General features: G+C 42.6%; 1 protein-coding gene across 1 annotated transcript; it reads right to left on the bottom strand.

Moving 5' to 3' along the window:
- Window positions 1-16,641: 16,641 nt before the first annotated feature.
- Window positions 16,642-63,703, bottom strand: LOC145411136 (uncharacterized). The gene is made up of 9 exons (XM_080281188.1): window positions 63,632-63,703; window positions 51,154-51,178; window positions 41,770-41,838; window positions 34,580-34,609; window positions 33,118-33,228; window positions 31,037-31,126; window positions 29,570-29,602; window positions 29,067-29,171; window positions 16,642-16,748 (listed from the first exon to the last, which is right to left on the bottom strand). Exons 1-9 carry the CDS (start codon window positions 63,701-63,703, stop codon window positions 16,726-16,728), a joined length of 558 nt encoding a protein of 185 aa, XP_080137314.1. The 3' UTR covers window positions 16,642-16,725.
- Between the last annotated feature and the right edge of the window lie 8,386 nt (window positions 63,704-72,089).

Here is a 72,089-nt window from a genome sequence, read left to right as displayed (position 1 = left end):
ACGTGCTGAAGTGGAAGGGGGACCTGAGGCGACATGCTGGGTGCGGGGAACAGTCCCCTTAAACCTAAGAGAAGGAGGGGAGGCAGAGGCGTTGCCAGACGTCGACGAGTGGGAGCTAGTGTCTGAAAGACGCCACTCCCACTTCGCGCCTGGCATGGCAGCAGGACGAGGCGTTCTCTGCTGGGAAGGGGTTTGACGGGCTGGGCCTGTGGGCCGGGGTATCTGCGTCCTTCCCATGTCCCTGAGGGACAGACACACAAACACACATAGACGTCACTCACACAGACACACAAACACACAAAGACGTCACTCACACAGACACCCAGACAGGTACACCAACACTCACTCTGAAAATTGGAAAGCAATAAACCGTAAAAATGGCCTAGTTCCCTACAGTGATGGGCAACCTATGCTCCCCGCCCTCTAAAGGGCGACGTGGGAGGCCCCGCCACTGCCCCTCTCGGGAATTCCCTAATCTATAAGAGCCGCCCTCACTGCCTCCTTTAACCAGGCCCTAACGGCACCCCTTCAGGGTTCGGCGTCTTACTACAGCGAGGGACACTAACGGCAGGCCCCCCCAAAAAAAAAAACACACACACACACAAACACACACACAAACACACTACACAAACACTCTCACAGTCAAGCAGTGGCTGTCTGTCAGAGACAGAGTCAGAGCCAAAGCACAGAAAGAGAAAGAAATTCACTCTCTGTGCTGGAGACTAAGTCCAAAAGAGCCAAAAACAAGGAAAAACTGGCAAAAATCAACCTCAGTAAATGAGACTAAGTCCAGTCTGAGAGAGAGAGAGTGGCCAGAGCTCCGAAGCAGACAGCGTCTGAGCAAGAAGTAGGTTGGTCTTTGATCACCTCAGGCAAACCTTTCTTTCCTCATTCTATCTCTATAGAGACCTCGTCATAGACGAGAGTCTCGTGATGTGGAGAGGCAGTAATTCATTCAGACAGTATATACCCAGCAAAAGGCACCGTTTTGGGTTCAAGATCTTTGTTATGTGCGACTGTAGGACTGGATACGTGCAAGACATAGTCTTGTACACCGGTGCACAGACAGACATAATAGAAGATCGAAGTATTGGACTGTCGGGAGCAGTGGTAAAGACGATGATAGAAGACTACCTTCATCGTGGTCACGTTCTCTACCTCGACAATTGGTACACTAGCCCTCTTCTCGCTCATTATCTTCACACACATGAAACGGGAGTCTGTGGAACCGTAAAGGTGAACCGGCATCACATGGCCAAGGTAGGGCGGAAACTTGCAAGGAATGAGGTTGTCTTCTTCAAAGCCAACAACATCCTTGCAACAATGTGGAACCACAACAGAGAAGTAAGCCTCTTGTCCACGGTTCACCGCCCCTTGATGCACCGTACTGATTCAGTAGATTACCGTAGCGAGAGCAGGCGTCGTGTTTGGAAACCTGAGTGTGTTATGGATTACAATATAAACATGCGCCTCGTGGACCAGTCAGACTCCATGATATCGACGGTAGAGTGTGCCAGGACCACGATGAAGTGGTATAAAAAACTGTTCTTTCACTTGCTAGATATCACTGCTCTGAATTGCCACCACCTTCACACCATGACCACAGGAGTTCAGGAAACATTTGAAGGGTTTGTGAGGGAGCTCACAAGAGAAATCTTTGCAAAGTATGCTGTTGAAAGGCCCCAACATCGCACCCGCACTGACCATATTGCCCAAACTCCCCAGAGAATATCCGGCCGCCATTTCCCCACTCCTATCCCTCCCCAGCCCAACAGACCTAGGCCCCAATGCAGGTGTCACGTGTGCAGTAATTCCCAGGTGAGACTCACGACACAGAGGAAGGACACCCGCTATGAGTGCGTGCAGTGTGACGTGGGTCTGTGTATTCTTTTTTTTTTTTTTTTTTTTTTTTTTTTTTTGTGTCCGACTCTGGGCATAGGCTTCACAGCCTGCTCTCAAGGCCCAGTAGTCCTCCTAAATACCATACACCTCTCTACATGTCACCACTTCGGCGCTAACACCCACCGTCCATATTGAATACATGCTAGGGCTGTCTCATACAGGACTGGTGTATTGGTTTTAGCGGGGGTACTTTTATGACATGTCGGCGGGTCATCTGGTAGATCAGAAAAGTCTGCTTTTATGAAATTCAAATCCTTAAACTGTTCCCTGCCCCAGCCGGGATTCGAACCTGGGTCCATCAGGACTCACCCATGTTTTAGTGAATATCACACGTTGATGCAATTTTAGTATGGTGTGAATGCGAAAGGACGCTGAAATTATGAGGTAAATGCGACAGACAGACGCTCAGTGAAAATATCAGTCATGTTGATCTCCAAATATTAGTATAAAGTGCATACGGGTAGAACATAAGTGCAAACATTGTATGTAAGTATATAAATCTGCCCTAAGTTGAAACTTACATAGCGAGGGTTTTATGATGCGATATTCTGTCGCTCAGTGCAATATTATAGGCCTGTAATTATATAATTATTATTACTGGAAATTCTTACGGGTATAAAATAAGTTCAAATTACTGTAAGTGCTGATATATATTCTAAGTCAAATATTCATAGCGTGTGCATAGAGATGCGATTTCTTGACGCTCAGTTGAATGAATAAGGCACGTATTAGTCAAAATAAAAGTCAGCAAGTGATAAAGTGAATAATTAGTATATAAGTGTGTGAGTGAATTAGTATATAAGTGTGTGAGTATTATGTATGACGTAACATTCCTTGCGAGGGTATTTTCAGGCGATATTCTCACGCTCACTTGAATAAATAATGGCAGTATGTACAGTGCATTATAGGGGTGTAAACGTGTGTAATGTAAGTGGGAAATTATAATTGGAGTGAATAAATAAAGTAGATGATGAAACACGAGTGTTTGAGATCGTGGTTGCTACGTGAATATGCGCTAGTATATCGCTAATTGCCCTCGTAATGAATGAAAATAATTGAAAACCTTTACAGTGGTGGAGGAAAGGTTCTATGTAAAGGGAAAAATAATTGGAAAGTGATAAAACAATTTGGTATATTGAAATACGAGTCATAGCGAGTGCGCTTACTAAGCTGATGTCCGCTATACTTATGCTGCATGTCATTATAATGAATGAAAACATCTGAAAACACTTACAAACAGTTGTAATTGGTAAAATGTCATTGAAACAGAAGTATACAAGCAGAAAAAATGATAGGTTGACTCATACCAGACACTTAGCATATAGCATGTTACGACTCGGACCAAACTCGCTATGCTCGCGCGATGGTACAATGCTTATTTTTCATATATATATATATATATATATATATATATATATATATATATATATATATATATATATATATATATATATATATATATGTGTGTCTGAAATCCATTATATTGTTGCTGTTATTGTTTATTAGTTCAAATTCAATAAATATAGAGGTGTTGTGTGCTGTTTCTCCCATTATTCCTTACCATAGAAAACGTAAACGCATATCCAGCCCATTAGAGAACACCTTACCTGCGGGAGGGAACCGCACCTGTACGGACCACTTATAGACTGCGGGAACCACTCTCTTTGTGATTTTCCTTCGTTTCTCGACCTAAGCTGAAGTTTTAGCAAAAAAAAAAAAAAATCCAAAAAGGCTCAGGACTGGGGGATGTCATAGGTGCGGAAAACCTCGGGACGTGACGGGTTAAAAGATGCCATTCTCAAAGCATATGAACTCGTGCCAGAGGCATATAGGCTTAAATTTAGATCCACCTTTAAACAGAAAAATCAGGTTCATGTGGAATATGCTAGAGTACTCACAGACTTATTTGATCAATGGTTGCATTCTAAGAAAGTTGTTGATTTCTGTAAACTTAAAGAATTAATAATCTTGGAGAACTTCACTAGTAAGATAGATAGGGATGTGGCTACATACCTAGTGGAGAAAGATTTAGATATCCTAGCTGAGGCTTCTGTTGTAGCAGATAACTATAGTATAATTCATAAGCATGAACGTAAGCCTCAGTTACTTATTAAGGGTAGGAGAGTGAACCAACCAATTTTTGTGAACCCTTCTTCCGGTAAAGGCAATTTAATGTCAAGTGACACTAGTGGGAATACTGCAACCCCAGAGCAAGTTAGTTCTACGAAAGTAAGTGAGGACAGTGTTGCCAGAGGGTCAAGAAAAAGTTTCAGGTTTTGCTAGTATTGCCAGAGAACGGGCCAGTTGGAGGATTGGTGCTGGAAAAAAAATGAGGGAAAAGTTCCTCTGTAAAACCTGTTTCTTTGGTAAACTCTTGGGGATCTTTTCACACCAACAGAGAGCAGCCACCCACAGATTTTGTTAGCGGTAGTCAGACACAACCCCAACAGGTGCATATTGTTGATAAGGCCAGAGTGCAACTGTCAGTGGTGGATAGACAGACGCCTATAGAGCCATTGTTAGACACTAGTAAGACTGGGGCAGTGCAGCCATCAGGTTCAGGTGATAGTGGTAATAACACTCCATCAGAGTGTCCTCTAAGCAATACTGAAAGTGACTCCTCCCCAGGTCATTTATTTGCTAACTTTATTTCTAAGGGGTTAGTTTCAGTTGATGGAGAAGGTGGTAAGGAAGTCACTATACTTAGAGACACAGGAGCTAATGTTGAAGGGGATTGTTGATGTAGCTGACCCTAATGAATATGTCTTGTTGCAGGGTATAGCTGAGTTTGTATCTGTTCCCCTAGTTGAGGTGAAGCTCCAGTCAGAGTTAGTTACTGGTTCAGTGCGTGTGGGTGTTGTTGACCAGCTTCCTGTACAAAGGGTCACTTTCCTTTTGAGTAATGACTTGGCAGGAGGACAGATGAGTGCTGTTCCCTGCGTGTCAAAAACTCCCCAGAGTGACGATAGGACTAAAGAGTTGGAAGATACATGTCCTAAATTGTTTCCTGCATGTGCTGTAATAGAGCTATGGCACTGGCAATGCCGATGATGATATTGGGCTTGATAATAACTTTTTTGCCCAGATAAATGACTCAGAGGTTGATGATTCTCCCCAGACTGATGCAAGTGCAAAGTTAGCTGATATGCAAAGATCTGATCCAGAGATTGCCACTTTAATTGACTCAGCAGTTAAGGAAGATGAATGTGAGTCTGAACTGACAGAGTGTTATTATTTAAGGCCAAATAACGTGTTACTGTTCAGACAAACCCTTAAGGAATTAGGAATCTCCCAGATCACCTCCTCAGCATATCATCCTCAGAGTCAAAGTGCATTCGAGAGGTATCATCAAACTTTGAAGAGTATGCTCAGAAAACTGTGCTGATGAAAAGGAATGGGACAAGTGTATGCCTCTCCTACTTTTTGCAACCAGAGAGGCACTGAGCGAGTCCTTGGGCTACTCCCTATTTCAGTTAATCTTTGGCCATAAAGTAAGAGGTCCTTTTAAACTCCTCAAAGAACAATGGGTCAAAGGATTATGACCAAATTAACTAGCTAAACTATGTGTCAAAATTTAAAAAAAGACTGGCCTATAGTATGGAAGTAGCCAGGGCACACTTGGAGTCCTCTCAGGAGAAGATGAAGAGGTGGTATGACCACTCTAAGAAAGTTAGGCACAGAGTGTTTCACCCGGGTGATCAAGTTCTTGTCATGCTTCCCATTCATGGTCAGCCCCTGCAGGCAAGTTTTGCAGACCCTTATCTAGTGGAAAAGAGAGTAGGTGAAGTAAACTATGTCATTTTAACCCCAGACCGGAGGAAGGAACGAAGATTGTGCCATGTAAATATGTTGAAGGAGTACCACAGGCGAGACATGGACCCCCCTAGTGCTGCATGCGTGTAGTCGGCTATCGAGTTGGTGGAGGATGAGGGCTGCCCTTTGACTTTGGACCAGATGACCAGTTGGAGAGAAAACCAGGAACCTTGGAGTACACTGACTGATAAACTCTCCCACTTGACTGCAGAGCGGTGTGCTGAGCTTGTTGAACTTCTCATGAAGTTCCCTGATGTCTTCCGGGACACCCCAGGACAGACGGAAGTGGCACAGCACGATGTGGACGTTGGAGATGCCAGCCCTGTAAAGCAGTCCCCCTACCAGGCTAGTCCTCAAAAGCAGACCATCATTCGAGAGGAGCTGAACTTCATGTTGCAGCAGGGGTTTAATCGAGTAATGTCAAAGTGAGTGGTGCTCCCCAGACACAGTGGTTCCAAAACCCGATGGGTGACATTGCTTTTGTATTGATTATCTTAAAGTCAGCTCCCTTACCAAGACTGATACTTACCCACTTCCTAGAGTAGATGATTGTGTGGCGCGATAGGCAGTGCTAAGTTTATCACAAAATTAGATTTAATGAAGGGATATTGGGAAGTCCCATTCATAGAAAGGGCCCAAGAAATTTCCTGTTTTGTGGTCGGTGGCAGGACTTATAAATGTAAGGTCATGCCCTATGGTATGAAGAATGCTCCTGCCACCTTCCAAAGGCTGATGAAAGATCTCACCAAGAATGTTGAGAATTGTGTTGCTTACATTGATGATGACGTTATTTTTAGTGACACCTGAGAACAACACTTGAGCCAACTAGATGCCTTGCTTCAGAGACTGTCCTCTGCTTATTTAGTGCTTCATTTAGCTAAATGTGAATTTGTGAGGGCTTGAGTATAGTACCTAGGTTATGTGGTCGGTTTAGGCCAGGTGAGTCCACTTGATGTTAAAGTTCAGGCCATAGTCAATTCCCCCCAACCCAAAAAGTGTTGCAATGATTCTTGGATATGGTAGAGTATTACAGACGTTTTGTCCTGATCTTCTCTTATCTTGTAGCTCCCCTCACTGATTTGTTAAGAAAAGGAGTCATGTATAAGTGGACACCAGAATGTGAGGAAACCTATTCTAAAGTCAAAGCCATCCTGTCAAGTCACCCATTGCTTCAAGCTCCCAATTTTGATAAACCCTTTAAATTAGCTGTTGATGCCAGTGGCCTAGGGGCCAGAGCAGTTTTGCTTCAGGATAATGATGAAGGTTTGGAGATGCCTGTGTGCTATTTTAGTAAAAAGTTCAATAAGGCCCAGGGAAATTATTCAACTATTGAGAAAGAACTCCTTGCACTCATACTTGCCCTTCAACACTTCTCTATATATGTTGGTCCAAGGTCAGTTGATGTAGTGTACACTGATCATCACCCTCTGAAATTTTTGTCCCGATTTAAGGACAGAAATCTTAGATTGACCCACTGGGCCCTATTTTTGCAAGCATACTCCCTTGATGTAAGTAAGACATGTAAGAGGTGATAGTAATGTTTTAGCAGATTACCTGTCCAGCACTTGATTGTGCTATCTATCTATATACCTAGGCTGCTTCCCCCAAGGAAAGGGAGGTAGCCAGGACAGGATGACACACTCCCCATTTACTCATCCACTCAAACACATTCATTCGCATCTTAGCCCCAAGGGGGAAAAGGGACAAATCCTCACCGCATCACACCACACAAGGGTCAACTGCACAGTGCAATCAGTGACATCCACAGCAGGGCCTGAGAGCAGAGCTGATTTACCCCTGCCACATCATAATAGACCCATCCCCTTACCCGCACCTGACCTGACTAGCTGATCAGATCAAATGCGGGAAAATATCCCCTCAGGGCTGTGTAATGATTTATTCATTCACATTTTCTCTCCATTTATTTCTGTCACACACAGCCACTCTTCCTTGCTCAACAGACATCCCTCTCGCATCCAGCACTCTCTTCACACTGTCCATCCATCCTATTCGTGGTCTCCCTCTCAGCCTTACACCTTTCACATCAGATCTAGTTATCTTTTTCACCAATCGCTCATTATCCATTCTCTCCATATGCCCAAACCATCGCAACACCCTCTGCTCAACTCTACCAGTCATCTCCCGAACAACTCCAGTTCTCCTTCGCACTTCATCATTTCGCACTCAATCCATACGTGTCACTCCACTCATACTCCTCAGACACCTCATCTCCATTACTTTCAAACTTTTCCTCTCTGCTACACCCATATTCCATGTTTCAGCCCTATATAACGCAGTCGGTACCACAACACCCTCATACAGCCTTCTCTGTACGTCCATTCTAAGCAAACGACATCTAAACACTTTTTTCATTCCTCCAAGCACCTTTCCTACTTCATTCATTCTAAACTTCACTTCTGCATCTATTTTTCCATCCACAGCAACTTGTGACCCTAAATATTTAAAACACTCTACCTCCTCAAGCAACACACCATTCAAAACTATATACATCCCCCTACCATCTACCAACCTCGTACACTTCATCACTTTACTCTTATTCTCATTTACTTTCAATTTCCTCCTTTCACACACCCTTCCAAACTCCTCTACCAACTGTCTCAATCTCTCCTCTGAATCAGCCACCAGTGCAGTATCATCTGCAAACAGCAGCTGCTTCAGATTCCACTCTCCACCATCAACATTCACCAGACTCAGACCTCCACCTAACACTCTTGCATTCACCTCCCTACAACACCATCCATATAAATATTAAACAACCAAGGCGACATCACACATCCCTGTTGCAGCCCCACTCTCACGGGAAACCAATCACTCACAGCATTTCCCACTCTTATACACGCTCTGCTATTTACATAAAAACTTTTCACCCCTTTTAGTACCCTACCATCAAGTCCATACAATCTTAAAACAGTCCACAAAGCCTCCCTATCAATTCTATCATACGCTTTCTCTAAATCCATGAATGCCCAAAACACATCCTTGCCTTTCGCCAAATACTTTTCACACATTTGTCTTACAGCGAACACCTAATCCACACATCCCTTTCCTCTCCTAAAGCCACACTGCTCATCACCAATCACTCCCTCTGTACCCTCTCTATCTCTCATAATTAACACTCTACCATACACCTTACCTACAACACTCAACAGACTTATACCCCTAAAGCTATACATTCATACTTATCACCCTTGCCTTTTTATACAACGAGACCACACAAGCACTTGCCCAGTCAATTGGCACAATACCTTTCACAGAGCACACATTCAATAATCTTACTAACCAGTCAACAACAGTCACTCCACCACCCTTCAGGCATCCCACAGCACACCCATCCATACCTGGAGCTTTGCCTGTTTTCATCTCCTTTACTGCCTTCTCCACTTCCTCCTTGATTGTACAGTATCCAGAAATTTCCCCTTGGGAAATTATTTTCTTCTCTCAGGAAGGAAGGGTGTCACTGGCATAGTTAGCCCAGTAGTGAATTGGTGAAATGAAAGATAAAATGATAATGAAAGGAGAGAAAAGCGTTAAGAACATTAAATCTTTTCTCTTATCAGTTTTGCTGCCTGTAAAGAGTAACCCTCATCCCCAGCTGCATTTACTTAGTGGTCAACTTTTGCCTTCTGAACTGATAACACTCCAGATGTTTTTCTCACAAATTACGCAGAAAATCCCTCTTGTCCTTGAACTGTGGGTGCAGCTTATGGTGTGGGAGGAGCTAGAAGAGAGTATTTGCCAATAGAAGCCTAAATAACATTGGCTTTGACTTTTTAATGGCACGTCAGTGGTCATGTTTAATTTGTGTAAGTTCGCAATTGGCTCCCCCTAGTAGCAGGTGCCTCTATTGTTTCTGTATGGACAGAGATTATTTTTAAGACAGGCTATTGGTTAATTAGCTGAGAAAGGCAGAGTAAGTCTCCTTTATAAGGTCGAGGAAAATGTGAAGAGACATAGTTTGTCTCTTTTTGTACCGATACACATTTTGTCTCATCTTTTGTACACACATTCCTGTACATTTTGTCTCATTGTGTACACACTTTTTGTACACGTTTTGTCATTTTACACATTTACTGTCACGTTACACTTTTGTCACATTGTGTTGCACTTTTCCCCAACACTACTTAATACGTGACTTTGATTACAAAACACGCTGTTTGTGCACCATTTCCCATTTTTGGTTCACTCCTCCATTTTCACTAGTGTGTGATTTATATTTTGGATTTAACCTTCGAAGTCTCCACGTTTCCTTGTGCTTTGTGAGTACTTAGCTTCCACTGACTGTATTCTGGTTAGGTAAGAAATAACTTGTTTTATATTTGTCTTCTGAGGACGGCCACCCTTTGCGGGATTAGGGCGTCGGGCTATAGATAGATAGATAGATTCTGAGGCCTCTATGAATCCTCCTTTTGTAAAACGAACCCTGGTTTCTTCTTTGGTTGTGTATGTTATAGTATACAGTAAAGTTAAATTAGTATTCTTGCAAGCTTTACCTTATCCCTTGGTGTTTAATTAAAGGTTAAGAGTGCACCGTAATATACACCCCCATAACGACACACACACACACACACACACACACACACACACACACACACACACACACACACGTACAGAACTTACTCATATACATCCCAGCTCCATACCATCACACTATATGAACCCTACAGGCTCTCAGTAAACATGGACCATCCCAAACGTAGTCCTGGAACACATTCCATAACAAATGCATATACAACTCTGTAACCGTTTTCTCTCTGGTTGATAGGCAACAGCCATCAACAGAATTATCCTCCTCTTCCACTTCTGCCTCCTGGAAAAGAATCGTGCCTAGCCAAACCAAGGCTCGCTATGGAGTGGGAATAAAATTGCATGGTAAAACAAAGTATTTAATTTGACACTAATTGGAGATTAAAGAACACCCAGGCTGCAGAAGGGCAAGTGAAACCGTTTAGTATTGTTACATTGCCAAATGATATATAAAGCTAGGGGAAATGGCACAGGAGGAGGTTATACTACAATAATAACATGAAAGACTAAAGACTAAAACAATATCTGATATGATGGAATGCATGAGAAAATACGTGTGCTGTGGTGTGGGGTGGCTGCATTATGATGAGGGCATAGTGCATTCTTCATGAGTTACATTTTGTGTTGATACTGAAGCACGCATTAATGTTTGCTGGTACACTTGTTCTCGAAGACGACGTTGGGGCCTTAGTGTTTTATGGCCGCAATGGCAGTTTTCCATCTGTCCATCTGGCCAGCAGTGTGCACTATAGTGACCTTAATTATGGACTGATTTTGACGAATGGGGCGTCAATCGATCTCCATCTGATGGTGTGCCTTTGTCGAGGTGATCAACATGCTTAGAGCAACCCTAACGCACAATGATAAAAAATAACTACATTTCAAAGAGTATTTGCATAACAGTGAGAACACTGCAAAGACGTTTCAAAATACAGTAATGTATGCCATCACAAAAACTTGAAACAACCCAATAGAAACCAGCAAATAGCAAAAATCTTAATTATGTGCCTGTGTCGCTACTTCACGAGGTGGCGGAGGCAGGCAGTGAGGTGGGTAGGATGGGGGTTAGTTCGATAAGCAGGGAGACAGGTTGGTGTTGGGAGGTCGGTAAACAAGGAGGGGGGTAGGGAGGTAGGTAGACAGGTTCAAAAGGGGTCTGGTAGGCAAGAAGGAAGGTTAGTATGGAGGTAAGTACGATGGTTGATAGTGAAGGAGGTACAGAGGTCAATAGGCAGTGTGATAGATAGGGATCCAGGTAGGCAAGGAAGCAAATAGGGTATAGGGTTGGAAGATAGGTAGAGTAGTATTTTTTATGTTAGGAAGAAGGAACTAAAGATTTGAAGCCAGCAGAATTGATCCCACCAAGAAAAAAAAAGATTACAGAGAACAAGTTTCATAATTCGCTGATTTCGAGATGCCTGGACACACTGCATTTCAAAGACTGGAGGTCATAGCCAGTAGGAAATGCAAACATAGGAAGATGGGTCCAGAGCTGACCTGTTGCATACATTAAGTACTGTAAGTGACGGTTAACTCTTGCTAAAGGGTTGGACAGAAAAAAGATGAGAGTTTACTACTAGACAGGTGCTACGGTACGTGCTCGCCAAAGTGGTGGAGGGATGCAAGCAGACTCTTCAGAGCAGTGACCATTGAAGTGGTGATAAAAAGGAAATAAAGATGCAACAGTGTGGTGAAGTGACAGGATTTAAGGAAGCCAATAAGAGAAGAGAGTTAATGAAACGAGACGCCTTTGACTCCACCTTGTTGAGAAGAGATGTATGGGGAGCCTCCCCACACATGACACTTGTACTCTACACAGGAGTGAATAAAACTGTGTATGAAATCAACAACTGTGCATGGGTAAAGAAGGCACGGAGTCAGCTTGGCACACTTAATTTCTGGGAAGCATAATTAAAAAGAGGGGTTATATGATATTCAACAGATAAATCCCGTGTGAATGAAAAGCCACGTATATTCAGTGATGATGAGAGACTGAGTTGAAGATTATGACGGGTTGAAGGATATAAGAATTGAAGTTTTGATTCATTAAAAACAGCAAGACTGATTTACCCTAATAAGATATATGAAAGAAGTCGGACATTAGGTGTGCCATAACTTCATCCCTTTGTCTGTTAAGGTAACTGCTGCGATGGATGCTGTGAGAAACAGATGGAGAGGTGAAGGGTGGCGTCATCAACGTATGAGCGGATAGGGTTAGATGTACAGCTTAGAAGGTCATTGATGAATAGAAGGAAGAGACTTGGTGACAGGGCAGAGCCATGAGGAACACCACTATTGATTGCTCTAGGAGAAGAACGATGGCTGTCTACAACAGCAGCTATAGAACGACCAAAAAGGAAGGTAGTGACGAAGGCACATATAGAAGGATAGAGACTGTAAGATTGCACTTTGGAAATTTAAGATTTATGCCAAACTCAATGGAAAGCCTATGAAATGTCAAATGCAATGGCAAAGCTTTCACAAAAGTCCTGAAAGATGGATGATGAGGAATGTGACAGGAAGGTAAGATGATCGCCAGGAAGCGTCCTTAGGAGAACCCATACTGACGATCGGAAATAATGTTTTGAGAGGATTTTTTTTTTTTAGAATAGATTCAAAAACATTAGAAATACAAGATGTTAAAGCAAATGAACAATATTTAGAGGGTTGGGAATGGTCACACTTCTTTGGGACTGGCTCAATGTGAGCATACTTCCAGCAAGAAGGGAAGATACAAGTTGACTGATAACGGTGAAAGAGTTTAGCTAGGGAGGGTGAAAGCACAGAACGACAGTTCTTGAGGACAAGAGAAGGGATTGCATCAGATCCATATGCCTTGTTATTACTGAGGCCAGTGATGGCAGAAATCATATCAACTGAAGAACTTTTAATGTCAGCCATAAGGAGGTCATAGGGGAGAAGTGATGGAAGAACAGCAGTGGATCCATGTAAGATGGAACTGGAAGAGAACGTTTGAGTGAAGACTTCTGCATTTTCAATAGAAGAAACAGCTACAGAGCCATTATAGTGAAGAAGAGGAGGAAAGAATTATGAAGTAAGTTGCTAGAATGATCAGTGGCATGGTGACAGAAGGAGCAACAAGATTTGGGTCGGTGAGTTCAGAGCATTTGGCACGAATAAAATTATTTTTAGAAGTGAAGGCAGACTTAGCATAAGTCCAAGCAGAATCATATGAGAGATAAGATTCAGGGGTGGGTTGATTTTGTGCCCATTACAAACCTTCTCCTTGTTCTGGACACCATTAGAATAAGCGTAATTAATCCAAGTTTTGTACTCTTTCCTTATTGACAGGATGAGAGAGAGGAATGTACTGTATGCTTCCATGTCCAAGAGACTAACCTTCGTAATGTGCAAGGAACACTCGGAAGGATCTCGGCCATGGAAGCAACAATCATTCCAGGGAAAATCAAAGAAGTGCTGCCTGAGAACCTCCCAATCAGCAACCCCAAAGTTCCACGGCCACTGCTTATTGGGAAGGTCCATAGGCCTTACTGGATCGATAGGGTAGGTTACGTTGATAAGGCTGTGATTGGAAGAGCCCAACAGAGAGAAGAGATTACCAGAGTAAGCAGAAGGACTAGTTGTAAGGAAAAGTCAAAGTATGCTGGAAATCTCACCATTGCAATCAGGGATATGATATGGGTGTTGTACAAGATGCTCTAAATCATTAAGAATAGAAAAGATGTAGGCATGTTCACCATGTGAATCAGTGAATGGTGAGGAGAACCAAGGGTGGTGTCGAACATCGAAATCACCTAAAATGGTGATTTCAGAGAAAGAAGATACTGACAGGATGAGTTCCATCTTAGAAGTAAGATAGTCAAAGAATTATTCATGGTCAACAGAATTAGGGGATAAGTGAACAGCACAGATATATTTAGTTAGACAATAACAGGATAGCCGAAGCCAGAGTGTTGAGAATTCAGAAGATTCAAATTCAGGAAATGAAAGCAAGATATGTTATTGTGAACATAAACGCAACAGCCACTTTTGGCTTTGAAGTGGGCATAGTGAAAACAGTAGGAAAGAGAGAAGGCGTTGCAATCAGTCACCTCAGAACACTGAGTCTCTGTGAGGAAGAGAAGATGAAACTTCGAGGAACAGAGGTGGTGTTCAACAGAGAAAAAATTAGAGGAAAGTCCACGAATGTTGCTGAACTGAAGAAGTGAGTCTGGCAGTGGTTCAAGGCATCTCGTTTGGTCGTCACTGGGAGATTTGGGATGGTGGGGACTTTTATGCCCCCCCCCCCCCTCGGAGACTCGAAGGCTGGGAATTCAGTTTTTTTTTTTTTTTAAGGAAATGTGTGATTCTGCATGTCGTTTAGTGTTGGCAGTTACAAGAAATTGTATAGGAGCGCATGCTGGGCTACTCTCTGTGTCACTGAAACACTTAAAAAACGTCAGCAAATGGTGGTCAGAAGCTAGTACTGAGGGCCGATGAAACGGGAGCTCCAGCTCTCCCTTTCATCAGCTTTCCGTCCAACTTTTGAGTACCACCCTATTCGGCTGATACTACAGTTTAGTCCCTCTACAGGAAAGTAACCAAGGAAGTATGCAGAGAAATAGATAGGCAAGTAGGTAGGTAAGCAAGTAGCTAGGTAAGTAGGTTGGTAGGAGGTTGACAGCCTGTTAAATAGGCAGAAAACGATTGTAAACAGGGAGGTAGGTAGGGAGATAGGCAAGGAGTGTATGTAGAGAGGTTGGCAGAGTGGTAGTTTGAGATGTAGGTAGGCAGGAAGTAAGGTAGGTAAGGAGATAGGCAGAGAAGTATTTAGGGTAATAGCCAGGGTACTAGGTATGAAGGTGGGTTGGCTTGGAGGTAGGAAGGCAGATAGTTAAGTAGGCAGGTAGATAGGCAAGAGGGCTAGTGGTAAGGTCAGGTGGTAGATAAGTAGGCAGGGAAGTATGGGGTCAGTTGAGTAGGTAGGTAAGTTGGCAGGGAGAAAGGGAGGGAAATAGGTAAGTACGTACCCAGGGAAGAATGGTATATAGGAGGGTAAGTAGGTACAGGCAGGTAAGTAGAGAAAAATGACAAGAGGTGCAAGCTGATCCATTGTATGCTGAAGGATTAACTTGCGGTTGAATACTTCCCGGTTGAAGAGCCACATTGTGTAACAGAGTGGCTACAAATACTATAATAATCACATAACAGAATCCGCTGTACACGGCAAATGTTTAGCGAGACATCGTCTTTCGGTACCTTACCTTGTGAACACGCAGTTAATGGTTTGTAAGTAGGGGGCGATTGTGTAAATATTTCTTCTCTTATTACTGATATCTTGTATTTGTTGTGCCTTTGAACAGATTCATATATATATATATATATATATATATATATATATATATATATATATATATATATATATATATATATATATATATATATAATATGTGTGTGTGTGTGTGTGTGTGTGTGTGTGTAATCGAATATAGTGTTGAACACGTAGTGCTCCTTTGTTCAGACTCATTTTCTTTTATAATAATCAACACATATTTGGATTTGTTTAATCACTCTTCCATTAGACACATATGAATTGATTTTAAAAATGTGATTTTAAAAATTATACTTATGTTTCACGCCATTTATATTCAGTTAGTAGAAAGGTATTACGGATGGCTTTGTTTTGCTGTCTTCTTTTTCGCGACCCCCACCCGCACAATGTAAGAGAGAAAAAATAATGAGGTTGATGGGGATAAAAAGAAAGTCTTTATTCTTTTGCAGTCTTTATTTAAGTGGATATTTTATCAACATTGCTTGATTTATTACCTGGTGATGACATGGTGTCGTTCTTATATAGTCTCTTGTGCTTATGTTACCTACAACATAGTCTGTACATTATGGTCGCAACTTCACTCTCACAAGTACAAAACTGTTCTCGGTCAAATTAGGCTAATCTTTAAAGAGAATAGATACGAGAGAAAAAAAAAAAAAAGGTCTGTGATAACAGTTTACTCTTTTGGAGACTGGTTACCCAGTAAATTGATAGGATCCTTTAAGGGCCAATGATTTTGCTATGTTACTGAAGAAGAACAAAAGATTTTAAAGAGCTAGCACTTTCATTCCCATTTCCTTCCTGTAGAACAAATCCTGGATGAAAATAGTCATGCTTATAATGCTGTTTTTGTGGTATGGGCGTTTGATGTCCCCTCTGCCAAACAAATATGAGTTAAGTGAGGACAGTGGTCGTAAAGTTTGGTAATATCTGATAACGATCCCTAATCCTGCTAAACAAAGTTGATTGTCAAGTGTACCCAGATTGGAAGATAAACTAGACCAGTAACCAAAGACTCATTCCTACCTCAGTACAGAGGTTCATCTAATTTCAAATAACAACTTAGTATTCAATGTGTGCGAGTGGGCCAGTTCCGTCAGATGAACACAAAGCGGGTGTAGCGAACCTGTTCCTTGGTTTGTGGCAGGCGGAATGGCCGTGGGTGCTGGAGTCTATGGAAGTACAACACCACCACCTGACAAAGACGTGAGAATATTAGTAACATACACGGCCTCAGGAATTGCACTGACTAGTTTTTGCTCTCTCTCTCTCTCTCTCTCTCTCTCTCTCTCTCACACACACACACACACACACACACACACACACACACACACACACACACACACACACACACACACACACATACTTAAAGCAGATCTCTTCGCTCAGACTTTCTCCTCCAGTTCCACCCTAGACGATTCCGGTGCTGTTCCTCCATCACTTCCCCCTCTGACTTCCTCATGGCTGACAGTCTTCAGCTGAAGTATTTTCTGCCATCACTGGGCTCATATCAATACTGACAAGGCATATAGGCCTGATGGAGTCCTCAAGAACTGTCCTTTTGTCCTTACACCCTGCATAGGTAAACTCTTTCGCATTTGTCTGTCAATTTGTATCTTTCCTTCTTGCTGGAAGTTTGCTATCACTCAGTTAGTCCCAAAGAAGGGTGACCATTCCCAACCCTCTAACTATCATCCAATTGCTTTAACATCCTGCGTCTCAAAAGTTTTTGAGTTTATTCTTAACAGAAAAATTTTAAAGCATCTTTCCTATCACAACCTTCTTTCTGATCGTCAGTATGGGTTCCATCAGGGACGCTCCATTGGCGATCTTCTCACCTACCTTTCAGACTCCTGGTCATCCTCCTTTCCGGACATTGACGAAAGATCTGTCATTGCACTTGACATCTCAAAAGCTTTCGATCAAGTCTGGCATAAATCTTTAATTTCCAAACTGCCCTCTTACGGTTTCTATCTTTCTATCTGTGCCTTCATCAATAGCTTTCTTTCTGGTCGTTCTACAGCCGCTGTCGTAGACGGCCATCGTTATTCTCCTAGATTATCAACAGTGGTGTTCCTCAGGGCTCTGTCCTATCACCAACTCTCTTCCTTTTATTCATTAATGATCTTCTAAGCTGTACATCTAACCCTATCCACCCCTGGCTGATGCCGCTACCATTCACCTTTCCATTCGGTTCCCACAACGTCCATCACAGCAGTTACTTCAACAAACAAGGGATGAGGCTTTGGCATACCTAATGTCTGACTTGGCCCGTATCTTTGACTGGGGTAAAAATAATCTTGTTGTTTGTAATGCATCAAAGACTCAGTTTTTACACCTATCAACCCATTAAAATCCTCCATAGGAGTACCCACTAATGTTTAATAATATTCAGCTTAATCCTGCATCATCATTGAAAATGTTTGAGGTTTCATTCACTCGGGACTTATCTTGGAAAGATCATATTACATCTCTTGTAAAATCTGCTTCCAAGAGATTAGGTGTGCCAAGCCGACTTCGTACTTTCTTTACCTCTGCACAGTTGTTGACTTTATGCACGGGTTTTATCCCCCCCTGTGTAGAGTATAACTCTCATGTGTGGGGAGGCTCCCCACATACAGCTCTTCTCAATAGGGTGGAGTCAAAGGCTTTCAACCTAATTAGCTCTCTTCCTTTTACTGGCTCCCTTCAACTTCTGTCTCTTCGCCACACTGTTGCATCTTTATCTGTTTTCTATCGCTACTTCAATGGTCACTGCTCCTCTGAACTGTCTGCTTGCATCCCTCCACCTCAACTACGGGCGTGTAGCATCGTGTAGCAACAAACTCTCATCCCTTTCCTGTCCAGCTCTTTAATGCAAGAGTTAACCATTACTCCCAGTCCTTCATTTATGCAACAGGTCAACTCTGGAACTGTCTCCCTCTGTCTGTATTTCTTACTTCCAATGATCTCCAGTCTTTCAAACGCAGTGTGTCCAGGCATATCGAAATTAACGGATCTTGAAGTTGGCTCTCTTTTGTATTGGTTTTATTTTTTCTTGGAAGGAACGGTTTCTGGGTTCATGGCCTTTGGTTCCTTCTTCTTTGCATAAACACACACACACACACACACACACACACACACACACACACACACACAGTTTGGGTTTGAGTAGTTATATTTCTGTTTCAGTGTGGATAATTATACAACACATGGAATAACAAGCCAACCACACCCGGGCACCAGCTGGTGTAATGGTTAGCACATCAAGTACGCAGCTGGAAAATCCGAGTTTGATTCCCAGGCCGGTCAGAGTCTTAGACAAATTTTGTTTGCTTTAAGTCCCTCTTCAGCAAGCAGTTCAGTTGGTTACCTGGAGGTAAAGTGGACTGTTATGTGTTGTATTCTAGGGGAAGCTTGTGCCTTGGTTTGTGACTTGATAAATCTAATTATCGGTGTGTTTTACTGAGGCTTATGCAGTCGATAGGCATTGATCTTAAGTCTTCTTCACACCCAGGCAGCATTATGGACATAACCTAATATTGGAATGGGCCTCAACATACGGAATAACTAGACTTGCTTGGATTTGGCCCAACAAACTTCACCTTACAATGCAATGACGTATTCCTTACTTCATTTTTGCTGCCTCTAAACAAAGCTACAGTATGCAGCTTAGGAGACACTTTGAAAACGACTGTGTCAAATACAGCTTCGACTCACCCCTTGACCACAAAAGGTTTGACATAAAATGAGTTCAGTGCCATATTGGTAACAGTAGTAAATACATAGAATACGTCACCTAATTCTAGGGATTTATTATAGTTGCAGTAGTAGTAGTAGTAGTAGTAATAGTAGTAGTAGTAGTAGTAGTAGTGGTAGCAGTAGTAGTAAGAGGAGTAGTAGTAGTAATAAGAAGAAAGGAGAAGCAGGAGGAGGAGCAGGAGCAGGAGCAGGAGCAGGAGCAGGAGCAGGAGCAGGAGCAGGAGCAGCAGGAGCAGCAGGAGCAGGAGCAGGAGCAGGAGCAGGAGCAGGAGCAGGAGCAGGAGCAGGAGCAGGAGCAGGAGCAGGAGCAGGAGCAGGAGCAGGAGCAGGAGCAGGAGGAGCAGGAGCAGGAGCAGCAGGAGCAGGAGCAGGAGCAGCAGGAGCAGGAGCAGGAGCAGGAGCAGCAGGAGCAGGAGCAGGAGCAGGAGCAGCAGGAGCAGGAGCAGGAGCAGGAGCAGGAGCAGGAGGAGCAGGAGCAGGAGCAGGAGCAGGAGCAGCAGGAGCAGGAGCAGGAGCAGGAGGAGCAGGAGCAGCAGGAGCAGGAGCAGGAAGAGCAGGAGCAGGAGCAGGAGCAAGAGGAGAAGGGAGGGGGGAAGAAGAAGGAGGAGGAGGAGGAGGAGGATTATTAGTTGTGTGAGAAGAAGTAGAGGAACAAGTGGAGGAGGAGGAGTACCGGGAGTAGTAAGATGAGTAGAGAAGGAGCAGAAGTACTTGTACCAGTACTTGTAGTCGTAGTTGCAGTAGTAGGAGAAGAAGGAGGAGGAAGAGGAATGAGAGTAGCATCAGTGGCAGGGAGAAGGAGGAAAAGGAAGAGGGAGAGGAGTACTACGAGTAGTTGTAGTAGTAAGAGTACTAGTAGTAGTTGCAACCCCATGCAAATCTGACTCTGAACACGATGGACTACAGGCAAAAGTTACTCTTCTTCTGCAACCCACCATCATCCTTTCGGGCGATAGGTAAGGAACTGAGGTTTATATAGCAGGTCTGCTCCACCGTCATGTCATGTCAGCGCCATCCCTTTCGAGGAGCCCCTCCCCAACACCATGCAAGGGTAAGAACGCAGATGGTTTTATTGCCGACTAAACCTGCGTGTAAACCAGCAGGAGACTTGCCCCGGAGCTGTTTGTGCCACTGGTGGGTTGGCAGGGGTCCTATGGGGGCTGGGGGTGGCGTTGCCTTGTGGGGGGATGGTGTCAGGGGCATGGGTAAAGGCAGGACTGAGTGGAGGGCCTCTGGTTTTAAAAGTTACTGGTGCTTAGTACTTGGATGGGTGACCGCCTGGGAACACCAGATGCTGTTGGCATCCCTACGTGGCAAGTGGGGTTGGTGGAGGATTAGTGCCCCTCCCTGTAAAACAATTAACTCTAAGCCACTGGCCACCCCATCTGGGATACATGGCGTCTGGCAATGAATGATGAATGAAACTATGCTTCAGTAATTTTTAATAAATAAATCACATTTGTATTTGAAAGTCTGTCTTGCTATGTGTTTGTCTGCTATGAAAATTATGGGCGAACTATGTACAGAGATTGAATGAGGTTTAATACTGTGACTTTCTACTGATAATTTATTTTTGTGGTTTGAGGTTGCTAAAGGCGCCCCTGACGGCCAAATTTAGATCTACTCGAGACAATATTCAGGTGTGCATGGTGTTGCCTGAGGGCTAATAATCAGAGTTATAATTTCCTCCTACAAGCATATTATTATTATTATTATTATTATTATTATTATTATTATTATTATTATTTTTATTATTACAGGTTGGACGGGTGGGCTAAAGGGTAGCCGAGGTGGATGGATTGGGTTGGATGGGTAATTGGGTGTGATGCAGAATGATGGGGCATCGTGAGTAGGGGAACAGATGGGTGTGTGAGTTTTTGGGTAGTAGGATGTGTGTGTAGGAGGGTGAGTATGAGTGAATGGGTTGGTGGGTGGGTGGGCAGAATGGGTGTGTAAGTGGGTGGAGAGGATGGGTGTGTGGGTGGATGAGTGTAGGTGAATGGGTGAGTGGGTGGACAAAATGGGTAGGTGGGTGGACAGAATGTGTGTGTAAGTGGGTGGAGAGGATGGGTGTGCGGGTGGGAGAGTGTGGGTGAATTGGTGGGTGGGTTGGCAGAGCAGGTTGGTGTATGGATGAGTGGGTGGGGAAGGCAGGTGGGTGGCTGAGTGGACAAGGTAGGTGGGTGGATGAGTTGTCAGGGTTGGTTAGTGGGTCACTGGATGGGCAAGGTAGGAGAGTGGGTGACTGGGTAAGGTGGATGTGCGGTGTTGGTGGATGGGTGGATGTGCAGTGTTGGTGGATGGGTGGATGTGCAGTGTTGGTGGATGGGTGAGTGAGCAGTGTTGGTGGATGGGTGAGTGGGCAGTGTTGGTGGATGGATGAGTGAGCAGTGTTGGTGGATGGGTGAGTGGGCAGTGTTGGTGGATGGGTGAGTGAGCAGTGTTGGTGGATGGGTGAGTGGGCAGTGTTGGTGGATGGGTGAGTGGGCAGTGTTGGTGGATGGGTGAGTGGGCAGTGTGGGTAGGTTGGAGTGTGGGCTTTCAGGTTGAGTGGGTGGGTCATAGAGTGAGTGGTTGGACGGGGTGGGTATATTTTCAATGTTTGGCTGAGTGGGATAGGGTGGGTGGGCAGCTGGCTGAGTGGGATAGGGTGTTTCGGTGGGTAGGTAGTGGGTGAAAAGATTGTTGGGGATCAGGTCCAGGGGTGAATACATCAATGGCAGAACTAGGCACGTAGAGAATGTATCCCTGAAGGAAATGGAGAGAAGGCAGAACACTGGTCAAGTGTGGAAAATGGGAACCTGGGTGTCGTCCTTAAACAGGAGGGTTGGTCTCTCAGTGACTCAGGCAAGGGACAGTTTTTTTTTTTTTTTTTTTTTTTTTTTATAACCTGGTCACCGCCGGGTCCCACGTGAGTAAATAAATGAATGAAATCCTGGAATACGATGGTATCATTTATATTTCATTCTTGCTGCTGTCTGACGATTTCAGAAGAGCAGTGATCCAATCTCTGACAATGGCAGGCAAACTCAGTTTCTACATTAATCATACACTCATATCACCACCTTCAAAGTACATGTCTCCTGCATCCAAACTCTTGTTCCAGTTTTCCTACCACCGACGGAGGCAATGCTGCAACCCTTTTTCCCTTGATGTGCTTTAAGACACTTGTTATTACTGCAAATTTCAGGGTGACCCAAAAAGAATGCAATCCATAAAAGTGTGTTGTCATTTATACAGCTGAATTATGATTTGCTTTATTTTCGCATTAATGTCGTGTTGATTCGATAAAACAGTCCTGAAAGTTTGGGTTCTGCAACTCAAGTGGTCTTTTTTTTTTTAATGACCTTTCCAAAATGTGTTCCAATTAACCACCTCGACGTCACAGGCACTCCTGAACGCGAATTTGTCAATTACGTGGACACACTTCTCTCTTGGGATGGCTCTGATTTTGGCTGTGATTTTTGCGTTCAAGTCTCTGATTGTCTGGGGGTTGTTTACATAAATATGATCCTTCAGATAACCCCATAGATAGATATCTGTGGGATTCAGGTCGTGTGAGTGTGGGGCCAACTCAGGGTCACACCTCCTACTGATCAGTCGATCCCCCAATCGTCCAATCGTTGCCGCAGCCACATCAACATTTGGTTTGAAGTGTGTGGGGTGGCCTCATTCTGTTGGAACCAGTGCTCCCAACGAGTGATGTCCCTACGTCTTCCTAGTGTTATGGGTTGCATTCATTTTGGGTCACCCTGTAGATGTCTTCGGTCCTGTCAGAACACTGTCCTTTCATCACGAACTTCAGTATGTAAGACAACTAGAAAGTCACACAGTGCTAAGCCAGGTGAATAGGGGCAATGTGGAACTAATGGAATTCTTCTCTTGATCAAAACCTACTGTTTAAGATTACACACAGAAAATTTGTTCATATTGTCTTGGTGTAGCAACTATCTGCTGTTCATTTTCTCAGATTATTTACTTCTCATTGTCTAAATGAACTTCATCAATGGAACACGTTCTTCCCATGGCGAAGGTGTTCATGCATCGCAATGTATACTTGTCAAGAGCAACGAGAACAGGCAGGTTGACTGTTAGGGATTCCATGAATAATGGTTTTTCAGCAGTATACTACTGAGCTCGCCCTGTGAAGTACCACTTCATATCTCTTTCTAACTGACTACGACAAAGTTCTTCCTGTTGAATAACACAGGAATTCTTGGGGAAGACTTTGGGTGGTTGAAGCAGAGGGAACTGGAGTTTATGGTGCATTAGGTATAACAAAGTTTCTTTACCCTAATCACAAATTAAGGGCAAGTAAGAAACCCAGTGTACCATAGCATCGTCGTGTAACTGCTGAAGTAGCTCAACTGCTGTGATTGGGATTGTGAGAAGCAGGTGGATAAACGTACTTGTATGGTGGAAAAATCAGTGTATGAGTGGATAGAGATTACATACAGTTCAAAAACAGTATTTGTGAACAGGTGGAAGAGATTCGGTGGGAGGTAGAAGTATGAGGAACAACACAATAGAAAACTTTAGAAAAAGAACTATGGCCATCTAGAAAAGTAGTTATGGAGCGACCAGCTGGACAAGCTACAGATAAAGACACATATAGGAAGATAGAAACCGTAAAAAGGCAAAGTGGAAACTAGAGATTTGTGCCAGACTCAGAAAAAAGCCTTTATCAGGACAAGTGCGACAGCAAAGGTTTCACCAAAGTTTCCAAAGGAGGATGACCAAGAAACTGAAAGGAATGTGAGGAGACTGCAAGTGACGCGCACCTGACGAAATTCCACACTATCTTTTTCTTTTCTTTTTTTTATGTGTCCGACTCTGGGCATAGGCTTCACAGCCTGCACTCAATGCCCAGTAGTCCTCCTACATACCATGCACCTCTAAATGTCACCACTTCGGCGTTAACACCCACCGTCCATATTGAATACATGCTAGGGCTGTCTCATACAGGACTAATGTATTGGTATTAACGAGGGTATTTCTACATATCGGCGGGTCTTCTGGTAGATCGGTAAAGTCTGCTTTTTTTTAATGAAATTCAAATCCTTAAACTGTTCCCTGCCCCAGCGGGGATTTGAACCTGGGTCTGGTAGGACTGTAGGCCACCTCTCTACCGATTGAGCCACCACCTCCCCCTGGAAGATTATCAGATGATACGTGCTGTGTTTCAGTAATCTCCTATTGAAAATACGCAAAGTCTTTGGAAACGGAAAAGATTAATGCAACATGGCAATATTTAGGTAGCTGGGAACAGACACCCATTTTTGAGATGGGTTGGATAAGAGCAAGCTTCTTGCTGTAAAGGAAGGTGCACGTTGATAGACAAAGGTGAAAGAGTGTACTTAGGCAGGGTGTCAGCAAGGAAGCATAGTCCCTACAAATTGCAGGATGGGCTCCATCACGACTGCACGCTTTTACTTCCGCCAACGAAGTTGGAGGAAGATATGTATTGACCTATGTTTGTCAACACGATATCTCTCAAAAGTTCTCAATGAATTTCAATGAAATTTTGTAGAAAAGTGGGTCATGGGCCAAGAAAGGATTGTTTATACTTTGGGGCGGATCCGGATCGGGATTCTATGTATCAAGCATAATATCTCCAAAAGTTCTCAATGATTTTCAATAATATCTTGTGAAAGAGTGGGCCATGGGTCAAGGAACAATTGATTAAATATTGGGGTGGATCTGGACCCTATGTGTATCAAACAATATCTTCACGGATCCGAACCCTTTTTAATGGCAATGGCATAGGAGGAGGTATGCGCTTTCTGGGTGCTTTTTAGTCAGACTAACTACTGAAACCAGAGAGGTCACACATACGTATTCTGAAGGAACTGAAATTACAGGCATGAGAAAGTATAGGGAGGAAGAGATGAATGAACAGTCCTACTAAAAACGTTATGAGAGAAGAAAGAAACAAAGACATAGGCAAAAAGTTATGTTTTCTAGGAAAAGAAAGAACAAAGGAGACACTGAAGTGGAAAAAAGAATGGCAAGAGGAAGAAGCTAAGTTAGAGTGGTGGAGGCAAAGACTTTTTGTCTCATGTACTTTCCTTCTCTTACTGGCTCCCTTCAACCTCTGTCTCCTTGACGCACTGTTGTATCTTTATCCATTTCCCATCGGTACGTCAATGGTCACTGCTTCCCTATATTGTCTGATTGCATCCCTCCACAACTACGGCGGGTGTGAAGCACTCGTCTGGCAGCAAATTCTCATCACTATTCTGTACAACTTCCTTATGCAAGAATTAACCATTACTCCCAGTCCTTCATGTTTGCAACAGGTCGACTTTGGAACTGTTTTCCTCTGTCTGTATTTCCTACTGCCTATGACTTGCGGTCTTATAAACAGAATGTGTCCAGGCACCTCGAAATGAACGGATCTTGAATTTGGCTCCATTATTTTTTTTTCCTGGAGGGGACAATTTTGCGTGCTTCTACTCGTTGGTTCCTTGTTCCTTCCATTAAAAAATAGTATGATGCCATAAGGGACTAGAGGAGTTGGACTGACATATTACATTTAGAGCAGATGTAATTGTTTCCCGCAAGCTAAAGAACAGATTTAAGACGATTCTCGGCCTTAGCATACAGAGAACATAGTTCAGGGGTAATTTGTATTGGGAGTACCATCGGCAACCCATCTTGTTGTTGTGGATCGCATTATAACAAATGTGAATAAACCAAGGTACTTTTGCATTAGACACAGGGTAAAATTATGGAATGTATACTTCCATGTTCGAAAGGATATTCTTCGGAATGTATACAGCATGGTCGGCCGACTCTCAGCTGCAATAGGAATTATCATCCTAAGGAAACTCGGAGAAGTACTGTCTGTGGGTCTCCTAATCAGCAGTGCTGATGCGCCAATGCACCACAGACACCGCTTCTTGGCAGGGTCCACAGGCTTTACTGGAGTAATAGGACAGGCTGTATAACATAAGCTGGACGGCTTATGCTAAATCCCTTGCTAAAAATGCTTCTTAAAAATTGGGACTTCCGTACAGAGTTCGTGAATTCTTCATTGACGAGCAGTTGGCCACAATATACAAAAGTCATGAGCATTCTCAGATCGAATACTGTTCGCCATTGTGGAGTGGATGTGGAGCGGTTGCACTGAAACATATGGACAAAATTCAGAATAAAGCCATGAGATTAATCAATAATCATGCCATTACGCAGGACCTTCCTCCATTATCAGTACGTAGAGATGTTGCTTCTTTAGCACTATTTTATCGATATTTTTACCGTAAGTGCTCTGATGAACATGCTTCAATTGTGCCTTCCCTTCACATTTTCTCCCGACATACTCGGGCAGCTGGGAGCGCCCATGAACTTACACTCTCTCCCCCGCAATGCAGAACCTCTGCTTATCAGAATTCATTTATCCTCAGAACTTACTGCTCTCTGGAATTCACTTTCTGGGAGTTGCTTCCCACAAACATTTAATCCACTTTTATTTAAATCCAGCTGTTATAAATATTGTATGAATGGAGGATGCCTTTAGCCACATGGACTTGTTTATTTTTTACTTCCCGTGTTCTTTCTTCCTCCATTCATTGTCTCAACAAAAAAAAAAAAAAAAAAAGACTGATCAAAGGAGCCCAAAGGAGACAAAATATTGGCAAATTAGCAGCGGGCTCAGTTTTCAGATCAGGTATGTTATGGTTCTCTCTCAGATAGTCTAAGGATGGAGGGAAAATGCTGTACAGTGAAAGACAAAAGTCGTGTCTCGGTTTTGTCCAAAGATTAAGCACAACACTTGAAACGCTATGAAATCTCTACCACAGTTACATGTTCGTGGTTGGCTAGCCTGACTTCCTAAAGCTTCATATCTGCTGCTGATGGGATGACAGTATGAATGAACCCATGAAATTCCAAAGCCTTAACATCGACTCGCAACAACTGCTGAGTCCGAACTTCGTATGGGAGGCGAAATGCCAACGGTTAGGTGATGATCACCTGACATTTCATCTTACATCTTACCACAAAACGTCTAGCAGACCTACTATACCATGGTATGGAAAGGTCAAGCAAAATGCATCCAACTAATAGGAATATGAGAGGTGGCATGATCTTCCTTTATTTACGGGAAGCGAATCCTGAACAGAAAGCTCAAACATTTGGTATAAGCATAACCATAGAAAGGTGGATTAGGACTTCAGGAGGCGGGCACAACGAAGAACCGTCATCGTTCAGGTCGTCCTCGTCTTAGCACACCACTATAGGAACAGGAAATAATCACAACGATGGAAGCAGCACCCCATGCAGTGCTTACGCCGTAAGAAACGAAGTGAACCTAGTATGAAGCACACGAACAGTTGTGCGTAGACTTCGGTCGTCTGATTTATGTGTTCGAACTCGTTTGTGGGATTCAGTTTGCTAGCCACTCTAAAAGAAAAAAAATCATAATAGAATAACTCTATTCTCATGTGTTGAATGCTACAGTGAATTTTGTTTTACAACACCGGTAAATAATGTCACAGTGATAATTATCAACTTGATTAGCTACTTTACAGTTAAAGATGGAGAACTGACTTCCGAACACCTATGTAGCTAATTGAATTGTAACATTCCGAATGCGATAAAAAAAATAAAAGATGAGAACGCTTCATAAATACTAAATAAAAACAGCAGTCAGAAAAACTTAATAATTATGTAGATCAGTTTCGTTGTTACAAAAAAAGTATATGCTGGCACCCACAGGCTAGTCACCTGGAGCAAATGGCAACTCAAGTCAGTGCTAACAACTGACCTTTCGACACAAAGCAGACCGGTCCAGAATTATAGTCATTCAGTAGATATTTTCATCAAATTTCACGACACGACTTTTGTCTTTGACTGTACACGTTGGTCTAGGTCACTTAAGACAAATGATAATGTAGGGGGTTTTGTTGCACAAGTGAAAGGAGAATCAAAGGTAGAGATGAGCAATGAAATCGCCTAGAATGGCGACTCCTGGGAAATGAGAGATGAACTGAATGTGTTCCACTTTAGAAGACAGACAGTCATGGAGTATTGTGTAACCAATCGATTTAGGGAATAAATAAAAAGTGCAGACATATATAGTCGAAGATGGAAAGAACATCCGCATCATGAATGTGGGCAACGCTGAAGGTTCAAGTTCGAGAACACTAGAGTAAATGAGGCTGCATTCCTGCTTCCCCGTCCTTGTCTTTTACTCACAGAATACTTATGTCTGTTATAAATTATCCAGTAAGAAACAGCCTCGAGAGGACCAATATGTCTGCAGTTGTTTGCTTTCCTTTGTACTTCTCTGTTACGCACATATACGCAACAACCATCTTTGGCTTGGAAACGCGTGTAACGAGAGAGGATAAAGAGATTGGTTTCTTGTCTTTATACTTAGCCAGCTGAACCTCACAGAGGAGAGACAATGCTTACAGAGAGAAAATTCGTGGAAAGACCAGTATGTTATAGAACTGAATCTAAAGATTGTCAAACATAAGTTCAGGACATATCACTTGATCGTCACCAGGAAGCTACTGGTAAGAATATTAATGATCACCCTTCCCACTCCCCTCTCCCCCAGCCGCGGACTCAGAGGCTGGGTGATGCACTGCCATTTTGGGAAAACATACAGGTAAATGCAACGTTTATTATGCAATGTGCATGTAGAGGAAAGTTCTGACTAAATGTCGGGTTTGAGTAGTCTCAGTCTGGTCCACTACGTTCCCGATACAAAGACAAATAGACAGGTAAATATATAGATAAATAAAAAGATATACAGATGCCATACCCATTTCGAGGTCCCTCGTGCTCCTGCCACAGATAGTGTTAAGCACGGTGATGAGAAGTTGCTGGTCGCTCATGGCTGTGATGTCCGTCCCGTTCAGGACTCCACCTGTCGTGTAAGCACAGTGCTATAGTTTACCACATTAACTTGGCGGAGATATTAGATGTCTTGCAACTTAATTCATGTAGTTCAGTGACAGACCAAGAGAACACTACAGCTTTACATCCTTTCCTCAGTATTTCATCGTGACAAGCTCTTCATTCCAATATCTTGTTATAACTAAGCACTCAAGATACAGAGTTTGGAATTTTGGTCAAATTTAAAGAACTTTATGTCATTGCAGTCTGCCACTTTTCATGCCCCAACACCACAAAAATGGGGTGTTCTAGTTATTGTTAATGATATCTCTGTAATTATCTAACTTTAGTTTAAAAATTAGTTTAAGTGTACACATTTGACCAGACGAGCTTTGAATATCCCGTACAAAATGACATATGATAACTTACTTGCCCACACCAGGAAACTGTTGCCTCTGTTACCTGCGAAAAAAGTGACAGTGATTATTACATCTGCTAACAAGAATTTCCCTAAGTTCATTCTCAAAATGAGTATTAATGTCTGAGTTTGATCTCCGGCGGTTGGCAAAAATATATTTCCACTACAAAAAAGGCGACAATGGATCAAGCTGGCTGGAAGTATTTTGTATAGAGGAGTATAATTATGACAAGGGTTTGGAATCCCTGTTTTTTTTTCCCGGTGATGTGATAGTCGTCAGAAAGACTCAAGTTGATGGGCAACGTGAAGTGCCTAAATGTGGATGTTCATGGAATCAGAATTTGGTGGCACTTGGTCCATTACTTTAGGAGACAGCTCTTCCCGTGTACAGATGCCCCAGTTAGGAGCATGGCAAATGCAAAGGAATTCACTTATCATCATATGTATGTATAAAGTTTCACGCTACAAAATATATCTCATTGAAGCAACAGATGGAACACACACACACACACACACACACACACACACACACACACACACACACACACACACACAAATAATATGGATAAATAAATTCTCCATTGAGGGCCTGTCTCATGTTTTCTCGTCCTTTAGCTAATAACTTTAGGTAAGACACAGGGAAATCAAACTATGCAAGACATGAATTAGTCCAGTTAAAGTCTCGGTTATATTTCGATGAGCTGAATCCTCTCAGGCTTTTATGACTCATTTCCAGCTGACTAAAATTATTGTCATGAACTGGAATACGATAATTGAGCAGGTCCCATCATGACAGGGTTACTAGTGATAGTAATGACACTTTCAGAGTTTCAGAACTCACTCAACTGAACAAAAATGTTTGGCATTAGCTGCAATACAATACTGAAGTTGTTCTCACCGTGAGAGTTAAAAAATATTCACATAAAATTGGAGACATATGACTTTACGAACATAAGTGTGTAGTTTACGGATAAAACAGGATATAATATGCTAATTATAGCGAAATAGCAACATAAGATGTCCTGACTGTACGTACAGTACATCAGTGTGTTGTCTACTGATAAAACAGGGTATAATATACTAAAGACAATGGACATGGATTATTTTTTGACTTGCCAGGCACTGAAAGTGTCATGAGAAACTGACAAACTCTTCGATGACAAAAACTGGCAAATAACGGTAGGGAATACTGTAAAAGTATTTCTGAGTGACTTGCCCAACTTCGGCGTGACACTTTCCACAGTCGCAGAGTCCATAGGAACATTAGGGTACTGCTGGGAGAATTGAAATTTCTTGTCACTGGACTGTAAGAGATTGTCATTATTTTAAACTCGCCGTTTTTTGCATGAAGCTCCGTACAAAATACCAGGCTATTATTTCAGCCTGCCAGCCAGCCACGCAGACAAGAAGTTATAAATAAATAAATAAAGAGAGAGAGAGAGAGAGAGAATACTATGGGCAAGGTAACCTGAACTCACAGAATGCATTTCTAGCATCAAGGGCTGATGGAGGCCTGAACCACAAGAAGCGATCGGCGCCCAGTGGTTGAGTGGCTTCCTCTGCCTCTGCTGTGTGGAGGGGAAGGATAATGATATGGGTTAACGTTCATGTTGTTTGGTCAGTTGCAGGCAATGGAGACAGACAATGACGAGGGTTCCTTCAACTAACTTAGGCCAAATTTTTGTTTTGTCCTTGCATATTTCAGGTAGTTCACTTTCAGAAAATAATGACAATGCTAAGGCTTTGCATCCTTTCCATACCACTTCTTGATAACTAGCACCAAATTCTAGTGTTAATCTGTTGTTACACCTCAGTACTGAACATAGAGAAATGGCAATGTTAGCCCAATTAAAATAAAAGTTTAGGACAGTGTATGTGAGTGAGGTGGAGGCAGGGAGGAGAAGCGGTAGATCGAGGATGGGAGGAAGGGATGGAGTGGAGAGGCATATGAGAGAAGGAGGTGAATGTTGGAGAGAAGGCAGCCTGATGGCAGAAGAAAGAGAGAGTGACATGGATACGATCATTTGTGTACACCTTTTACGGAATGAAGGCATCTGGCGATAGACCGATAGACAGAATGTAAATGGGATAAGAAGACTCGTTACAGCTATTCCTTAGCGATTCCTCTGCTGCGTGGAGATGAAGGAGCATTTGCACTGTAATTAGCAGTCTCTTCCTTGCTATTTATTTTCTGCTGTGTGGGGTGAAGACGACAGAGATGAATTCTGGCACGAACCGCTGTTGTAACAGGGAACTTCGTCTCACCCCTTCCTTGGCGATTTATTCTCTGCTGTGTGGAGATGTAGGAGAGTCTGAATAATAAGTGGCATAGAAAGCTTCATAACACCTCTTCCTTAGCGATTTATTCTCTGCTGTGTGTAATTGAAGAAGACGGTTTGGAACTGTAGTACAGGCAGTAAGCGGCACAGGTAGCTTCGTAACACCTCTTCCATGGCCACTTATTCTATACTCTATTGAGGTGAAGTAAAGTGACTCGGAGCATGAGTCGTCCTGCAAGTGGCATAGGAAGCTTCATAACAGCTCATCCTTGGTATTGTTTTTTTTTAGTTATGCAATTAGACCTATACCAAACTGGCAATCATGTCCAGTGACCATTGTTTACACTCAGATAGTCGCTTCAACAAGTGTCTGTGCAGGAGGGGGTCGATGTTCTCTGAAATAACGAGTGGTATCTCGGGAGGGTTGGTAAACGCGTAGTTCCATCCACCTCCATTCAGTCCCCATCACAGGGGGGGTGTTGCCATATGGGAAATGGTTATTAGTTATATGTTATTACCGTTTGACAGTATAGGAAGACAGCTGTTGCCATTCCTATTATATGGATTACATTGTAATATAGCACACATGGACAGTGGATGCAGTGCATACCTTGAGTAGCTTTGGCACTAAATGAATGTAATAATCGAATCATGATGCCGAATTCCCTTTTCATGAACTTGATGTGTGTGTGTGTGTGTGTGTGTGTGTGTGTGTGTGTGTGTGTGTGTGTGTGTGTGTGTGTGTGTGTGTGTGTGTGTGTGTGTGTATTATATAAAAACAAATGGCTGCTAGTGTACAGATTAGTAAAAGTGACGATGAAGTACCCTGAGCACTATCACGATGTACTGTCGTTCACTTTCATTTATTTATTTATTTATTTTGCATTAAAACCATAATTTTTCATACACCAAAGAAATGAACAAAAAATGGAAATCTCAGCCCAACCTAATGGCATAATACTACGATAAAACCTTCCTTCTGTAGAATATAATTGACTAAGAACAATACTGGGAAGATTTTGTGTATAACAACGTACTTTTACCATAGCAGATAATAACACGAACGATTGAAATGCAATAAATTTTTGCTTATTTTTATTGTGTTGTGATACAGACTTTTTATTTTGTTTTTGTTTTTACAGATGGTACGGTAAAAAATAAACGACAGATTGTATACCATAATGCAAAGGATGTAAAGGTAACAAAGAATGTACAGCATAATGCAAAGGTTGTAAAAGTACCAAGGAATGTATAGCATAATGCAAAGGTTGTAAAAGTACCTGGTTGTTGTGTCCTGGTGGCTGGACAGACGGCTCTCAGGAGCGTGACGATGAGCTGGCTAGTGGTCACGTTGGTCAGGTCATCGCCGATGCTTACCACCAGGCTGGACGCTGAGACAGACCCACGTTGACCATGGTAAAGTTTATGTTAATTTGGTTTGGTCCACGGTGGTTAAATATTATGTTTGTTAAACTGTGTGTTAGGATGGTTATGTCCAGAGTGGCTATATACTATTATGGCTGTTAAAACTTATCTTGAGTTGTCTGTGTCCAGCGGTTATAAAGTATGCCTGTTAAAACTTAGGTTAGGTTGTCTATGTCCAATGTTTATATATTAGAGCTGTTAAAACTTAATGTTAAGTAGCCTGTATCCAGTGACTGTATAGTATGGCTGTTAAAACTTATGCTATTATGGCTGTGTAGAGAGTGGATGTATGTTGCTATAACTTAGGTTGACTGTGTTCAGTGGGTATATATTGTAGCCTTTGAAGCTTATGTTAGGTTGACCTGTGTACTGAGTGGATATTTACTGTGACTTTGAACTCTTATACTAGGTTAGATTTTACACTATCCTGAGTCGTTATATTATTATGCATGTTAAAACATATGTTAAGTTGGTTATTTCCAGAATGGTTATTTATTATGCTTATTAAAGCATATTTTAGGCTGAGTATGTCCTGGATTGTTATATATAGTGCCTGATGAAGTTTTTTTTTTTTCTTTCTTTTTTTAGGTTGGTTAGTTCCAGGGAAATCATAATTGGCCATTAAATCATATTTTATGTTGCTTATGTCCACAGTAATTCTGTATTGTGGCTAATCAAGTGTACCCTAGCTATGTTATGTTCTGAGTGATTCTCTGTTATTTCTCTTAAAACCTAGGTTGGTTATGTTCTGGTTAATACAGAAAGAAGTGGTAGATGCAGTATAATATTATAGAAAACTCTGGCTAGGAAGAAAAACATAGGCAAACGAAGCTATGATGACCATGTTTGTGGAGAGTGATTTTTGCATTAACAACTGGCCTATCAAAATACTTATTGACGCAGACTTCACATAAGAGAAAAATACAGTTTCCAAGAAAAAGAATCTACCTTTCTACCGGTCTGTCTATCAGTCTATCTATGTATCTATCTATCTGTCTGTCTATATACTGTATATGTATAATTTTCTTAACCGTAATTCCTGTGAAATGTTACCTACACTTAAACAGATCCACCAAAATAAGTTAAAAGAAATTAACGCATAAGTCTGCTAATCATTGCTTAGATTATGAAATAAAGAAAATTAATTTAATCATTGGTAAAAACTAAATCTTTTGCCTCTTCACAGTTGCCACGCTTGTAGAAACCGTCTGGTTTTAGCCTAAAATTAATATATATTTGTGTGCCAGGCATCAAAGACTTAAAATTCGCAAATAAATAAAAAAACTAAACAGGTAAAAGGAAAACAGAAACTGTTACCTCTGTTGAGGAAGCTGGTGAGAGGTGAACCTGTAGGAGAAAAAAATATTTATTAATATGTAGATTATCGTCACCAGGATGTATTTTTTCGTTGGTCCTTGATACCTTCCCACCATTTTGTATACGTGAGGATTGTTTTTCGAAATGAACGGGCTATCTCTCTCTCTCTCTCTCTCTCTCTCTCTCTCTCTCTCTCTCTCTCTCTCTCTCTCTCTCTCTCTCTCTCTCATCACCCGTCTGAGTGTCCAATGCAGGACCGGCCTATCCCTACCGAAGTGGGAACGATACAGCCAATGTATCTCTACCAAGTGGCTTAGGCTGTTTAGTAGAGATTGTATGTAGGGTGAGAAGTGCTTGTAAGTGTAATTGTAGTGTTGGAGTGGCCTTGGATGTGTGTGTAGTCTGTGAACCAAGTGTAATCGGCCCGTGCAAGCCGACTGGGTGCAAGAATGCAACACTGGTTCAACCACAGCACCCCTTGTGTCCGCCAATGCAGTACGTGGCCAGAAGAACGCTCCCCAAGTTTATTACCCTGTCGGAGCGCGAACCCTCGTTCTTCAGTGTACGAAAACACACACTTTACAACTGTATTATAGGGGTTCCATTTATATATATATATATATATATATATATATATATATATATATATATATATATATATATATATATATATATATATTGGTGTAGCCAGGAAGAATATTTTTTTTGGAGGCATATGGGGTTAAAAGCTATGCCATATTCACCTTCATTGATTTTCTTACTCACGGTTTCTAATTGCCATGCAGTTTTTCGGTGGTCCTCTTGGAGTTTCCTCAGGAGTTCCCCAAAGGGCAGCGACAAATCGAAATTACCTTGTTCCATCTTCAGGCTGGATCTGATGGTTCTGTCGTGGGTGGCTGCTTATATACAACTCAGGTGAATCAGGTGGAGACAGGTGGGTGGAGCTGATCAGCTAAGCTGATCGTTCATTGACTGCCTCGTACTCTAAGCCAATGTGGCATTTAGATGACGGTAGGATTTGGAAATCATCGACTTGTGTCTTTATTATATATAGGTTGTTTCATGATAATGTAGGTTGCCTCTAGAAACAAGAGTCGGCGATAGTCTTGTTCTCTGTCGATGTCGGCGATAGTCTTGTTTTCTGTCGATTATTTTGGTGTTCTCATCCAGGTCTAGTCGTGTCAGGTGGGAATTGTGAAAGGTGGCATAGTGGTTCTTCGTGGCTCCATTCTGTAGGTGACAGGTGAGTCACCTTCATAGTCATTTGTTTTTCCTTCCTCTGTTCTTTTATTTAAAAAAATGTATGAGTGAGGTCCACACTCCCCACTGCTGTAGCTATGCTGGTAAATGACATAGTTCTACTGAAGGGGCGTCTTGGTCAGTGCGGGCCGGTTACGAAGCAGAAGGTGGGCTGTTTTCTTTTATTTGCAGTAGATGATGAGAGAATTATGTTGTTCCGAGTCTGTAGGGCGTACATTTCTGTATACAAAATCCTTTATGATCTTCTCATCCATATTGTAGTCTGTAGAAATGTGGCTTCTGTAGTATATCTTGACATGTTAGCTGGTTGTAGGTGCAGTGGTGTCTTGGTGAGTATACCACTTGTCCATGTGTCTCTTGACTGCGTCAGATAAGCAGAGTTAGTGTAACTGTTTTTAAAGAGGACATGAGTCTCATGTTCTAGTTCATGGTGGGCGTCTTTCCAAGTGGAGCAGTCGGAGAGGTCTCTCCTGACAAAGGCCCTGATGGTGAAGGGCACGTAACGTCTTGGACACTGTCTCCATTCAGGCACAGTCCATTGTTCCTGGGCTTGGTGAATACTGTAGTCTTGAACCCTACATTGTGTGCAGTGATGAGTATGTCCAGAAAGGGGAGGTGTCCGTCGTTGTCTTCTTCATAGATGAAGTTAGGAGGTCCAGAGGCAGAGATGAACCACTGTCTGAGGTCCTGTAGCTCCTGAAGGTCCATGATACGAATGAAGATGTTGTCGACATAGCGGCAGTATAGGGAGTGGCAGCTAGTAGCTGGGTGTCTCGATTTGATGTTCCCCGTGTAGAAGTTAGTGAACAGGATTCTGAGGAGGCTGCCCATCCCCACCCCGTCGATCTGCTGATATATCTGACTGCACAGGCAAGTGAATGGAGCTTCTGTCGTGCAGAGCTCCAGCAGAGTCTTCAGGGCCTTTCTCTATGATATTGAGGGGCTTGGGGTCTTTGCAGCGGTATACACGGTCGAATTTGAAGTCAATCGTCTTGTTCACCGGAACTTTGGTAAAGTGGCTTTCAATCTTGAGAGAGGCGATGATATGGTTGTCAAGGGGAGGGGCATCACGTATTATATCAAGGAAGTCCTGAGCAGAGGATAGGCTGCATGTGTTAGGTACATAGTATGGTGTAAGGCAACGCTTGAGTTTCCTTGCTAAGGTGTGGATGGTGGTGGGTATCTGTGAGATGATCTGGCATAGAGGGTTGCCAGACTTGTGTGTCTTGACATTGCCATAGGCATAGCTGGGTGCATACTCACCAATTAGCTTCTGAAAATGTAGGGCATTGGTGGTGGTGTTGATAATGAAGATGAGAGCGTTAATTAACTTCTTGATGGAGTTGGTGGGGTTATGAGTTAGCATTCTGAACTTGGAAGTGTCACTGAAAATGTGGTTGATCTTCTAAATGTAGTCCTTGTTGATAATCACGAAAGCAATGGTTTTGTCAGCATATTGGACGACGACGTTATTGTTTTGTTGCAGCTGTTTGGTGACCAGGATGTGGTATCCGGTGATGTTTTTACCGTAGAGGGAGCCACGGGTCTTGGCAGCCTCGGCGAGAAGGCAGAGTTGAAGGTCAAGTGTCGTCCTTGCTTTCTCTGCCATCTCAAGTCGCTGTATGTCATTATGGAGGACCTCGATCTCCAGTCACTTGTGGTGGGGGCATGGCTTGGAGAGGCAGTGGCAGTTAAGCCCCATGTAGAAGGGCTCCTCTTGGTCTGGAGTCATGTCAATGTCCATGAGGCTGATGTATTCGGTGGCAGGGTGGGGCAGTTTTATGCTACCAACACAGAGTTTGGAGAGCTTGTTGAAGTTCTACTTACCATACCTCAACAGTGTTGCTCCCAGAGTGCCTGGAGTTCTTCATTGATCTGTTTCCTCAGGCCATCTGTGACAGGAGCCTCGGTCCACTTTCTCGTGAGAATTTCAGTTCTTGTAAGACCTGAGTGATCGTTTTCTCTCTAACTTGCCTTTCTACTAGTTCTCTCCGGAACCGGTATGTGCTTTCATCATTCCTGGCACTCTCGTCATGCAGTCTTATGTTGGTGTAGCCAGGCAGGATATTTTCTTGGAGGCATAAGGGGTTGAAAGCTATGGCACATTCTCCTTTAATGATTTTCTTGTGCACGGTTTCTATTTGCCGTACAATATTTCGGTTATCTTCTTAGAGTTTCTTCAGGAGTTCCCTGAAGAGGATCCCCACCTACTCCATCAAGAAGCGAGTTAACGCCCTCATCTCCACTATCAACGCCACCACCAATGCTCTACATCTTCAGAAGCTAACTGGTGAGTACTCATCCGGCTATGCCTACAGCAATGTCGACACACAAGCCTGGCAACCCTCTATACATAATTATCTCACAGATACCCACCACCACCTACACCTTAGCAATGAAACTCAATGAACTCCTGACACTATTGTACCTAACATATACCAAGGGCTATCACACGGCACTTCATACGAGGTTTGCCGAGGATACAATGGTAATCGGAACGGTAACGTGGTAAAATTGTCGACGATACCACGGGCATTTGGAATTCATCCTGGATGGATTCCCGCTGAGGATACGACGGGCAAAACAATGTGACCAAAACCCAGGAGTTTCGACAGAGAATATATCGTACTACAGCATTGAATATTTAGCCTAACACTGAATACTTATTATTTTAGAATAAATATCAGTTGTTTTGAAACCCTTATAAAGAGTTAATATTTCCTATACCAATGAAACTGTGATGTCGATAAAATAATCACCTCTTTACAACTGAGGATTCCACTGCAGCTAGACGTACTACTACCAGACATACTGCTAGTTGCTACCAGTCACCACCTGAAAACATCACAACAACAACAACAACGAACTGCTTAATCAGTAGACTACAATGGCTTCATTACAAATTTCCTGAATTTCCTGGACTAGGGCAGCTGAATTCACCCTTATAGACAGCGATCACTTTCCACAGTCGTGAGACGGGGCTCTGGCAACAGTGTGAGAAGCATGTCCTTTGCCGAGGATACGAGGAACGTGTGTGATGGCGTCCAAGTTTTGTTCCACTTAAATCTTCCTTGGCCGTTCCTGATACCAGGTACCGTGTGGTACCCCTTTTATTTTCTGCCCTTGACTTCCCTGAAGTCCTATATGATGCCCATCCTGCTGACGACCACATCATCACCTCCATCGACGTCGAAAGCCTTTATACCAACATTCCTGTGGACAAGACAATTGACTTCATACTCAACCATTACTGCTGGGAAGACATCATACCCCTTGACATCGCATAGAAGGCCCTGAAGACTCTGCTGGAGCTCTGCACGATAGAAGCTCCTTTCACTTGCCCGAGCAGTCAGACGTATAAGCAGGTCGAAGGTGTGGGGATGGGCAGCCCCCCTGCCCCCGAGTCCTGTTCGCCAATATCTACATGGGGACCTAGCTACTAGCCGCCCCTTCCGTATACTGCCACTATGTCGACAACATCTTTGTTCGTATCAAGGCCCTTCAGAAGCTGTAGAACCTCAGAGTGTGTTTCATCGCTGCCTCTGGACTTAAATTCATTTATGAAGATGCCAGAGACAGACGCCTCCCCTTCCTGAATATTCTCGTCACTGCACACAAAGTAAGGATCAAGATTATAGTATTCACCAAGCCCACGAACAAAGGACTACCTAAATGGAGATAGTCAGTGACCAAGACGTTACCTGTGATTCACCATCAGCGCCTACTTTAGGAAAGCCCTCTCCCACTGTTCCACTTGGGAAGACGCCCACCATGAACTAGAACACGTGACTCATGTCCTCGTCAACAACAACTACATTAACTCTGACGTAACTGATGCAATTAAGAGACACATGGACAAATGGTCAACTCACAAAGACACCACTGCACCTACAACCAGCGAACACGTCAAGATATACTTCAGAAACATTTCTGCAGACTACAAGATGGACGAGAAGATCATCAAGGATATTGTATACAGAAATGTATGCCCTACAGACCCGGAACAACACATTTCTCTCATCTACTACAAATACAAGAAAGCAGCCCGGCTTCTGCTTCGTAACCGGCCCGCACTGACCAAGACGCCCCTTCAGTAGAACTATGTCATTTACCAGCATAGCTACAGCAGTGGGGAGTGTGGACCTCACTCATACCTTTTTTTAAATAATAGAACATAGGAAGGAAAAACAAATGACTATCGAGGCGACTCACCTGTCACCTACAGAATGGAGCCACGAAGAACCACTATGCCACCTTTCACAATTCCCACCTGACACGACTAGACCTGGATGAGAACACCAAAATAATCGACAGAGAATAAGACTATCGCCGACACCGACAGAGAACAAGACTATCGCCGACTCTTGTTTCTAGAGGCAACCTACATTATCATGAAACAACCTATATATAATAAAGACACAAGTCGATGATTTCCAAATCCTACCGTCATCTAAATGCCACATTGGCTTAGAGTACGAGGCAGTCAATGAGCGATCAGCTTAGCTGATCAGCTCCACCCACCTGTCTCCACCTGATTCACCTGAGTCGTATATAAGCAGCCACCCACGGCAGAACCATCAGATCCAGCCTGAAGATGGAACAAGGTAATTTCGATTTGTCGCTGCCCTTTGGGGAACTCCTGAGGAAACTCCAAGAGGACCACCGAAAAACTGCATGGCAATTAGAAACCGTGAGTAAGAAAATCAATGAAGGTGAATATGGCATAGCTTTTAACCTCATATCCATGAATATATAACGTGTATATATATATATATATATATATATATATATATATATATATATATATATATATATATATATATATATATATATATATATATAAGAGAGAGAGAGAGAGAGAGAGAGAGACTTTACTTTTGTACCTTACTTCCAGGTGGCTTTCTTGAGGTAAATACAGGGTGATTCAAAATTACAAGTACCAAGTGCGAACCTCGGAAAATCTTGGTACCACCTTTCTTGGGCTAACCTGTATTATCATCTGGAAAAAGCAGATCGAACTGAATAATGGATTACTAGCGCCAGTTATCATAGATCATCTGGCACTTATTCAGAGCAAGGATACAGGACTATCAATGGAACAGAAACGAAAAGGGAGGTTGAGTATGCAAAAATACAATACAAAATACGTCTTTTGCATGTAGGGGTGAAGTATATTAAGGTAAGCCAAATTTACACATTTTTGTAAGTCAGTTTCAGTAATGGATGTTGACACCATTACTGTGTACTGTGGCAATTGTATTATCCGTCATTGTTGCCGGTTGGTTGATTTTCATCTACCAAATATTCCAAACCTCTTTCATTTCAAATGATGGCAATAGTGTAGTCAGACTTGTGGATAACGTGACTAGTAACCGAGGAGGCTAATTTTTACCCCATTTCTGAGCACCATCGAATTTCATGCAACCACAACTTAGTCTTCAAGTTGTGAAAGTGTCTCAGTTCTGTCATATGAAAACTAACTTGTTATAATAGGTAGCGTATTGATATGACTTGCTTGTCTAGTTGCTTAAAATTATGGCTATCCACTGCACAGGTCATTAAGACAGATAACTACTATGGATTTAGGTTAAGGGAGGTGAAAGCCTTCCACCTCCACTTCTCTTGGTTTACCACCAAGGGTAAACTGTCATATCAGTGGCTGATAACTAGACTAGGTTGGCATGATACCCTACCAACACTAACCTAATTTAAAACTATCATCTGCCACGAAGTTAACTTGAACGAACTATAGGTCAGCAATATTTGTTTCTTTTGAAGAAACTGAACAGTAGTTGAGTAAAATTTCAGAAATGCATAAACCTTAACTCACATTTTTTTTTTTTTTGTCATTGGCTTTCATGTTGCAAATTTTTTACTTTATACCACTGATAAAAGACAATTTTTTTTTTTTTTTCGGTATCGATACTCACAAAAAAGTCTCAGTGGATTTACTGGCTGAGGCCAAAACCATCTGGAAATCCGTTCCTCTTCCTGTTGGCCTGTAGAAGAGAGAAAGAAACGGTTATAAGGTCTTCACCATGGGGAAGACCATTATATTTACTGGCTGTATTGAGAATTGAGGGCGAGAGAATTAGTAAGACAGTTTATGTGAGTGAGGTGGAGGGAGAGAAGGAGAGGAAGTGGAAGACCGAGGATGATATGAACGGATGGGGTGTAGAGGGGTGTAAGTGAGTGTGGTGTATGTTGGAAAGGGAGAAGCCTAATGGCGAAAGACAAAATGAAGTGGAGGCGAATCGTTTGTGGCCATCTCTGCCGGGACTAAGGTGTCTGGCTGTAAATAGATAGATAAACAGGCAGATGGACGGATAGATAGACAGACAGACAGATAGATAGATAGATAGATAGACAGACGGACCGATACTCAGCATTGCTCAGCTTAATCAAGTTACCACAAGACAAAAGACACTCCACAAGTCAACAGGGATGTGTTTTGGGGCCTCGTTTTATTTAGCGTGATTGCCACAGGGTTTCAGAGAAATCTATCATTCTTCCACATCCTTTTTGCCTATACTGGATCCTCAAATAATCTTTGTCAAAGTCTGAAGTATCTCGTACCCATTCGAAATTCCGGGCCCAGAAAACTACATCCTTTCTTGCATGGGAGGGGTAAAGGGTAGAGAGCGGTACCCATCCACCGAAATCTCAAACGTATCGGTTAATTACTTTCGTCTTAGTCTAATCTCATATAAATTTCTGCATTTTTATCATGGTATCTGTGAGTAACTTTTTGGCAGGGAGTCAGGATCGAGGACTGAACCTCCGTACCTGAACCCTGCAACCTGTTCATATGCTCCATGACCTTTCTGAGATCCATACCTGTTGTCATGTATATCCTGACCGCCAGCTTGAAAACTGGCCATGCATAACAGACAGACAAGGAGATATTCAGTCCTTGCTAGGATACAGTCTTCCTGTACAGTACGATATGCAACAATAGAATTTCGGTGCATGTCCCTCACAACCTTGTTAGTTGAAGAAATACAAAAGGAAAATAAATTTCGCCCAACGTTCTGGCCAGCCTGAGGAGCATGGGGAATAAACTAGTATATTAGCCAGTCACATATTACCCGGTTCGAGTATTCGATGTCGGAGTATCACAGAACTGTGGGCATTGGTACAGATACATATGTGGCGCAGGGACAGTGGTGGTGCAGAGACACTGTTACACAGGTACAGTGATGCAGGTACTGTAGTGGTACAGATACAGTACATACGGTATTTCTGGGGCAGTGGTGGTGCAGGTACAGTGGTAGTGCCGGGAGAGTAGTGATGCAGAGACAGTGACAGTAGTGGTGAAGGGACAGCGGTAATGCAGGGAGCTTGGCGGTAGTGCATTGGCGTTGATGATGGTGAGGGCAGTGGTGGCGCAGGTATAGTGGTGGTGCAGGGAAAGTTGTGCAGGGACAGTGGTGCCTGAACAGTTGATACAAGGACAGTGATAATAGGGACTGTTGGTACAGGTGGAGTGATGGTGAAGGGGAAAGTGGTAATCCAGTCCCGGCAGGCCCGATGGTGCACGTAAACTTGTCAGTACTAACGACTGTATGGATCACAGATAATGGTTGCTTTTCGGGAAGGCAGAATAATCAGACAAATTAGAGATTAAATCCAAGATGGCAGTAGTAATGTTATAACTACGGGTGTCGGTTTGAAAGTGAAGGCGTCTTCCAGCCATATGATAACTGTCCTCCAAGCACGAATAACGGAGAGGAGGGGGCGAGGCCAACAAAGATATCCACTTGGAATGGAGTGTAGGGATGATGTGATAATGAAATTTTCTAACTTAAGCAAGGAGAAGAATGATTTCCCTGGTAATCATAGTGTATAATAAGCTACTAAACATTATGGTAATTTCATAGAGTACATGCTAGCTTCACTGCACGATACAAACATCAGCAAATAGTGTACACACACACACACACACACACACACACACACACACACACACACACACACACACACACACACACACACACACACACACACACACACACACACACACACACACACACACACACACTTACTTAAAGCTGTCCTTTCGCTACAGATTACGACAGTTACTTGCTCACTAGAATAATCTTTGGTGTCAGCATCTCTGATTGTGCCTACCAAACATGGATTCTCAAACTTTGCCACACAGTCGGCATGTCAAGTCCGGGTTTGCTAGGAGAATTTTGTTTTGGTTGTGCCTTCGTTGCTATGCTCTTCTCTGGCCAGGTTTCGAGGTTCTTTGAGATGAATGGTTCCTCCGCCGCAGAGGGCTTGCCCTTGTTTGCTGTCAGAGGCGTTGGTTTCAAGACCTTTTGGTATAAATTTGTATTTCTTCTGAGGTGTTCGTTTATAATTTTTATATATCTTCTGTCCCCCTGGGTTGTGATTTGCTGCAGGTAGTTGGCTATACAGAACCTGGCGAGGAAGGCAGTGCTCAGGCATGCAGAACAGGTGTCCAACCCATCTCATTTTTTTTTTTTTTTTTTTTTTTTTTTGACAGCATGTTTTGTGTGCTGGTTGACTTAGCCCGCTGGAGAATTTGTGAATGAAGAACTTAATCCTTCCATGTGAATCCTAGAATGGGATATAAACATCGCATGTAAAACGATTCAAGCTGCTTGATGTGACTCTGGTAAGCAGTCGAGGGTTGAGCACCGCATAAGAGCATGGAGAGGCTTACAATCGTGTGAACTGATACCTCGTCCTGATTCTCAACTTGGTGTATTCAAAGACTGGATCTGAGACGCCTAAAAGAGGCTGATGCGTGGTTGATTCGTGGAAACTTCTGCATCAGTGTTATGTTTATCTGTGAGCACTCTTGCAAGATAGGTAAAATTCTCCATCTATTTTACATATTTCACTATTTATCTGAAATGCAAGAGGCTCTGCTAGGTTGTTTATTTGATATATATTTTTTCTTTTTCTAGACATTTATTTAGAGCCCCATTGCGTGGTATATATTTGGAAATGATGGTGTGAGACTGCTGTAAAGCTTTTGGAACATGTGTCAAGGACAGCACAGTCATTAGTGTATTGTGCCTCTGTCAGGACTCCATATTATAATAATGCAACTCATAGATAGATAGATAAATAGATAGATAGAAGCACCAAGCCAGGGGGTGAGATAGGAAGTGTATCAGCGAGAATCAAGCAAAAGGAAACCAGCTTGCAACACTTAAGTGAAGGAATGCTAGAAGTGCACCGGAAGCAGTACATACACACAGACATACAGGGTTCTAGAAACTTCCACGACAGTATAGCCCACGTGACACGACCCCTGCTAAACGAGAATGTAGGAATCAGAGATCAGAAAGGGGCTAGCCGAAGAACCGACAGGTACTGTAGTAGGGAGAAGGAGGCTAGCAAAAGGGGCGAGAGGGTGGCAGAGAGAAAGACAGAGTGAGACAGTGCGGAGGTAACAGCGGGACTCTATACTTCACTCGTGTGTGAGAGACTTTGTTAATATTTCCAAGACAAATAAAAATAGTCCCATACTAATCTCTACCTTTCCTGTCACTGCATGACAAAGGGAACGAAGATTATCTACTTACAAAAATACTCACGTATAACAACCGTTCGTCCACGAGTCTAACGTATAACTGATCTACAAAACACACTACAAGAACCTTACGAAGTTTCTACCAAATAAGCCACAGCAGTCTTTGATTGTCCTTGAAGACATCTGAGATTAAAATAAGTTACTGTCTAGAGGGAATTTTATTTTTATTCCATCACCATGGTTAAAAGGAAGTCTGCAGTGAGATAAATGTTGAAAATGGCAGAAACCATGACACATCCTTGCTCTACTCCCACAGTCACGTTGATGGGTCCTGCTCTGGTCCTACTTACGGGCACAAGAGCATTCATGTTGTTAAGAACTCTCTTCAATATGGTAAGAAAAATGTCTGAAACTCCAAACTGTGAAAGAGCATTCCATAAAATTTCACTGTTAACTGTGTAAGAAGCTTTTCCAAGACTGATGAATAAAATATGTCACGGCTCTGCTCGTGGCATTCCTCTCGTATCTGTCGGGTAACAAAGAGAATATAATAGGTACATCGTTCTTTCCGAAATCCACACTGTGTTTCAGGAAGTGTTGACTCAGTCAGATGTTTTATCAGTCTGGATAACATAATCATAGTTATCACTTTGCTAGCAGTCACAAGAAGGGAGATACCTCTATTCTTGTCAGAATTTTAGTGGTCCCCTTTCTTCTTGTTGGTGGTTACAGTCTCAGAAGTAAGCCATGCAGATGGTATTCGTCCTTAGTTCTAGAGAAGCAGTATAAGAGGTTGCTGGAGTAGGTGGCAGCCCTTTCTGATTAGTTCAGATGGTATGCCATCAGTGCTAGGGCATTTAATATGTTTAGTGATCGAATGGCCTGATCAGTTTCTGCAAGTGTAGGTGGGATACCGAGATCTGCCATTAGAGGAGCATTTGAATGTTATCAAGGATATTGTGACCCACCAGGTTTCTTTAATTCAGTAAGAAAATGAAGTGCTGCGCCCATCTTTCTAGGATTGCTTTCTTGTCTTTCAGGAGCTCCCATTCGGCTAATCAATTAAGGGTAATGTTGTGTTTGATTGGCCCATAGATGGTTTTAGGTTCTTATAGAACCCATGTTGGTCATTAATATCGGCAAGTCTTTGGGGTGCCTAAATGGCTCACTTGGTAAGCTGCTGTACTCACGCAGTTGCAAGCGCTGGTTCGAATCCCCGCAATATTTAATTTATGTTGGCATCCCTACGTGTCAAGTGGGGTTGGTGGAGGATTAGTGCCCCTCCCTGTAAAACAATTAACTCTAAGCCCTTGGCCACCCCATTTGGGATACATGGCGTCTGGCAATGGATGGATGGGATGGAAGTCTTTGGAACCCTTTTGCTTGCCCGGATCCACTATTTGTTCTCCATGCCACGCTGTTTTCTCTGTGTTTCACTCATTTGATTCTGAAATTGAGTTTTTAGAGTTCAGGAGTTAGGATCAACCAGCTAGTAGTTATGTGCTCCAGTCTTCTTTGCAATGAGGCCACGTATGCCCGCAGCATTTGCCAGTCTTTATGGCTGCCAGTGGAGAAGCCTAGTCTTTCTTACGCAGTGCGTTAAAGTAGTGTCTTAATGTTCAGCCACTCTGCATCTAGGATTTTTGCATAGTTGTTCTTGTTAAGTGGCTGGTACTGAGAGAGTTTGTCTGTAATACTGCTGCAGAAGGTGATACAAGTGTCAGCATTTATTATAATTCTATGGTTTAGTTTCTTAGAGGATGCCCTACAGCATATCTGTGGGCATATGACTTGTTGCAGTTTGGTGATTATAAGGTTATGGTCTGTTGAGCACTCAGCACCCTTCATAGCTCGGGTTATAAGGACGTCTTCTCGATCTCGCTGCCCTACTATGGCAGAGCCAATTAGGAATCAATGTCTTGATCGTGGGTGCATCCATGTGATCTTATGTGTATTCTCAAGTTGAAAAATGGTGCTGGGATGACCAGAGTGCGTTCCCAACATAAGAAAAGAAGTCTAACGCCATTGTTGTTCATGTTACCAATACCATGGTATTCTATAATGACTTGCAAGAGGTGACTGTCTTTTCCTACTCTGGCATTAAACTGTACAAGAAGGATGAGTTTGTCATTATTTGGTATCGTGCGAATGATAGCATCCAGAGTGTCATAAAAGGATTGACGGTGTCCTCAGAGTCAAGTGTTGGGGTATAGGCACTGGCAAGTGTTGCATATTGGCCTTAAAAGAGTGGTATGCACTAGGGTATCGCCTCTCTGATACACCCACATGTGATTTTTGGATCCTCTGTAGTAGGATGTTTGGGACTGCAAAGCCAATAACATGGTTTTCTGCCACCTTGTCGGGTTAGCCACTCCAGAAATAGGTATACTCTTCTCCTGCGTCTGTTAGGTTGCTCTCATCTGAGAGGCGAGTCTCAGACAAGGCAGCGGTCATTTTTTTTTTTACTCTTTCAGTTCATCGGCAATAAGGGCAGTTTACGGCCTGGTCATGTGCTTTGGTCAGCAACATGTAAAGTCCATATATTCCAGGTAGCAAATGTAAGAGGAATTCTTTTGTGTTTTCGACCGCTATGTGGGATGTCTTGAGAGATGCAGTAATCCGTCCAGGTGGTGTGGAACACTTTTCTAAACCCCTCCCCACCAGGGATTAATAATTGGGCGTCCGTTTCCGGCTGCTTAGTTTCACTGGACGATTCTGAAGTCATGTCCTCCTCCTATGCCATGATGGCAGTGACCACTAGACCAGTGCCACCTACGTGCAGACCTCGAGCCAGTGACCTCCAGCGAAATCCATGGCCTGTCATCATTACCTTATTCTGTTGCCGTGGGTCTTTTGTTGTAGGCCTTTTCATTTGGTGAAAAGATGAAATAGGGAGTGAGTATAATAATGGGCTTGTGCAATGGCTGGATTCTGTGTGATGGTAAGGGTGCACAGACCATACCAGCACATGACTTGGCCCTTCTCAGTATGTGATGGTAGCATTAAGATTCGCGATGTCCATCTACTGAGCAGGGTTGCATGAGTCTGGAGCTCTGTCGAGCCCCATCTTTTGTGGGACTTTGTAGGCATTAATATTTCGTATGTAGTAGTTACAGACATGTAATAATTACAGGCACTAGTATATAATTCTCATAGCGCAATAGGTACCACTTGCACCACTTGCAATGTCTGGTACTCAGGTAAAGACATACGCATCCTCTAGCCAGAATGCATACACGGAATGTATAGCAAACATTTTCCAGATGCTCGAGAATCCCGTTATGCAGCAAATACTAGGGGTAACTGCAGAAAGGCGGTTAGCCCATGTGACAGGAAAAGTACCAGACATTACATACATCCCCACCAAGTCAGAATATATTCCTGGAGGTCAGGTATAGCAGTCAGAGAGCCAGAGAGAACGATAGAAGGCAGAGGGAAGTTTAGGAGACAGGATAGTGTAGGAGGTGAGCCGTCAAGCTACGTTACTCTGTCCAGCACACCAAAGATAACGGTGTCACGATAAAGCCCAGTAATTCAAAAGTGTCCATCCCTCATCAACGATATTGGAGACGGAGGGTCAAGAGAGACAGAGAAAATACGAAAACACACAATGAACTATCCAACGTCTCACGACTGCATTTTGATAGCACGATTCCCCACACCATACACATTATCAACACTGGTTTTCACCTACCTACCTGGATACCTACATACCATCCAACCTTATCCTATTAACAACACTACATATGGATTTTTCGTTCGGGTTTACTCCCGTAGCCTTAACCTCTCCAAGGATAGTCCACAAGGCAGTCGATCTGGGAACACAGTCTGATCCCTCAGACGGCCCCTTCAGCAATGGTAACCATGTCCTCCTGCTGAGTCTGGGGAGGGATGTCTCCCCACTGGTACAGCCCACCAGACTTACCGGGTACGTACAGCAAGCCCTCCTCCTCGACAAGATGATTCCTGTGGACACACACACACACACACACACACACACACACACACACACACACACATATATATATATATATATATATATATATATATATATATAGGCTTACATTTTTTTTTTAATAACAGAACAGAGGAATGAAAAAACAAATGAATTAAGACAAAATAATTCATACACCAGATTACTGGTGTCCTCTGTTCATAAAATATCTGTAACAGTTAGACTTTAACAGCTGTAGGTTGAAGTTTGGAGGGAAACAACTCTGGGGAAGCGAGTTCCAAAGAGATGCAGTGCAGGGAATGAAAGAATTCTGATAGGCAGAGGTTCTGTAATATGGCTGAGTGACATTCCAGTCATGAGCGCTGCCAGCTGCCCGTGTAGCACGAGGGAAGGCATGGAGAAGTGGCACCATGGACGCAACTTCATCTGAGCATTTGCCATAAAAATATCTGTAAAATAATGCAAGGGAGGCAACATTCCTTCTTACTTGTAGGGGAGGTAGTTTATTTGTAATGGCAGGGTTGTTAATAATTCTAGCAACCTTGTTCTGAATTTTTTCTAGTTGTTTTAATGCAACCTCTCCACATCCATTCCACAACGATGAGCAATATTCAAGCTGAGAGCGCACATGACTCTTATAAATTACAGCTAACTGCTCGTCAGTGAAGAAGTTACGGACTCTGTACATTAATCCAAGTTTCTTTGAGGCGGTTTTAGCAATTGATTTAACATGAGAGGTCCAGCTGAGGGCATTGTTAAGTGAGACGCCGAGAATTTCAATACTTTTGGAGATGGGAATATTAGTAGTACTGAAGGTAATATACGAATCTGGCAATACCTGTCTATTAGTAAATTGTATATACTTAAGTTTTACTAGCATTAAATGACGCAAGGTTGTTTTGTCCCCATTCACTGATCGTAGATAGGTCTCGATTTATGGAGATGGCTGTACTGAGTTGAGAGGTAGAGATATTAGACTTTGTAACTGGGTGTCTGAGTGTGAATGAACTATGTAGTGTTGAGTCATCTGCATATGAGTGGATGGGATTGTGGGTGACAGATAAGAGATCATTAATATGAACCAGGAACAGGGTTGGGGCCAGAACTGACCCCTGCGGCACGCCGGCATTAATTGAATGGAAATTGGAATATACATCATCTACTTTTACTCTTATGTTTCCTGTCACTGAGATATGAGAAGATCAAAGGAACCAAAGACGTTAGTCCATAACAAGGGAGTTTGGGCAGCAGGGAACGGTGCCATACTCTATCGAAAGCTTTGGAAATATCAAGGGCTACTGCATGAGCTTCTCCATGTAGGTCAATTGATTGATGGATGGTATGAGTCAGGAGATTGTGTATGTCAATGGTGGATCTTTCGTGGCGAAAACCATATCCAGCATGCACACATATACATATAAACACGCATTCACAAACATGCAACCCTGCAAACAAACACAAACATTCAAGCACACGCGCAAACATGTATGCATGCAGTCACAGAAACCCGTGTTCACGGACATATAAACATCATTCACTCATGTGCACATATATTCACATAAAAGGTACACCTATACAAACACACAAATATCCACGCAGACAGATGCAAACACACAAATAAATACAATGAATTATGCATATATGCACACTCATACACAGCTGTTAACTCGTACACGTAAAAACTTTTACACGAAAATTCAAATACAGTACATAACTTACACATCTACGCACATGCACATAGACATAACTGACATAAGCTACACAAGCACAGATCTCTCTCTCTCTCTCTCTCTCTCTCTCTCTCTCTCTCTCTCTCTTCTGATGCAACAGTTATACTCATATACTCACCTGCCGACAGTCCATGTGGGTCATCCTGAAAAAGAATTATATAGAAGTGTCAGTCAAATATTTAACACTTTTTACCTCCGCCAACTAAGTTGGAGGAGGTTATGTATGCATCTGTGTTTGTATGCTTGTTTGTTTGTTCACATGATATCTCCATAAGTTCTCAATGAATTCTAATGAAATTTTGTGGAAGGGTGGGCCATGGGCCAAGAAAGAATTGATTACATTTTGGGGCGGATCCAGATCCCTATTCAGTGTATCCCGTATAGTATCTCCAAAAGTTCTCAATGAATTTCAGTGAAATTTTGTGGAAGGGTGGGCCATGGGCCAAGAAAGCATTGATTACATTTGGGGGCCGGATCCAGATCCGGATCGGGATCCTGTGTAGCCCGCACAATATCGCCAAAAGTTCTAAATGGATTTTTAAAAAAAATGTGGAGGAGTGGGCCATGGGTCAAAACAATTGACTAAATTTGGGGGCGGATTTGGATCCTATGTATTCCACGCAATATCTCCACGGATTCGGATCCTTTTTAATGGCAGTGGCATTGGCGGTGGTATGCGCTGTCTGTGCTTTCTAGTTAATAACTGTTTTTGTCACAAATACTGGAGTCCTGTATTATCACCAAAGAAGCGCATAGGTCTGACACTAAACTGCCATAGTCCGACATATTTACTTATGCACTGGTGATCACTGAACGCCCCGCATGCACGAAGGAATAATCTGTATCCATCTAGTCAGGATTCGATCTTGTGTGAAGTGCATGACCGTCCCTCGATTGTCGTCTTAAGGCCACCAAACCATTATACCATTACCATGAAAGATACTGAACAGTTTGAAAATATGCTGATAATGTTATGTAATATCAAGAGACTATATTCGCCCATCATCCAATCATTTATTGTAATATCTAGAACGATGGGGCCCGGGACTGGGCTACTTAGTTGTATCACTTATGAAGTCTGACTGCACCTGACTGCGGTTCTGCACGCTGCTCGATCTCTAGGAGCCTTACTATTCAGTCCATAATCCCTGATGTCACGCTCTACGATCTCGTTCCAGGTCTTTTTCGGTCTCCCTCTTGCAACAATACCTCCGACTTTCACATTTCTTGCTTCTGCTTCCGATTGTCATCCTCCGTCTTCTCAATATGCCTTAATCATCTCAATTTGTCCCTTCCTATGACAACACAAATACATTCCAGTCCCATCCTTCCTCTCAGCTCTTCAGACATACGAGTATAATGCGACTGACCAATCTGTAGCCCCAGTGTGCTATTCTGGGACCAAGAACCCCCAGCTTCCCGTCGGATGTGAACCGTTATGGGCTTAATCCAGTTGAGGCTCCTTAAAGTCTTAGAACACCAAACACCTTCATAATTATATGGTTCCCATCCAATGTAACAGTAGTATTCTGGCCATTGGAAATCGTTTGCCTTGTCACTCAGTGTCAAGTCACGTGACAGCAGCGGTACATGAAATTACTGGATTGTAAACCCACCACAACCACCGAAGTCATCCCGCCAAAAATATATCCATTGGCCATAGTTATGGTACACGTCAGTGAATGCTTTCATAACAGAATAAAATAATTATACTGGCAGGTTCACAGAATAACATGTTGGACAGTAACCATACTAAAATGCAGACTAACACACTGCAACACTGTTACTGAGAACCGTTGTTAGGGCATCATTATTTACAGTGAAGCATTACGAAGTTATACGAGAAACGCTAAAGCTCGGTTATAAAAATAAATATACACACGTTTTACAGCTGCAGAGTATTTGCAGACACTTGCTATGAAATTAATTTTTAGTTTAATATACAGTTATCAAAGCCAATTTCCTACACTCAGCATTAATAACGTCCTTCCATATATGACTGGCAGCAAGATATTCCTTCATGTAATGCCTGTTTGTAATTATTTGTTTAAAACAGAGTCATCAGCTTGGCCCTGAATATCTAATCCCACTAAGACAAAGCACCATCATTATTTAAATAAATTGCTTCCAAGTATGTCCCTGTCTTGCTTTACTGGGTTCCTCTGGCTCGTTATACCACATGCTAGTAAATCAACAGCATTAACATGGCAGAACAATTTCTACAGGAAATGTTCCCATTTCTGTAGATGAATGTCAACACCTTTGGGAAATTCATGAAGAGAAACATCTAGTACAGAGTAGGTCCCAAATTTATCATCTGCACCACCGACGTTGCCTCTGTAATCAAGTAGGTTTATGTATATTAGCATATATATATATATATATATATATATATATATATATATATATATATATATATATATATATATATATATATTAACGTATGACATTTATGTAAGGCAGAAGAAGCCAAAGGCTGGAAACCAGCAAGATTGTTCCCTCCAGGGAAAAAAATAAATGAAAGAAGAATTAAAGGTCCGTTCATTTCGGGATGCCTGGACAAAGTGTGTGTAAAAGACTGGAGGTCATAAGCAGAATGAATTACAGACAGAGGAAGATAGTTCCAGAGTTGACCTGAGGCATAAATGAAAGACTGGAAGTATTGGTTAGCTTTCGCATTAGGGAGTTGGACGGAAAAGAGGTGAGAGTTTGCTGCCAAACAGGTGCAACACGCCTCCCGGAAAGGAGGGCGGGGCACACAGTTCAGAAGAGCAGTGACTACTGAAGTGGTGATAGAAAGACAGACAAAGATGCAACAGTGCGGCGAAAAGACAGAGGTTGTAATCAGTACAGGGGCGAACATAACCCCGGTATAAATTCAATATCTGTGCGGGGGAAAAGAAAGCACAAAGTCGGCCAAGCACTCTTAAGTTCTTGGACGAAGATTAGCCAAGGGTGATAATATGATTTTTCCAGGATTAATCCCTACACTGTGATCTCGATATATATTCAAATATCATGCAGGATTGAGGTGAATATTGTTAAACATTTACGGACACCCCTGTGGAATATTATGTTGGACCAAAAGATGTAGGAATTAAGTTTTGCAAGTACTTAAAACAACAAGGTCACTTTTACCCCCATCGGAGACACGAGTCAGATTAGAAGTTAGGTGTGCCGTAGCCTCATCCCGTTTTTAATGAAGTAACTGCTGTGATAGACGCTGAGAGGAGATGGGAAGGTGATGGATGAAGTAATCACCGTAGGAGTGGATGGGATCTGATGACAAGCAGAAGGAACAGAGTTGGTGACAGGTCAGAAAGCTGAGAAACACCACTGTACATACCACTAGGAGAGGGTCAATGGCTCTCTACAGTAGCAGCTATAGGACGATCAAAATGGAAGTGTAAGATGAAAGCACAGACATAAGTACAGTAATCGTAGGAATACAATTGGGAAATTAAAAAAAAAATATTGTGCTATACCTGGTCGCAAGAATTTGAGATGTCAAGTTCAAAAGCAGAGCTTTCGCTGAAGTCCCAAAAGGAGCATGACTAGGAGTTTGGAAGGAAGGTGAGAAGATCATCAATGGAATGTCCTTGGCGGGACCCCTACTGGCGATCGGAGAGGTCATGATAGGAATTTTTTTTTTTTTTTTTGCATGAAATGGTCCAAAAACTCTAGAAATACAGAATGTAAAAGAAATTGCGCAGTAATTACAGGGCTGGGAATAGTAGCACTTCTTCAGAAAGGGCTAAATAGCAGCAAACTTCCAGCAAGAATGAAAGGTAAAATTTGATTGACAAAAGCGAAAAAGTTTACTTACATAGAGTGTAAGCAAAGTACACTTCTTGAAAACAACAAGAGGGACACCAACAGGCCTGAGTGTCCATGCCGTGTTAGTACTGAGGCCAGTGAGGGCAAAAAGTACAGCAACTGAACAAATTTTATTGTCAGTCATGGGGAAGTCAGAGGAGGGAAGAGATGGAGGATCAGCACCAGAATGATCTAATGTGGAAGTGGAGGAGAAACTCTGGGCAAAGAATTTTGCCATTTCAGTACTACAGACAGGTACAGGTCCATCAAAGCCGAAAAGAGGAAGGAAGGAGGTCAATGTAATGTTGTTGGAAAGTTTGTGTGTGTGTGTGTGTGTGTGTGTGTGTGTGTGTGTGTGTCATAGTGAAGGAATCCATGTAAGGAGAGAATTATTGCACATTGTATTAACACAGCATAACTAGAATTTTGATACATTCACCCACTCACAGTCACAATAACTCCAGCCCGAGGCGTCCCGTCAACATATGACTAGGTTGCTACATTATGTAACTGCCAGTCCCGTCGATGTATTGGTCTCTATCTACCTATCTATCTATTGCCAGACACCTCAATCCCGTTTGGGGTGGCCACAAACAAATCGCCTCCAAGTCGCTCTGTCCCCCGCCATTTCACTGCCCTGCTCCCAACTCACACCCCCCTCTCTCATATACCTCTCCACCCCATCCCTCCATCTCATCCTCGGCCTCCCCCTCCCTCTTCCCCCCTCCACCTCACTCATATACACTCTCTTCATCAGTCTTTCACCCTCCATCCTCTCCACATGGCCAAACCACCTCAGTGTGTTCCTCATAACGCTTCCTATCACATCCACATCCACACCACAACGCTCCTTTATATCCTCATTCGTCAGCCTGTCTCTCCACGTGACTCCACAGGCTCCTCTTAAATAACTTATTTCCACTGCTCTCACTCTTGACTTGTGTCCTTCCAACAATGTCCAAGCTTCACTTCCGTACGTTAGAGTTGGTATCACAATACTGTCATGTAGTAACTTTTTCACTTCCATGCTCAGTTCCCTGTTTCTTATCACTGCTTTCAAGGAACCAGCAACCTTTCTTCCCTGCTGTACCCTTTCAAGCACTTCACCCTCCAAACCTCCATCCTTACTCATCACACTACCCAAATACTTAAACGTACTCACATTTTCCAATTCCTCACCATCCAACCTCGCTGTACATTCACTAACTTCACCTCTCTCAAAGACCATCACTTTACTCTTCCCTACATTCACCTTTAGGTTCCGTTTCTTACACATTCTCTCAAACTCATCCACCAAGCCTTGCAGCTCCCCTTCGTCTTCACTCAACAACACAGTATCATCCGCAAACAACAGTACAGGGAGTTTCCAAACACTATCCTCTCTCACCAGGGCCACTCCAACATCCACTACCCTACCTTGTACCTCTTTTATTACCCCATCCATGTACAGATTGAACAATCATGGAGACATGACACATCCCTGTTTCAAACCAACTTTCAAAGAGAAAAATTCACTTAGTTCACCATCCACACGCACTGCAGCCTTCGAACCATCGTACATACTCTTCACAGCATTCAACAACTTCCCATCTACTCCATATAATCTTAACACTTTCCACAATCCTTGTCTATCCACCCTGTCATATGCTTTCTCCAAATCCATGAAAGCCGCATACAACTTCTTTCCCTTCTCTAGAAACTTTTCCACTAAAGATCTAAGAATGAATATCTGATCTACACAACCTCTTCCCTTCCTAAAGCCTCCCTGTTCTTCTCCAACTAATTTCTCTATTCTTTCTCTAACTCTGTCTATAAGTACCCTACCATACACTTTTCCTATTATACTAAGAAGACAAATGCCTCTATGATTACCACACACTTCTTTTTCCCTTTTTCCTTTGTACAAGGGAATAATTATACCTGACTTCCAATCCTCCGGGACTCTACCTTCCTCCCAGGCCAATCTGCACATATTCCACATCCATTCTACTACTATATCTCCCCCATGCTTCAGCATTTCACCACACACTCCATCAATTCCTGGGGCTTTCCCCGATTTAACTTTCTTCATTGCTTCCACAACTTCTATCCTACTGATTTCTTCCTGTCTTCTCACCTCCCTCCTTCTGCCAGCCATTCCCCAGCCACTTATACTCGCATTACTTCCATCCTCTACGTTCAACAATTCCTTAAAGTGTTCTCTCCATCTGCTCACTTTTTCTCCCTTCTCCACTAGTAATCTACCATTTTTATCTTTCACTCCCCTGCTAACTTCATTTCCACCCTGTCTTACTCTTTTCACTTCTCTCCAGAACATTGTCTTACAGTCCCTCCACTTTACACTCAAATTCCTTCCAAATTCCTCATCCACTCTCTTCTTACTCTCTCTTACTAATCTTTTCACCTCTCTCTTCCTTTCCACATATAACTCTCTCTTCAGCCTCTCAACTTCTTCCACGCCCCTATTTCTCATCCATTCATTTTATGCTTTCTTCTTTTGTGCCACAGCCTGTTTCACCTCTTCAGTCCACCACACTGTTCCTTGCACCCCCCTCCGTCTTCTCTTCCTTCCACACACCACATCACATGCTGCACATATTTCTTCTGTAAATATCTTACACATACCTTCCACGTCCCCCATCTGCTCCAATTCATATTTACCCAATCGTTCCTCCACTTCTCTCTTATACTCTGCCTTTTTCTCATCCTCTTGTAACCTTTCCACTCTCCTTGCAACTACTCCTTCCTCTCGTCTTTCCCTTCTTCTATTCCTCCATCTTACTTGCATCCTAATTCTGGCCACCACCAAGTAGTGGTCAGAAAGTCCATTCCCCCAACCTCTATACACTCTTGCATCCTTTACACATCTTTGCATCCTTTCATCCACACACATAATCAATCATTGCCTTCCTTTCATTCAGTTCACCACCCACCCTTCTCATCACTCGCCATGTATACCTGTGGATCATTTTATGCCTGAAGAGGGTATTGGCTATCACCAACCCCCTCCCAGCACAAATGTCCACTAACGCACTCCCATTCTCATCTATCTCAGCAGGCACACCCCACTCACCAACTATTCCATCCACCTTCACATTACCAACTTTACCATTCATATCACAAATCAAAAACACTCTCTCATTCCTTCCAAACTTTTCTATGCACACTTCCACATTTGTCCAGAACTCTTCTCTCACTCCTCTAGCACGATCTTGCGTTGGCGCATACACACACACAATCGCCCACATTTGTATTCCAACTTTCAACTTCACCCACACAATCCTTGGACCAACTGATCCATACTGTCTTATGCTCTTCTTCCATCTTTTACTCACAACTATACATACTCCTTCCTTCGCCCTCTCATTCTCACCTACTCCTGCACATATACCCCATCCATACTCCCATTCTCTCACACTTTCTCCTCTCCATTTTGTTTCAGTTATTCCACATACATCCACTTTCGCACCCTCAAGCACCTGGACAATCTCTCTCTCTTTCACCTCATCATTCGCTCCTCTTACATTCCATGTACTCATTACCAAGTCCTTTGTCCAGTCCTGGGTCGTCATTGTTTGGTCAGTCCTTGTCCGAGGGTTCTTGTTTGTTTTTTTAGTTAGTTGTTTTCCAGGGAGGGGCACTAACCCTCCGCCAACCCTTTTAGTCGCCTTTTACGACAAGCAGGGATACTGGGGGAGTATTCTTGAAAACCCCCCTACCCCCAGGGGGGTACGTCGTGCAATTGCAAGGTTCATAATTTTCAAAATTTTCAAATATCACGCTTGATTTTTGGTATGTATAGTCGCGCGACCTTCCCCTAACTGCCACCAGGCGGGGACACTCGGCAACCCTGCACGACCCGTGCTTACCCTCGGCTCGGTCACTCACCTGTTAGCAGTGACCCAGGTCAGACATGGTGCACAAAAGTCTCTCAGAGGAGGAAATCCAAGCTGCCCTGGACGCCTACACAGGCGACAGTGATTCACCACTCGATGACAAGGTGGTGGACGAAGATTATGTCCAACCAGAGGAGGAGGAAACAAGCAGCAGTGATGAGGAGGTCCCGTCCCCCAGGAAGCAGTGCAACATGACGTATCGTGCTGCTAGAGAGGGCCAGCCTGCACCAAAACAGCGTGCAACCACCTCCAGGCAGCCCCTACGTGATGTGGAGCCCGATTTCGAGGACAAGGACGAGGACGAGGACGGAGCCGTGGGACGTGCTTCCACGTGGTATGGCCGCGAAATTATCACTCATCGCGGCCCCGAGCGCACAGCACGTCGTCCTAGCAGGTATGGGCCTAGTGTTTTGTTTGGGGAGGGCGGAAGTGGCGTGGAGGGAGTGGGGAGTGAAATGGAAAGTTCTGGGGCGACAATTGAAAGTGAGAGTGGCGGAAGTGAGTCATCACTCTCCCGTGGTGGCGTGAGGCGGCAGTGCTTATCACGTGGGGCAGTAAGAGTGCGTGATGAATCACGTGGTGTGGTGATAGAGGGGGAAGGTGAGGAGGAACCACTCCCCAGCATGTCTTATGCTCCCCAATATTCCCAGACTTCCTCCCGACAGCCCCGTGATGTTCCCCAAGGCCGTAAGGATAAGGGAAAAGGGAAGAGTAAAGGCCGAGGGAAGAGGAGTGCGTGTGGAGAAGCCATCTGCACTGCTCCTCCCCTCCCTCCCCCACCAGCATCTCCTCCCCACCCCAATGAAGGTGACGACTGGGACGATGGAGGCGAGGGTTATCTGAACTGGAATTGGGAGGATGGAAGTGATTTTTCTCTGATCATTGACTCCTTCACTGAGCAGGGGCGCGCTGGCTGCATGGCTCCAGGAATTCACAGTAGTTCCACCAGGCTGGATTTTTTCCACCTGTTTTTCAGTGAGGGTTTTGTGTGGCAATTAGTGGAACAAACCAATCGTTTCGCTAGCAGCCAGTGCCGTGAGAGTGAAAGACTGGGCACAAGGGGCAGGCATTCCATCATTTATAATTACCCTGTGTCCCTTGCAGAAATGTTTTTGTTTTTTGCCCTTGTACTTTTGATGGGCATTGTACGTAAAAACAGAATTCCAGCATACTGGACAAGGAACCCTATCATTCAGACACTAATATTTGGCAAAATTATGAGCCGTAATCGGTTTCAGCAAATTCTAAGCCGCCTCCACTTTTACGATGCTGATGATCCTGCAAATGCAAATGACACAGATAAGTTGAGGTGAATTAGGTTGGTTTTTGATCACCTACGGCAAAAATTCCGTTCCTCATTTTATCCCTATAGAGACCTTGTCATAGACGAGAGTCTTGTGTTGTGGAGAGGCAATATTTCCTTTCGGCAATACATACCCAGCAAAAGGCACCGTTTTGGGTTCAAGATTTTTGTTATGTGTGACTGTAGGACTGGTTATGTGTAAGACATAGTCTTGTACACCAGTGCACAGACAGACATAATAGAGGATCGGAGTATTAGACTGTCTGGGGTAGTGGTAAAGACAATGATTGAAGACTACCTTCATCGTGGTCACGTCCTTTACCTGGATAACTGGTACACTAGCCCTCTTCTCACTCATTATCTACACAGGCATGACACCGGAATCTGTGGTACCGTCAAGGTGAACCGGCGTCACATGGTCAAGGTGGGGCGGAAACTAGAAAAAAATGAGGTGGTATTCTTCCAGGCTAACAATATCCTAGCTACAGTGTGGAATCACAACAGAGAAGTCAGCCTATTGTCCATGGTTCACCGCCCCTTGATGCACTGTACAGAGTCCGTGGATTACCGCAGTGAGAGGAGGCACCACATCTGGAAACCTGAGTTTGTCCTTGATTATAACATCAACATGCGCCTGATGGACCAGTCTGACTCCATGATATCCACTGTCGAGTGTGCCAGGACCACGATGAAGTGATACAAGAAGCTCTTCTTTCACCTGCTCGATATAACTGCCCTCAATTGCCACCACCTGCACGCCATGACAACAGGAGTGCAGGAAACCTTTGAAGGGTTTGTGAGGGAGATTACACGTGAGATTTTTGCAAGGTATGCGGTCGAGAAGCCCCAGCAACGCACGCTCATTGCCCCTGCTGCCCAAACTCCCCTGAGAATATCCGCCCGCCATTTCCCCACTCCTATACCTCCCCAGCCAAATAGACCTAGGCCCCAACGCAGGTGTCATGTGTGTAGTAATTCCCGTGTGAGACCCACCACTCAGAGAAAAGACACCCGCTATGAGTGCATAGAGTGTGACGTGGGTCTCTGCATTCACCCTTGTTTTAGTGAGTATCACACCTTGATGCAGTTCTGATCAGGTGTGAAAGCGATATGACGCTCATACTCAGGAGTAAATGCGACATACAGATGCTCAGTGTAATTATAAGGCCTGTATATATGTAAATAGTAGAATGGAAGTGGAAGCGGGTGTAATATAAGTGGAAAATTATTATGTGAGTAAATATTTTCCAAGTGAAAACATTCCAAGCAAGGGTATACTGATGTGAGATTCTGAAGCTCAGTGGAATAAATAAGGCCCGTAATTATGTAAATAGTTGTATAAAGTGGAAACGGGTGTAAAATAAGTGGAAAGTTATATGTAAGTGAATAAATATTACCTAAGTCGAAACATTCCTAGTGAGGGTATTTTGATGCGATATTCTGACGCTCAGTGGAATAAATAAGGCCCGTAATTATGTAAATAGTAGTATAAGGTGGAAACTGGTGTAATGTAAGTGGGGAAGTATACTGGGAGTGAAGAAATAAAGTAGAAGTTGAAACACGAGTGGTAGCGAGGGTGATTGCTACATGAGTATACCCTAGCATTTAGCTAAATACCCTCATAAGGAATGTAAATGAGTGAAAACATTTACATTGGTTGAGAAAAGGTTCAATGTAAAAAAAAACAACACTATGAAAGTGGAAAAATGATAATGTATGTTGATAGAAGAGTCATAGCGAGTACGCTGAGTAAGCAGATGTGCACATTACTTATGCTGAATGTCATTGTAATGAATGAAAACAGTTGAAAACATTTACATACAGTAGAAAATGGTAAAATGGCATTGAAACAGTATTATGCAAGTAGAAAAAATGATATGTTTACTGAAATGAGAAACTTAGCAACTAGCGTGTGACCAATATGACCAAACTCATTATGCTCGTGCAATGGAACAATGCTTATTTTTCTTATATATATAATTGAAAACCATTATATTATTGTTGTGATTGTTTATTAGTTCAAAATCAATAAATGTAGATGTATTCTTTGTTGTTTCTCCCAAAATTACCTACCATAGAAAATGTGAGCGCCTCACGCGTCAGTGCCAGAATACGATACCTGGTGCGGGGTACCTCACCTGTTCCGACTACTTATGGACCCCAGTAAGCCCTTTCTTGGTGATTTTCCTTTGTTTCTCAACAAAAGTGGAGGTTTTAGCAAAAAAAAAAAAAAAATCCAAAATAGCTCAAGATTGGGGGATATTGGAGGTGCGAAATCGGTCGGGACATGACGGGCTAGTGTTCTTTTCCAGCTTGAGTCAGGCGATTTTATTCAACTGAGTCTGAGAACAGGAACCTGAATACAGAATCATAGTATTGACTTTACCAATCTTTGAGTTGTGGGATATAAACTGAAACGGGAGGAAAATCTCTGCCAGACTAAAATGGGCGAACTGTAACTCTGTTATAGATAAGCGTTCCCCCACCATTCCAATGCGTCTACTTCACACTTAGGGCATGCTCATCACTTTTCCCCTTGACGCATCATATCAAAGGGACTCGCCCATAGACAGAGAAACAAATCAAGCCTCTTCCAGCTTCGGAACATCAGCCAGCATAGGAAACTTTCGCTGGTATACAGTGCAACAGGTAAACAAGTGAGGGCAAACCCTGAACGAGTATTTTTACACACATTTTTTTTTTTCCTGTTGTTGATACGCAACACTATTCTTAACACCAAGGCTTCAGTGACTCATTTGCGGCTGAATGATATAGGTCTGTGTTATCTGAAGTAGAATAACAGAGTTTTCCCAACCGAGAGAGGGTTAATGGTGTCAGCATTAACACTCAGGTTTTTATGTCTCGTTCTTAGCTGAGTTAAATCGTGTTGTGTTAGCAAGAGAAAATTGCATTAAAAGATGCAACCATGAGACAGTTAAAAGTCAAGCAACAGATAAATATCAATTGAATTTCAGGTTAGCAGCATAACATTAACGAAGACAGTAGCATTCTTTGTACTTAAAGGTGTTTATTAGAAGAATGCTTTCAAAGGGGAATATACGAGTTTTAAAATATGTAATCTTATCCGCATCGGTATTTCCTTACCCTTACAATCTCGATGGCTATAATTTAAAGGGAAGATTTTGGCCGTAGCCATAAATGTTTTTGGTTAGAATACAGCGGTTGATGCTGTGCTTTCATACCCTTCATTTCCCAAGGTTGCTCATGAAGCCGTTATAAAAAGATCTGAAGCAAATTCTCCAATAAAGAATTCTAAAAATAAAGACATTAATAAAATTATCTGATGTTAGAAAAGTGTTTATGAATTTAGATTCGATTTAGCAAAATTGTGGAATTCATGAAATTACCTAGAAGTAGATAAAGGTGTTACAAATTTAGCTGTGAGGGGATATATCTGTTATGAATTTGCCGGAGAGTAGGCAAAGGTGTACAAGATAAAGTTTACCTATGAGTAGGCAAAGTAGATAAGATATGAATTTACCTGAAAGTTGGCAGAGGTGTAGAAACTATGAGTTTACCTGGGAGTAGGCAAAGATATAGAAAATAGGCTTCGGGTTTACCTGAGAGCGGACGAGTGCTGATGTAGTGAATAAAGCCAGCACCAGCAAACACACAGCCAGCTGGGCCTTCATCCTGTCCCTCAGCACTGATACCAACACCTGTGCCACTGGCTATTTAAGCACCATTACCCCCGTTCTCCTCCCTCTGCTCCCACACCCTAGTCCCCTCCCTGTTTTTTTCACATTAGTACACCTATCCTCTCTCCCCACACCCCGTCCTCTATCCCTTCCGTTGTCCCCTAACTCTCCCTCCTCCCACCTCTTCCTCCTAACCCCAACCTCTCTCCTGTCCTCTCACTCCAGTCCCCTACCCCTTCCCCTATCCCTCTCCCCAATCCCGACCTCTCTCTCCTCGCTAAGCCTTCACCCTGTACACCTCACACTCTGCCTTTGAACACTTGCTTCGATATGACTCACTTCTCTTCCTAGAAATATCCTCACTCAGCCTTGTCGTGTCACTCACTGTGTGTAGTGGTACCTGCCGGTGACTCTATAATGAGTGATAATTTATATGGTTTCCTGATCTCTAGGAAAATATTAATTTATCCCTGAAGGAAGGCAGCAAGAATATCGCCATTCGTAATACCTACCTAAGTAAAAATACTCTTGCTGTCACTAGGTAAACACCCCCCCCACACACACACACATCATCATCATCATCACCCGTTTGACTATCCACTGCAGGATCGGCCTATCCCGATCGAAATCGGGACGAAACAGCCAATGTATCTCCACCAAGTGGCTTAGGCTGTCTAGTACAGATTGTATGTAGGGTGAGAAGTGCTTGTAAGTGTAATTGTAGTGTTGTAGTGGCTTTGGATGTGTGTGTAGTCGGTGAACCAAGTGTAATCGGCCCGCGCAAGCCGACTGGGTGCAAGCATACTTTATAGTATGCGACACTAGTTCAGCCACAGCACCCTTTGTGTCTGCCAAAGGAGTATGTTACCAGAAAAATGCTCACAAAGTTTATTACCATGGCGGGTCGCGAGCCCTCGTTCTCCCATGTACACACACACACACATAAATATATATATATATATATAGATATATAGATATAGATATAGATATATATATATATATATATATATATATATATATATATAATATCATCATCAGCAGCAGCCATTACAAGTCCACTGCTAAACAAAGGCCTCCCCCAACCTTTTCCACGAATTCCTTGACTGAACCAATCTTTGCCACGTTTTCCCTACAAATTTCTGTATCTCATCTCTCCACCTCCTGTCTGGCCATTTTCTGCTTCGTTTACAATCTCTTGGTGTCCAGTCAGTCAGCCTCTTGCTCCATCGGTTATCTTTTTTTCTTGGTACTTGGCCTGCCCACCTCCATTTCTGTTCATTTATAACTTCTATAATATCTTTGACGTGAGTTTGCGCTCTCACCGAAGTTGATCTTTTCCTATCTCTTAAAGATATTCCCAATATTGACCTTTCCATTGCTCTCTGAGCACGGATTAATTTATTTTCCGTTGATTCTGTCAGTTTCCAGGTCTCACACCTATACGTTATAGCTGGAATTATACATTCGTTATATACTTTTCGTTTCATACAAACTGGCAAGCTACTTTTCATAATGTCTCGATATTTACCGAAAGCTTTCCATCCCATTGTAATGCGTCTTTTTATTTTGTTATCATGATCTTTGACTAATTTTGGTGTTTGTCTCCAAGTGATTGCGTTCCTTGACTACTTCAGGAATTTCTTCGCTTATTCTGATGATGGTCATTGGTGTTGTGGATTAGGCCTTACTTTAGTTTTACTCCGATTTATCTTTAGCCCTACTTTGCAACCTTCTCTGTTCAGGTCACTTAACATTTCTTGCAGAGTCTCTGTTGCTTCTGAGATTAGGACAATGTCATCTGCAAATCTTAAATAGTTTAGCTTTTCTCCAACTATGTTCACACCTTTGTGTTCCCAGTCTAGCTTTCAGAAAATACTTTCTAGGCATGCTGTAAATAATTTTGGTGAAACTGAATCTCCCCGTTTCACGGCCTTCCCAGTCTTAATTTTTTCCAAGTCTTTATGTAATTATTTAACTGTAGCAGTTCCCTCTTTGTATATGTTTTTGAACAGTTTTACAGTGTCCTCATTTACTCCTTATTCTCGCAATCAGTTTATAATTGCTATGTGCTCCACTGAGTCGAAAGCCTTTTCGTAGTCAACAAAACTAAGCGCAGTGGTTTATTATATTCTGAAGTTTTCTGAATTAGCTGATTTATTGAGTGTAGATGATCAGTAGTCGAATGCCCGCATAGGAATCCTGCCTATTCACAGGTTGGTTTTCCTCCAAACTGTTCGTAAGGACTTTAGTGAAGAGTTTGTAAATGACTGATAATAACCTAATGGGTCGATAGTTACTAAGATCTTTTGAGTCACCTTTTTTTGGAAAGTAAAATAACTTTTGCATTACACCATGTGGGAATTTTCTTCTTTTTCTATACATTGAGTAAATAGTGGAGCATGCCTATTTTGTACTTCAATTCCTCCATCCAACAGTAAATCTGCTACTATTCCATCTTCTCCCGGAGCCTTACCTCTTTTCATATTTTTAAAAGGAATATTTACTTCGTCTGGTGTTACCTCAGGTATTTCACTTGTGTCAACTGAAAAGTTAGCTATTGGTATTTTACGCATACAGTTCTTTGTAAAATTCTTCAACTCTCTTCACCGTGTTATTCAGCATATAAAAACTTCATCGTTTTTGTCTCTCAGTGATGTAATTTGTTGCTTTCATAGTGCCATTTTACTTCGGACCTGTTTCAGACTTTTTCTTTTTATGATGGTTTCTATGATCTGATCCATGTTTCTCATTCTTTTTTTCTTCTCTTTGTCTCTTGTTGATCTATCTATCTATCTATCTATATCCCGACGCCCTAATCCCGCAAAGGGTGGCCGCAGACAAAACGCCTCCAAGTCACTCTGTCACCCACCATTTGACTCCCCTCCCCCCAACTCACTCCCCCTTCCCTCATATACCTCTCAACTCCATCCCTCCACCTCATCCTCGGTCTACCTCTCCCTCTCCCTCCCTCCACCTCACCTACATACATCCTCTTAGTCAGTCTTTCACTCTCCATTCTCTCCACATGTCCAAACCACCTCAGTGTATTTCTCCTAATCTTTTCAACCACATCCACATCTACCCCACAACGTTCCTTCACTTCTTCATTCGTCAACCTGTCCCTCCACGTCACTCCACATGCTCCTCTCAAGTAACTCATTTCCACTGCTCTCACTCTTGACTTGTTCCCCTCTTGCAAGGTCCACGCCTCGCTTCCATACGTCAGGGTAGGGATCACAATACCATCATGCAGTGACTTCTTAACTTCCATACTCACCTCCCTATTTCTCATCACTGCTTTCAGTGTACCAACAACCTTTCTTCCCTGCTGTACCCTTTCACGTACTTCATCCCCCAAAGTTCCATCCTTACTCATCACACTACCCAAGTACTTGAATGCACTCACATTCTCCATATCCTCCCAATCCAACCTCACTGCACACTCTGTGACTTCATTCCTCTCAAACACCATAACTTTACTTTTGTTTACATTAACTTTCAGCTTCCTCCTCCTACACACTGTCCCAAATTCATTCACCAAACCTTGCAACTCCCATTCATCTTCACTCAACAATACTGTATCATCAGCAAACAGCAACACCGGAAGCTTCCAAATCTCACCCTCATTCATTAGGGCTTATTTAATTCGGCTCGCTCTGTTCCATCTGACTTTGTTTTCACTTTCATTTCCTTTTTTTTTTTTTTTCGTAAGCTCGAGTGTCTTTTCTGAATACTTCTTGGCTTTGGTTGTGTTAGGTTTTCCTACTACCTCTGCTGATTCTCTTAGCACTTTTGTTAGTCTGTCATTCAGTTCATCAATGTCACATTCAGCATTACTTAGAGCCTGAAATCTGTTCCTTATTTCCAACCGAAAGACTGCTTTGTTCCCGTTTACTTTTATTGGGCATATCTTTTTATCTTCAATCATCTTCTTTCTTGCACTTTTGAAATTGTATCTGGCCGTGCAGCCCACTATTCTATGGTCACTTCCTATATTTACTTTGTTGATAACTGTAACATTTGTGATCGTGTTATTCTTATCTGCTGTAATGAAGTCGATTTCATTCTTTCTCCATTTGGGCTTCTCCAGGTCCACTTTCTCCCTGTTCTTTTGTGAATGTGTTCAGTATTCTAATGTTATACATTTCAGTAAAATTTACCCCCATTTCTCCTCTTTCATTCCTTTCTCCCACTCCAAATTTTCCCATACATGTTTCTTCATTTTTATTTTTGATTTCCCAACGTTTGCACTGGTCTCTCATGAGTATAGTATGTGGTCTTTTCTTCTTCCATAATCTGGGACATGTCATCATAGTATGTTTCTATTTCTTCATCTTAGCTTTGAAAAGTTGCATTACTTTCAGGGTATATTATTGCATAGTCTGCTTACAATCAATGGTGCTTTGTCTTTTTTTTTTTTTTTTTTTTTTTTTTTTTGCCTATTGACCATTGGGACCGGAGCCCCTGGTCATTAAGGCAAAAAAAAAAAAAAAAATATATATATATATATATATATATATATATATATATATATATATATATATATATATATATATATATACACACACACATCCATGCATATGAACATACACAATTTCATGCACACGTACATATGTGCTTTGTCAGATGCACTGCTGAATTTAACAATGGTGTCTGCAAGGTTTCGGTTAATTAGAAATCCTACACCACTAACTCTTTCATTTTGTCATCCTCTGTAGTAAAATAGGTGGTTGCTGTCTTTGAGCTGAATTACTTTTTCTTCTTTTCTGTGGGTCTCACTCAAACCTACAATATCTCAACTAAGGTTTTCCAGACCTGTAATTATCAAGTTTGTAATCTTCCGCGAGGCTTCTTAAATTCTATGCATAGATATTCATGGATTTCAGTTTATCCCAGTTTCTAACTTGTTAACACGCTGCCTACTCACTTTCGGTGGCACACTGCCCGTAACCACAGGAGGTAGTGCTGTTGGACCTTAAGTAGACGATGATCAAACAGGAACGCCTGTCAAATAATTTGCAATAGAACCCATGTTTATTTGAGAGCTGTGGCAAATAATCTCACATCCCTGCCACATAGTTTCTGGTAAGATGTAATTTTTGTGCTACCTTATTCAACACATTCGGTGGAGCCCTATGTATCTACATTGTGTGCCATGGTCCGAGCCATCTATGACGGTACCTTGTATATCTACAAGGCCTTCCCCTATCCACCACCCGGGGACGTGCCAGGTAACAGTGGGATCCTGACCCTGGATATATATATATATATATATATATATATATATATATATATATATATATATATATATATATATATATTTATATATACATATAAGTTTGTATATTCATGCAAGAAAGAAGGAACCAAAGGTCAGGGGCCCACAAACCTTTCCTTTCAAGAAAAAAAAAAAACGATACAAAAGAAAGCCAAATTCAAGATCCGTTCATTTCGAGATGCCTGGACACACTGCGTTTGAAAGACTGGAGATCATAGCAAGTAGGACATACAGACAGAGGGAGACAGTTCCAGAGTTGACCTGTTGCATAAATGAAGGACTGGGAGTAACGGATAACTCTTGCATTAAAGAGTTGGACAGAAAAGGGATGAGAGTTTGTTGCTACACAGGTGCTACGCGCCCGTCGTAGAGGAGCAGCGACCATTGAAGTAGCGATAGAAAAGAGATAAAATGCAACAGTGCAGCGTAGAGACAGAGGTTGAAGGGAGCCAGTAAGAGGAGGAGTGTTGATGAGATGAAAAGCCTTTGACTCCACCCTATTGAGAAGAGCTGTATGTGGGGAGCCTCCCCACACATGAGAGTTGTACTCTACACAGGGGCGAATAAAACCCGTGTATAAAGTCAATAGCTGTGCAGGGGTAAAGAAGGTATGGATTCGGCTTAGCACACCTAATCTCTTGGAAGCAGATTTTACAAGAAATTCAATATGATCTTTCTAAGATAAGTCCCAAGTGAATGAAACCCCAAACATGTTCAATGATGATGCAAGATTGAGCTGTATATTATTAAACATTAGTGGGTACTCCTGTGAAAGATTGTATCTGGTTGATACGTGTAAGAACTGAGTTTTTGATGGATTAAAAACAAGAAGATTATTTTTACCCCAGTCAGAGATACATGCCAAGTCAGACATTAGGTTTGCCATAGCCTCATTCCTTGTTTGTTGAAGTAACTGCTTAGATGGACGTTGCAGGAACAGAATGGAAAGGTAAAGGGTGGAATCATCAGCGTACGAGTGGATGGGGTTAGATGTGCAGCCTAGAAGGTCATTGATGAAAAAAAGGAAGAGAGTTGGTGATAGGACAGAGCCCTAAGGAACACCACTGTTGATTTATCTAGAAGAACGATGGCGGTATACAACAGCGGCTATGGAACAACCAGAAGGGAAGCTATAGATGAAGGCACAGATAGAAGGATAGAAACCGACAGACGGCAGTTTGAAAATTAAAAATTTATGCCAGACTCGATCGAAAGCCTTCGAGATGTTAAGACCAATGGCAAGGCTTTCGCCAAAGTGCCGAAAGGAGGATGACCAGGAGTCTGAAAGGTAAGTGAGAAGATCGCCAGTGGAGCATCCCTGACAGAACCCATACTGATAATCAGAAAGAAGGTTGTGATGGGAAAAATGCGTCAAATTTTTTCTGTTAAAAATTGACTCGAAAACTTTTGAGACACAAGATGTTAAAGCAATTGGACGATAGTTTAGAGGATTCGGCATGGTCACCCTTCTTTGGGACTGGCTGAATGAGAGCAAATTTCCAGGAAGAAGGAAAGGTACAAGTTGACAGACAAAGGCGGTAGAGTTTACTTAGGCAGGGTGTAAGCACAGAAGCACAGTTCTTGAGGACAACAGGAGGGACTCCATCATGCCCATATGCCTTGTTAGTATTGAGGCCTGTGATGGCAGAAAAAACATCAGCTGAAGAAATTTTAATGTCAGCCATGATATATGTTGAGAGAGAGAGAGAGAGAGAGAGAGAGAGAGAGAGACAGAGAGAGAGAGACAGACAGACAGACAGACAGACAGAGTTATACATAGATATATGTTTATACACCTTTTTTCAACTCAAATCCCCAGTTATTCAATAGATATTGGGATATTGCACCTCACGTCGTCAGCTGCATTAGCATTTCAACCAACCTCAAAAATGCAGACATTTATTACCAATGTATTAAAGTTGTTTCTATATGTACAAAATCAAGATCCCACCTGTTGCGCTGGTGTAGAGTACGTACTCTGATTTTTCTTATCAGCGTTGCAATGTAAATGATCTCGGCCAGCTCCGCTGCTCAGTACTGCCATCTGGGCAGTGAATATACCATTTGGCAGCACGAATCTACTTTTTTTTTTTTAAGGTTATACGTCACTGTATCAAACATATATATAAGATGTCTTGGGGTAATGATGTACTTGGCCTACTATTAACATACAAATAATTATAATATACACATAATATTTTCGAATGTGGTGTAATATCAGTTTGCAAATGAATAAAGATAAATTATTACTGTAATATCATGGGTTCGAACTGCCGATTACTAAAGGTGTTTGCCGATTCTGGCTTCACTTTGTCTAGGTCATGTTTCGAAATTACAAAGTTGGTGGGATTTGTCTTAATCACATTGTGTCTAAATAATTTCATCATTCTTATTTCACATATGAAATACACAATGCTTTTTTTGTGTGCAAATATACGATATCCAGTGGATTTTTGTCAAATATATATGATAAACAACGAAACTTTATGAGGCAGTGTCGTTTCACTATGAAAAATGACTTATTTGTCAGTGCTAATTGATAGTGTTAGTGAAGGTTTCCCGCTCCGAAATCAACATCGTTGAGGCCAGCACCAGTGTTTTGTCAGTAAGCATCGAGATGCCACGTAGGAATCATGCAGTGTGCGACGAGGACCGCCAGTGGATCATTGCCGCCTGACGCAAGGGGAGAGATTACGTCTCTATAGCCCAGCAGCTGGGCGTTAGATGCACGACAGCCTGGTCAGAGGCGGCCAAATGGATTTGTACTGGTGAAAGCACCGTCCGGCCGCGAGGTGGCAACCGTCTTCGGAAGGTAGATAACGAGATGCTGGACTTTTACATAATGCTGATAGAGTCTGAGCCAAGAATCACCCTGCAGCTGCTTAATGACACGGTGCGGAAGGCCTGGCCCGACAAACCACAAGTTTCAACAGTGACCATCAGCTGAGCGCTGCATGGGTCTCTCAGCTCGCTCAAGAAGACTCTAAAGCATCCCGGTGGACCGTAACACTCCTGCAACGAAGAAACTGAGACACAGGTAGAAATGCATGCAAATCTGTATCATTTATGATATGCTATTTTCACAGGGAATCTCAAGCTTTA

The sequence above is a fragment of the Coenobita brevimanus genome, chromosome 88 (genome assembly GCF_032717465.1).
Source record: "Coenobita brevimanus isolate Jiangsu-jjx chromosome 88, ASM3271746v2, whole genome shotgun sequence".
NCBI lineage: Eukaryota > Metazoa > Arthropoda > Malacostraca > Decapoda > Coenobitidae > Coenobita > Coenobita brevimanus.
This window is presented reverse-complemented; position numbering and strand designations above follow the sequence as displayed.

What these genes read in the sequence shown, in the direction of transcription:
- LOC145411136 (XM_080281188.1), bottom strand. Translation starts at nt 63,703, where the DNA reads ATGAAGGCCCAGCTGGCTGTGTGTTTGCTGGTGCTGGCTTTATTCACT. An exon ending in CAGCACTCGTCCGCTCTCAG is followed by an intron (nt 51,179 to 63,631) that starts GTAAACCCGAAG and finishes ATTCTTTTTCAG; the next exon opens with GATGACCCACATGGACTGTC. An exon ending in CACGAGGGACCTCGAAATGG is followed by an intron (nt 16,749 to 29,066) that starts GTATGGCATCTG and finishes CGTCTTTGTCAG; the next exon opens with GTGGTGGTGTTGTACTTCCA.